The sequence below is a fragment of the Microtus oregoni genome, unplaced genomic scaffold (assembly GCF_018167655.1).
Source record: "Microtus oregoni isolate MIOR12 unplaced genomic scaffold, Mior012 000033F_ref0000390, whole genome shotgun sequence".
NCBI classification, from domain to species: domain Eukaryota; kingdom Metazoa; phylum Chordata; class Mammalia; order Rodentia; family Cricetidae; genus Microtus; species Microtus oregoni.
This window is the reverse complement of record NW_024543092.1, coordinates 27873500-27945588: the sequence shown is the minus strand read 5'-3', so window position 1 is coordinate 27945588 and position 72089 is coordinate 27873500. Positions and strand designations below refer to the sequence as shown.

At 35.6% G+C, this 72089-nt stretch overlaps 4 protein-coding genes and 1 pseudogene across 4 annotated transcripts; 4 read left to right on the top strand and 1 right to left on the bottom strand.

Moving 5' to 3' along the window:
• The first annotated feature begins 17259 nt into the window (after positions 1 to 17259).
• On the top strand, positions 17260 to 18171 carry LOC121466414 (olfactory receptor 4C6-like). Its single transcript, XM_041680109.1, has one exon. It carries the CDS (start codon positions 17260 to 17262, stop codon positions 18169 to 18171), a length of 912 nt encoding a protein of 303 aa, XP_041536043.1.
• Positions 18172 to 29841: 11670 nt separating this feature from the next.
• On the top strand, positions 29842 to 32940 carry LOC121466412 (olfactory receptor 4C6-like). Its single transcript, XM_041680108.1, has 2 exons — positions 29842 to 30759; positions 32878 to 32940. Exons 1-2 carry the CDS (start codon positions 29860 to 29862, stop codon positions 32938 to 32940), a joined length of 963 nt encoding a protein of 320 aa, XP_041536042.1. The 5' UTR covers positions 29842 to 29859.
• Positions 32941 to 34106: 1166 nt separating this feature from the next.
• Positions 34107 to 35027, bottom strand: LOC121466411 (olfactory receptor 4C11-like). The gene has a single exon (XM_041680107.1). The coding sequence runs from the start codon at positions 35025 to 35027 to the stop codon at positions 34107 to 34109; it is 921 nt and encodes a 306-aa protein (XP_041536041.1).
• Positions 35028 to 55864: 20837 nt separating this feature from the next.
• Positions 55865 to 56797, top strand: LOC121466602 (annotated as a pseudogene).
• Positions 56798 to 68249: 11452 nt separating this feature from the next.
• Positions 68250 to 69179, top strand: LOC121466410 (olfactory receptor 4P4-like). Its single transcript, XM_041680106.1, has one exon. The coding sequence runs from the start codon at positions 68250 to 68252 to the stop codon at positions 69177 to 69179; it is 930 nt and encodes a 309-aa protein (XP_041536040.1).
• Positions 69180 to 72089: the final 2910 nt, after the last annotated feature.

Here is a 72089-nt window from a genome sequence, read left to right as displayed (position 1 = left end):
CTTCTCTCCATTTACAATCTGATGGAGGTGGGTCTTGTATCTTATCTGTTGCTTTCATTGGTTAACTAATAAAGAAAACTGCTTGACCTGATAGGACAGAAAATTAGGTAGGTGGAGTAGACAGAACAGAATGCTGGGAGAAAGAAGCTGAATCAGGCAGTCACCATGATTCTCCCACTCCAGACAGACATAGGTTAAGATCTTCCCTGGTAAGCCACCTCATGGGCTACACAGATTTTTAGAAATGGTTTAGAACAATATGTAAGAGCTAGCCAATAAGAGGCTGAAACTAATGGGCCAGGCAATGTTTAAAAGAATACAGTTTCCATGTAATTATTTCAGATAAAGCTAGCCGTGTGGACGGCCAGGCCCCAGGAATGTAGCCCACCACACTTATTACAACAACAATCTAAAATGTAAAACAGGTAAATGATGCTGCCTACATGGTTGGGTTCTCCCACCTAAATTATCTCAGTCAAGACAATACCCCACAGATGTATACCTTAATCCACTTAATCTTGATAAGTATCTTTCAATACTCTCTTGAAGGTTGTAGTGGCGTAAATGAATGGCAGACAGAAATTATAATATTCAGCTTTAATAAGGGAAAGACTTACAGAACCGAAGCTATCGTGGAGAACAGGAAAGCAGAAGAGAAGGGAAGGGTGGGAGCACACCAGCAATATTTACTAGTAAAAAATGTCCTCAGGGGACCCCTCCCTACAAGCAAGGTGATTGGCTGAGGCTACCCCTACAGCAGGTGATTTTAGGGTGTGGAATTTTGTGTTCTTTTTGTCAGTATTGTGTGACTTAGCATTCTGCAGGCAGCATTTTTCTGTCTCAGCAGCTGCTCCTAAATACCCATTCAGACGTTTATTATTAATTATAAATGTTTGACCAATAGCTCAGGCAGGTTACTAGCTAACTCTTACCTTTAAGATGACCCACATTAATTTTCTACCCTCTGCTATGTGGCTGTATTTTCTTTTACACAGCATGCTTATCTTGCTTCTCTCCATTTCTCTTGAAGTTCACAAGACTCCAATCTTCTTCCTTGCAGTGTCCTGTGCCTGGCTCTCCCACCTATACCTCTTGACTAGTTACAGGCCAATCAGTTCTCCTAATAAACCAATCAGAAGGCATCTTGGCAAAAGTGCATCTTCACAGTCTATGAAAAGATTTTTCCATAATAACATTCTGCTGATTTTGGTTCACTTTTTTTTCCTTGAAAATAATATGAAATGCTGCATTAAGGATAAACACGGCTCACAGACGAGAATTTGGACTTTGAAATATGTTTGAGACTGATAAAGAATATGGGGCCTTGGGGCTGGAGAGATGGCTCAGAGGTTAAGAGCATTGCCTGCTCTTCCAAAGGTCCTGAGTTCAATTCCCAGCAACCACATGGTGGCTCATAAGCACCTGTAATGGGGTCTGGTGCCCTCTTCTGGACTGCAGGCTTACACACAGACAGAATATTGTATACATAAATAAATAAATACATACATACATATTTTAAAAAAAGAGAAAAGAATATGGGTCCTTTTGATGTTGGATTAAATATATTTTTTTTGTATATATGCCTATAAGCCTTTGGGGGCCAGGGAGCAGAACATGGTGGTTTGAAACAAAATATTCCCCAAAGGAAGTGCACTATTAGGAGGTGTGGCCTTGCTGGAGGAATGGTGTTACTGTGGGTTGGGCTTTGATATCTCTTTTCTCAAGCTTCCCTCAGTGTGACAGTCGGTCTACTTTCTGCTGCCTTCTGTTGAAGAAGTAGGCAGCACCATACCTACCTGTACATCGTCATATGCCCCAGCCCCACATCATGATGGTAATGGGTTGAACCTCTGCCATCTAAATTGAATGTTTTCTTTGTAAGAGTTGCCATGGTCATGGTATCTCCTCATAGTAATATAAATCCTAATTAAGACAATTACTTTTGTTTATATTATGAAGCCCATGCAATTTAACCTGGGCCATCTGTGTATTTGTCCGTTGGATGTGGTTATCCATTAGAACCCCATTTCGTCAATAGAAGATCAACAGCAATATTTTCCCTTTCCCTGAAATGTTCAGTACCTTGTGTTCAGCACTGAATAATGGGGATCCTGGCTTACTCCTCCATCCTTCTCCATACTTACCTGCTCGTTCATGGCTCATACTTGTGCTCTATATTCTCTTGCTAACAGCCATTATCACTTGGTTGAAGAGAAATCTCCAGGAATTTTAAATATGAATTTCACAGATGGAAAAGAGTGTTGACCAATTTTTCCAGTATTTTGGGACCATTTATATCTCTTATTTAAGAACTATTTATTCAATTTACTAGCTCCTTGTATTCTTATATTAATCTTTTGAAATATTTTGGTTTTATTCTATATTAAATATGTGATTATAATTTTAATTTCAGCTAAGACATCCATTGTTTTTTGTTTGTGCATTTTTCCATTATAAACCTTTTTTCCTTACCTTCCTCTTTAATAATTATTTCTTCCTTCTTTTTCTTTAAAATTAATTAATTACTGTATTAATTATTTTGATATAAGAGTCTGATATATCCAAGGCTAATGTAAGACTATTTATGATCTTGCCCTAATTCTATTGCCTCAAACTCTTGTTTTCTATGTTTATAAGTGTGGTCGACCATGTCTAGATTTTTTGAACTCTGTAGGGGACAGTCTTTCTTTCTAATATATATTAAAATTATTTCTCCTATAAATTTAAAAAATACTGTCAACATTTATTTTTATTTTTTTATTAATAAGTGTTTTTGTTTAACATTTTTATCCCTGGGAACATTTGTAGTAATTATTATTTTTGATTGGCTGCTGGAGAGGTGGCTCAGAGGTTAAGAGCACTGACTGCTCTTCCAGAGGTCCAGAGTTCAATTCCCAGCAACCAAATGGTGGCTCACAATCATCTATAATGAGACCTGGTGCTCTCTTCTGGCCTGAAAACAGAATATTTTTCGTTGGCTGTCATCTCCTACTATTTTAAATCAAACCTATGACATTGTCCACCTTCTTTCTGCATTTTCTTCTTCTGGATTTATCTTTGATTGCCATTTCTAGCTTCCCTTGCCTTCTTCTTCTATTTCTTATATTTACTATTCCTTCATCTACTCTTAATCAAGTTTTCCTTTTATTGAAAATTGATAATTTTATCACATAATATATACTTGTTATAGATTTCCTTCCCCCTACTCCTTCCATCATCTCCCTTTCTCCCCTCACATCTGAACCCACCCCACTTTTCTCTCTCATTAGAAAACAAAAGGCTTCTAAGGGATAACAATAAAATAAACTATAATATGATAAGGTAAAACAAAACAACACAAAAGAATAGGACAAAACAAATAGAAGGGATAGAGGTCTAGAAAAGACGTGGAGCTAGCGACCTCTGCGAAAGCATACCCAAACCAGTGACCTCTGTGGTACCAGGCCCAGTCCAGTGACCTCCACAGGAGCAGGCCCAAGCTAGTAGCCTCTACCAGGGCAGGCTTGAGTCAACTTCTGCAGGACCAGGCCAGAAACAGTGACCTCCGGGGGAGTAGGCTCAAGTAAGCATCCTCAGAGGGAGCAGGCCTAAATGATTTCAGTGTTTGCAGAGCAATCCCTGGGAGAACCACGTGACCACTGGGAATGTCGAGTGACTTCTAGGGTGACTAGAATCCTGGTCATGCCTCCACACCTCCACCACCTTACTTCTATACATTTTTATAACGTAAGAGTAAGACTGGAATAAATAGTTACTAGAAAAATTGACAATATACACATGTAGGGATAAGTCCCGCCCCTTGGGGGGCATGTTTGCCTTGGGCTAATGTTTGCCTATAAATTTGGTGAGCGTGCTCCCAGCTGTCCCTTCTGCTTTCCTGGTCTACACGGGAACGGTGGTTCTGTAATTCCATTTCGCCATTAAAGCTGTATATATATTTTTACAATCTGTCTGCATTCATGTATGCCGTTACATTTTGGCGTCCAACACGGGCTATTTTGCCCCCGACTCAAGCAGGTAGCCCACTAACTAACACAGCACCCTCCCGGGTGCTGTTTTTTTAGTTCATGACTCAGGCCCCAGTAACGAGTCCGAGACAAACTCGGCCACACAGGCCCATTCTGCCTGCCTTGGCTGAGTTTGGAGCAGAACCCCACTACCTGAATTAGCAGAAGCTCAAGTACCTGTGGTTTTGCAACAAAAGCCACCACAGTGGCAGATTTGGTCTGATACAAAGTGACTTGGCCGGGCGGAGGTGGCGCATGCCTTTGATACCAGCACTTGGGAGGCAAAGGCAGGCGGATCTCTGTGAGTTCAAGGCCAGCCTGGTCTACAAGAGCTAGTTCTAGGACAGGCTCCAAAAACACAGACCACCACTGGCAGGAACCAATCATTGCAGGTAAAAAATTTTTCTTTTATAAATAAAATGTCTGAATACATTAGTATTCAAGAATTTAACGGTTTTCTTAATTGTACCATGTGGGAGATTTTACAAGAGGTGTCTATCACCCCACATCTATGGATCCTTCTGGGATTCATAGTTTTCATTGCCAATAAATGGTATGATAATAGAAATATGATAAAGTCTTTACGAGATGAATCCAGGATTCTTAAGGCAGAGATTGAACGCTTAAAAACAATTGAGAATCTGTTTGAAGTTCTCCAGGCTGATGTTAAGGAGAAATTCATTACTATGGAAGAGGGAACAGCTGATCTGGATTGTAAGCTTCAGTCCCTTTCTGTAAGAACTAAAACATTAGTGGCTGATATTAAGGAGAAATTCATTACTATGGAAGAGGGGACAGCTGATTTGGAGCATAAGCTTCAGTCCCTTTCTGTAGGAAATGAAACATTAACTGAGAGAATCAAAACTGCTGAATGTGACAATCGGATTTTGTCTAAAGCTTATGACAGATTGACGGAAAGATTGTCAATACAAGAAGGCATGGTTTATGCCATAAAAATTATGTCCAAAGATGAGATGTTATCTCTAACGGACAAACTTCATACTTTAGAATCCTCAATGAAGGCTTTGGAACATAATTCTGGACAGGAAATTCAGACATTGCAGAAGGCAATGGTGAATAGAATTGAAAAGATTGAGGAATTTCCAAAATCTGATGAAGAAAAGCAAAGGGTAGAAAGGCAAATTTTAACTTCATATGTGGGTAAATCTCTCTGGGACAATTTCCACAAAGCTCTACCTACAGCTCTATCTGTCTTTCCAGTAATAACAACAGAGAATGTGATTGGTTCCAAAAACCCTAGGGTCATCAAGGAGTTTACATGGGAGCCTGTCCGTATGAATGATCTCAAGGAAATAAAACAGGCTGTCATGACTTTTGGGATGCAAGCCTCTTTTGTTAAAGAGATGCTAAGAACTTGGGCCACTACAAGCATAGCAACCCCCTCAGACTGGCTCCAGCTGAGCTCTGCTGTCCTTTAGAGTGTACCGCAATTGAAATGGAAATGCTTATTCAGTCAAGAGGCTAGACTCTTAGAACAGCAGGAAAAAGACAAGGGAATTGACATTTCCCTAGATCAAATGCTAGGTGAAGGGCTCTTTTCCGACCCTCAGGAACAAGCTAATTTGGATGAAAACACACTCTCCATGTCTACTACAGCAGCCTTAAGGGCTTGGGACAGGGTACAAGTCCCAGGACAGAGAATGGAATCATTTGTCAGAGTTAAACAGGGTCAGAGAGAACTCTTTAGTGACTTTTTACAAAGATTAACTAAGGCTGTACAAATAGGAATATCTGACACAGAAGCAAGATGTATAATGATTGAGTCTTTGGCTTATGAAAATGCAAATGTGGAATGCAAAAGGATTTTGGGGCCTTTAAAGCGCAGATCAGCGCCCTTGGAACAATGGGTCTTGCATACACTCAATGTTGATACATTTGATTATGGCACTGAAGCATGGGTAGAAGAAGCAATTTCCAATGCTAAAAGGAGACACCAGAATACCAAATGTTTTAATTGTGGCAAAATGGGTCATATGAAAAGAAATTGTAGACAACAGATTTTCAGAAATAGTAAAATAATAATAATAATGCATCTTTCAGAAATAATAATAGTAATAATAATGCATCTTCTAGAAATAACAGAAATAGGACTCAGCCTTCAGAGTCATGTGGAAAAGGCAGACATTGGACAAATGAATGCAGGTCTACAAGAGATAGACAAGGCAACCTGATACAGTTGGGAAACATGAGAGGGAGGGCCTCACAGGCCCCCATGGAAACATGGGTCAGTCATTTCCAGTTTCTGCAGAGAACATGCCTCGTCAGGACAATTAGAAAGCCACATGCCTACTGTTACAAGCAATAATGATCAGAAAGGTAAGTTACGTGTGTTTTGGCAAACTTCTATAAATGATCAAAGACCTAAACTGAGAGTGTGTGTAAATGGCATTTTTATTACTGTCCTGCTGGACACAGGTGCTGATGTAAGTATCATTACCCCAGAATCTTGGCATCCGTGTTGGCCTCTTCAGAATGTAAATGTTCAGCTCCTGGGAATTGGAACCCTATCTCGAGTAAGGCAGAGCACAAGATGGGTTGAATGTATAGGGCTAGAGGGACAAATAGGAAAATGAAAGCCATATGTAGCCAATATCGCAATGAATTTATGGGGTCATGATCTATTACAACAATGGAATACCAAAATTAACGTTTCTGCTACTTCTAGAGCCTCTAATTCTGAGAATAATATTAAAAGATATTACAAATGGAGAAAACCAGCCATTCCGGATGAACAAGAACAAGCAATTGATGTCCCTTCAGAGATACCAACAGCCTTGCCTCTAAAATGGTTGACTGAGAAACCAATATGGACAAAGCAATGGCCTTCAGCTGAGGAAAAGATACAGGCTTTAGAACAGCTGGTACAAGAACAATTAGATGCTGGACATATAGAAGAATCTACCAGCCCTTGGAATTCTCCTGTATTTGTGGTTAAGAAAAAATCAGGTAAATGGAGAATGGTGACAGATCTCAGGGCCATCAACAAGGTTATTTAACCTATGGGCCCTCTGCAATCTGGAATTCCTTTTCCCTCTTTATTACCAAAAGGATGGCCTCTCATAGTTATTGATTTAAAGGATTGTTTTTTCACTATACCTTTGCAAAAAGAAGATAGAGAAAAATTTGCCTTCACAGTGCCTACTTATAACAATTCTCAACCTTCGAGGATGTACCACTGGACCGTCCTCCCCCAGAGTATGTTAAATAGCCCCCCCCGTGCCAATATTTTGTGAATCAACCATTGCAAATAATACGTAAGAAATTTTCCAAATCTATAGTATACCATTACATGGATGACATTTTGTTATCTGATTCAAACATGGATACCTTGAATAGACTGTTTGAAGAAATAAAGATACTTTTACCTAAATGGGGATTGCAAATCGCTCCTGAAAAGATTCAGAAGGGAGATTCTGTTAATTATTTAGGTTATAAAATAGGTTTGCAAAACATTGAGACACAAAAAGCACAAATTAGGAGAGATTGCCTACGGACTCTTAATGACTTTCAAAGACTGTTAGGAGACATTTCCAGTCTATGACCAGCTATTGGGATAACACCTGATCTAATTATTCATTTGAACAAAACCTTGGATAGTGATAAAGATTTAAACAGTCCCAGCGAATTAACAGCTGAAGCAGAAAAGGAACTGGCAACGATTGAGGAAAAATTAGAACAGGCACATGTGGACAGGGTGAATCCAGAGCTCGTCTGTATTCTCGTCATACTACCATCAAAAATTTCTCCTACAGTAATTTTAATGAAGAGAGATGAAATTATTTTGGAATGGATCTTTTGACCACATAAACCAAGTAAGAAACTGAAAACTTAAGTGGAAAAAGTCTCTGAGTTAATTATAAAAGGCAAGCTGAGACTTTGTCAAATAGCAGGCATAGACTCAGCAGAAATTATAGTGCCTTTCACTGCTGATGAACTAAAGAAATTATGGGAAGATAATGAAGCATGGCAAAGAGCTTGTGCTAATTTTTTGGGAGACATTAATAACAACTATCCAAAAAGCAAGAGGCTTAACTTCATAAAGAGAACTTCTTGAATTCTTCCTCGAATCGTCCATGATGCTCCAACAACTGGAGCCCGTACATTCTATAGTGATGCCAATAAATCAGGGAAGGCAGGTTACAAATCAGAAGACTTGGGTAAGGTGGAACAAAGTCCGTATAATTCTGTCCAGAAGGCGGAATTATATGTCATTCTTATGGTGCTAAGGGATTTTAAAGAACCTATTAATATAGTTACAGATTCACAATATGCAGAAAGAGTTATTTTACATATTGAAACTGCTGAAATTATACCTGATGATACAGAACTAACCTCATTGTTTCTCCAGGTTCAAGATTTGATCAGGAACAGGCTTTGCCCTATGTACATAACACACATCCGATCCCATACGGGTCTGCCAGGTCCTCTAGCACAAGGTAATGCAGAAATTGATCAATTATTGATTGGTAGTGTGCTACAAGCCTCTGAATTTCATAAAAAACATCATGTTAATAGCAAAGGTTTGAAGAAAGAGTTTTCAATTACATGGCAACAAGCTAAGGAGATTGTAAAGAAATGCCCTACTTGCTCTTTCTATAACCAAACGCAACTGCCTGCAGGGGCTAATCCAAAGGGTACCCAAAGGAATGAAATCTGGCAAATGGATGTGTTCCACTTTGCAGAATTTGGCAAATTAAAATATGTTCATCACACCATTGACACTTATTCAGGCTTTCAGTGAGCAACTGCTTTAAGTTCAGAAAAAGCTGATTCAGTAATCACTCATTTATTAGAAGTCATGGCTATCATGGGTATAACTACACAAATAAGGACAGATAATGGTCCTGCTTATGTTTCTAGGAAAATGAAACGGTTTTTTGATTATTACAATATCAAGCATGTTACAGGTATACCATACAATCCTACAGGTCAAGCAGTCATAAAAAGATCAAATCGAACTATAAAGGATATGTTGAACAACAGAAAGGGGTGGAAAACACCCCCAGAAATAGGTTACATAATGCTTTGTTAACCATGAATTTTCTCAACGCTAATGAGAAGGGAACAACGGCTGCAGAAAGACATTGGATAATGAAAAAGTCTACTGAACTAAATCAACCAGTTTATTTCAAGTATGTGCTGACCTCACAATGAAAGCCAGGAGATGTGCTACGTTGGGGAAGGGGTTTTACTCTTATCTCCACAGGTGAGGAAAAATTGTGGATACTGTCAAAATTAATAAAGGTTCGGTTTGAAGAAGAGAAGCCACTTGAAAAGATAAATAACAATTCTTTCATAAGGATGGCGAGCATACTGACGGTAAGAAATACAGATAGGTTGGAGGCAGGATTCTTTTCTTATCTCCACAGGAAAATACTCCTCTTCAAAGAGATTAAGGGACCCTGAATATTTAATTACTGATGGATGGACACATTTTTGTAAGTATTAAATATATATATATATATATATGTCTTATTAAACATTTCTTTATTAATACGTAGAGCTGGTTTTGAAGTTGGACTCTGGCTCAGTCCCTCTCCAATTCCAAGCCTGTTAATAACAGAAAAACCCAGAGTTTCTGGAGTTTCTGTCTCATGTCAACAGCCATGATATCAGACAGAAAGCAATATGAGTTTAGAAAACATCTTTGCTTTTCTCCATATCTATCATACTTTTCATTGAATATATCTATCATGCCTTTCATTGAATATACATATGTATGTCTATATGATTAATATTTAAGTTTTTCACAATGAACAATGAGTTTTTCCTGAAGTGACATTTGAAGTTTCCAGGAAGAAGATGGGGCCCCACAACAACAACTCTACCTGGCTGATATGACGTCATGATACTGATAGCGCTACCTCAAGACCTGTTTTGGATACCAGCTGCACAAGACGATCCCAACTTAGTTAGCTGAAATGGTGCACATCTTGTACAACATTCTGGCCAGACCTCCGCAAAATACTCAGAGACTATTTGCAATTTTAAAAGACATTGATCTTGAAATTTAACCATCATTTTAATTTCACAGGATCCCCCAGAAAGAACGTCGCCCCCATGACAGCTGGAAGTAATTCTAGAGGACTAAGTTCCCTCTCCCATTAACGTTTACCCCTGGGTTTAGGGATATCATTTAGGGGTTGGGAGGTTGGGGGAGGAATTTTATTAGCTCAGGAATCATTTTCAAAAAGAAAAAAAAAAGAGGGAATGATGGGATAATAGATTTATAATTGTGAGTTACTGCTTTTAGACAAAAATATTGGTATCGATTCTTGTATATTGATACAAAGTTAAATTATATTGACTATTGTATGCATGCATGTTTCTATCTCTGTTTAAAACATTTTTTATGTATTGACATATATTGTATTGATAAATATATATTGTATATATTTACCATATTGCAGTGTACATTTCTACCTCTGATTAAGATACTTATATAATGTTTGTGTATTGATATATATTTACCATATTGCAATGTATATTTGTACAGTGTTTATATTTGGAGGTCATTATCCTCATTTGTTACACAGTTGTTTATTGTCTTAGTCTTTAAGTTAGATAGATATTGAGAATTATATAGATAAATAGTCATCTAAGTTTGTCATTTATAATTAGACTAATCAGGTTCTCTAGATATGTAGAGATTATACTCAGTATAGATAGATAATCTTCGATCTCTTCATAGAGCTGTAGAAAATTGCCTTTAATCTAACTCAGAGTTTTGTGATAGTGAGACACAATTGCTCCTGGCAACCCCGCTCTATTTCCGAGAGAATGTTGAGCACCAAAGACACTCCACCTGGGGCCTTTCTATTTTGCAGAACTGGCCTTTGGGCAAAGAAATGCCCATACCTCAACCACTGACACAGATACAGAGCGTGCATCAATGGATAAAACAGGACTGTCATATCCTGCCAAGACAGGGTAAGTTAGTTTTGGAAAGTTCCTTGCCTTTAATAATGGTATGTCAGTTATGTTAGGCCTTAGCCAAAATTGGTTGACTCAACATTGCAAACGAGACTTTGGGTGATTGCCCAGGTAGTCAGTTGTCTCTGTCAATTGTTGCACATTTTGGATATATCTCGTTTGTTGAGTAGTGTTTATTCCCTTCTCAGATCTTTGACGGAGTTGAAGATTATATAATTGTAATTACTCTCTACATTATTTGGACTCCTTGAGATAGAATGTTTAGCAAAGCTTTTGTTCTCAATATTGTTTTTTATATTTATTATTTGTTGTTATTTTATATAGTTGTATTTGGTTTGGTTCTGTCTTATTTAGACAAAAAAAGGGAGATGTCCAGCCCCTTGGGGGGCATGTTCGCCTCAGGCTAATGTTTTAGCTTGCTCCCAGCCATCCCTTCTGCTTTCCTGGTCTCCGTGGGAATGGTGGTTCTGTAAGTCTATTTCACCATAAAGCTGTATTTATATTTTTACAATCTGTCTGCATTCGTTTACGCCATTACATACTCACTCTTTGCAGTATGGAGATCTTTATTTTTATTCCATTATTTATTTTCCCCTTCTCATTTTAGGTTATTTTATGAAAATTGTGGGGAATAATTTTAATTGCATCAAATGGGAGGCAGAGGCAGGTAGATCTTTGTAAGTTTGAAGCCAGACTGATCTACAAAGTGAGTTCCAGGACAGACAAAGAAAAAAAAAAAAAAAAAAAAAAAAAAAAAAAAAAAAAAAAAACAGCCAAAAGCAGGAAGTCAAAACAAAATAAAACAAACAAACAAAAAATAAAAACAAAGCAAAACAATAAAACAGCCAAAGAACAACAACAGAAGAAAATGGCCATATCTATAGTCCTTCTATGACCAGCAATTTAAGCTATTTGTTCATGCCTAGTTTTAGTGTACAATTTTGAAGACAGTGTCTCATGTAATTTAGAGTAATCTTAAACTATGTAGCAGAAGGTAATGTTTAATTTTTTAGTCTTCTGATCTTCACCACTCAAGTGCTAAGACTACAAGCATGCTCTATCATTCCTTGGCGGTAGCAGTGAACTTTTAATTGGCTCTTCATTTTTCTGACACTTTGTTTCTTAAGTTTGAAGCTGACAACCAGCTTCCCTCTAATAGAAAATGTGTGTGTGCCAGTAGATGTCCTTGCAGAACTTGTTAGTTATATACTCACTTTATTACTGCCAATAAACCATTCTGAGGTTCCTTCCCAGAAAGTGTATTAAGTTGTGTGGTATAGAATTGTGTGTGTATGTGTGTGCATTTGTGTGTAACAGACACAATTAAAAAATAAAAAAAAATAATGTATCAGAGGAAATATTTCTCACATAGTAATTATGGTGTCTGTGGGAGACTGTAGAGATATGAGTAAACATTAGGACTGGATAGCAAACAATATAGAAGGGAAGTCTCGAAGCCTTTTGCTAAAGATACAGGGATTTATCCCTCAATGTTTCCCACTTGCATGCAGTTTAGCTATTTCAAAACTAAGTCCTCATGAATAAAGAAGAAACTTATTTACAAACTTTGGAATCGTCATTGTGGAATAATAAGAGAAAAGCTAGGGGTGTTGAAAATGAGCCATGCTACTACACAGGACATGACTTGGATGATTTTAAACATGGTAAATCATTACTTTCATATGCATGTGACAGAAATTGGGAATAATTTCATTTTAATTTTAACATAAGTGAATTTTTTCTTATCATAGGAGGAAGTTTCTAGTCTCAAACATGGCTCTTGCTTGAGGAATTCAATTGATAGATTAGCTTAGAATCATTTTGCTAGAAATTTATATATTATAATTCCTGTAAGTTTGATAATATCAGGTATTTGATGTTCAAACCATAAATAAAGCAAAAATACAGTAAAAAGTTGTTATGAAGATTTAGTCATCTACTGGAAAGAAGCATATTGTCTTGGTCCCAGGGAAGTATTTAAAACACCCTCCTTTTCCTCCAATCAATGGCCACCCCCAGAGAACACACTATTATTAGAGCTGCTGAACAGAAAAAGTTTGCATTCTGAATTAACATCTCCATCAGAGTGAGGTAAGGCTCAAGGGATCCACCTGGATGCAGCAAGTCTGCATCTCACGTGAGTAATCCATGCTCTTACTGTCCTGGTCAGACACAGGAAGAAATATAAAGTCATACAAATCCTCCAAATAAAGAAATCCATTCTACCAATACAAACAAGAGGACATAGAAAAGGAACATGAAATAAATTGGTAAGTCTCCACTTGGATACTTCTTTAGCAATTGTTCTTAATTAGAGAAAATGTAGATACCCTAGTGACTTAGGTGGGTTATTTCTCTCTCTAATAGACCCAGAGAATCACAAAAACTTTTAAGTATTTTGTTAAAATAATTAGGTCTATGAACTTGACCAGGATTTGTTAACTGGGTTAAAGTTTTCCCAGACACTTAAAACAGTAATCTGCAAACATTTCGCTGATATCTGATTACTGTGAACAAGCTTGTCTCATGTGAATGAAGTTTTGAATTACAAAATATAGTTACAAAAAGAAAAAAGAAAGGTTAAAGAAATAATCACACATTAATTGCAGATGATCTGATAACCTTATATATTTGTTTCCAAAAACACTTGCATAAAAAAGTGATTTATAATCATTTTATTGTTTGGTTGAGCATTTCATGAGAGAAAACATACAATTATTTTGTTTCTGAGATTGGGTGATCTCAGTTATTAAAACACATTTACAGTTCACACATTTTCTTACAAATTTTGTAATTTCAGTTATCTATAGAGCTAAATTGTATTCCATTTTATGTTTATTCCCTATTTTAATTATTCATTCACATGTTCATGAGCAGGTAGACTGGACAGTACCTGTGCGTGATTCCATAATGTGGTGTTGCCTTACTGGGAGATCTGAATTTTAAATATGCTTTTCAATGTTTGAATATTCCTGCATAATGTAATTCTCTGCAAAACTATTAGATTGTTGTACTTTATTTTTAACAAATGAATATTTGCTACCCAAATAATAAGGTTTAAAGTCTGTTAGAAATATACTTAACACATTCATAATTTTGAAGCTTCTACACATTACAAGGAATGTTAATGAATTGTTCCCAAATTTCAAAGAATAGCATTCCAGGAATTTGAAAATACAGATAAATTGCTCCCAACCCCAAACTCTATGCTACAATTCTAAAATGTGCCTTATTATTAAGTCAACATAGTCTAAATAAAAATGTAGTTTAGGTTAACAAAAATCCTATTATTTGTAAAAGAAACATACAGATGTATCTGTTCATCCAAAAGTGTGCCAACACTTTGATTTCTACACCTATCTATTTATCTGTAAGTGATATTTTTCCTAAATATAGAAAATGAGATGTTTACTTACAGAATTCTGTTCATTCTTTCATTCTAGCCTGGATTTAATCAAGTTTTCTGAGTTGATTTATTTGTGCCATTTAGAGTATTTTTAAAAAAGATCCAGATTCTGGAAAGTAAATGCTCAAAAGACTGGTCATAAGAAATGTGCCTGCACTGGTGATTTGTGCTTTTACTTTTTCTAATTTCAATTTAATAATCTTTTTTCCTTCCTTGGTCTTTGCCTTCCAATAGTTCCTCCTCTGATTAGTATTCCCTTCTTTTTGCTTTGTTCATGTTAGTATTTTTTCTTGTTTTTTATCTCTATCTCATTTTACATCTTTTCATTTTTAATTTATGTGAATTTTTTCTGAATCAGTCTTATTACAAAGCCCAGATTAACATTAGAAGATCTGTTCTTGAGTTCTCAGTAGTCCTCATTGTCCGCTATGTTCAACGAGTCCGGTTGATTGGGGGAGGGGGAGGGAAAGGGAGGCAGTGGCAGGGAGGAGGCAGAAATCTTTAATAAACAAACAAACAAACAAACAAATAAAACATTAGAAGATCTGCCTTATTCATCCTAGTGATGATATTATATACATGTGCCAGTTTCCTCCTAATTTTAGGCCTCCTGGGTTACCTTTTCTTTTCTCATTATTTCCTTTTAATAACAGAAAAATAGAATATGTAATTATCTCTGACATTTATAATACTCAATACTATATAAGATTAAGATTGACTATTTTCATTTAGGGATTATTTTGTTTATGAAATTTGTATGTTATAAGAAGCATAGCTACAAAATATAATTGTTTATATTTGCCAGAATTATTCCAGTGCCTGTGATGGAGAAGGTTGCCCTAGTAGAGTGGGTAATGCCTGAGCTTCATTCATTTAAGACAGCAATTATGTTGTAGTTGCTTCAGATGACAAGGATTAGTTGCCTTTACATTGGTTTTATACATTTAAATTTCATGACTCATTTTACCCTAATAAATTTATCTCATTCTAATGAAAAATCTAGAGTTTCATGAAAAGAAAAATGAATTGATGGAATATTTATTAAAGGGATAATTTATCAAACTAATTAAAGGGACATATAATGTATACCTGAATTATCACAGGGTTTCAAAGAATTGTAGATTCTAAAATTTCATTTTGAGAAAAAGTAATTACATACACAAACACACACACACACACACCCACACACACACACATACACACACACTTAGAACTGAGAGAAAAATAGCATCTACAGTTAAGTGTCAATTCGAAAGCTAGGGCACAGGACATCACTGACACTGTTACCCTATATCACAACTGTTAATGAATTTATGGAAAATGTAACAGATGAAACCTCTTCTTTACTACATGAAATGTCTGAAAAAATAATTTGGAGTGTTTTACAACATATAAGGATAATGAAGGATGAATTGGTATAGCTTTTGACGTAAATGGCTATAAAGAACAAAAGGAAGCACAGAAACAGCGCAGCCCTTTATGATGCTAGTGATAACAACGTTATTTTAGAAGTAAATGAGCTTGAAATTAACTCACAAATAAATAATCATGGAATTTATCTTAAAATTTTATTTTAAATTTTTCTTTTATGAACATTGTATTCAAGTTCATTAATCTCTATGATTATACACCTACACACATGAAAACTAATTAACAAAGACATTGCAATTTTGTTGATATAACAGAAAATTAAAATCACAAATTCTCATATAGTTATAGTGAATGCTATTTGAACAACTACTAAGTTATTTTGAATCCATGTCATTAATTAGCAATTCAATATTTCTAGATAAATGCACAGCTAAAAAATAAAACAGTGTTAATTAATTATGCATCTAAATGCATCTAAGGACTATTGAAGAAATCAACATTATATTCTATTACTAATGACTCAAAAATGTTTGCTTTCTAATCTGTGCTTCAAACTGTCTCTTCATCCCACCTGGGGCGCTTTTCTCATACTATTCCCTCTCATGGAAATAATTCCTCATTTCTCTTCATCACAATCTTCTATGGAGCTTTAAGTCATTTTTTGTTTGCATTTTTGTTTCAGTTATTTATTAATGTTGAAATTAAGCTTATTATTTTTCTCTTTTCTAAAGAAACAGGTCACAGCTAAAAAGTTTATGAAATACTGATCTTCATAACTAATCAAAGAAACTAAGGACAGAAATATATGGCAAAGAACATTAAAGAGAGGAATTGAAATTATCCTCAACTTCATTAAAATAATCATTCTAAGTGTCACCTTGGAGCTAGAGAGATTGCTTAGCAGTTAAGATCACTACATCAGAGAGAGGACTGATATTAAAAATATATAAAGAATCAAGAAATTAGATGCCAAAATTCCAAATAATTCTATTTAAAAGTGGGATACAGAATTCTCAATAGACAAATTTCAAATGGCCGAAAGACACTTAAGGAAATGTTCAACACCATTAGCCATCAGAGAAATGCAAATCAAAATGACTCTGATATATCATTTACACCAGTCAGAATGGCTAAGATCAAAAACACCAATGATAGCTTATACCTGAGAAGATGTGGACTAAGTGTAACATTCCTTCATTAATGATACAACCACTCAGGAAATAAGTAGTATGATTTCACAGAAAACTGGAAACTAACCTCAACTAACCTCAGGACCCAGCAATACCACTCTTGGGCATACATCCAAAGGATGCTCTATCATACTACAAGAACATTTGTTCAACTATACTGTATAATTCTAACAACAAAAGCTTGGAGGGAGAATACATGATTAAAAGCAAGTGTGTTCCCTTGATAGGTGGAAATACAAAATTAAAAACAACCACTAATTACAAACCATATATATTTATATTTATTTTAGGATTTACAAGATTCATTTGGAGCTCATCTAAAGCAAGATAAATGGGAAATCACAACAATGTGACAGAGTTCATTCTTTTGGGTCTTACAAAGAACTCAGAGCTGTGGAAAAGGCTTTCTGCTGTGTTTCTAATCATGTATGTGGTCATGGTGCTGGGAAATGTGCTTATCATAGTGACTATGATCACAAGTCAGAGTCTGAGATCACCAATGTACTTTTTCCTTACATTTCCGTCCCTAGTGGATGTCACCTTTTCTTCTGTCATTGCTCCAAAGCTGATTGTAGACTCTTTTTTTGAGAAGACGATCATCTCTTTTGAAGGATGCATGACCCAACTTTTTGCAGCACATTTTTTTGGAGGTGTAGGGATTATCATCCTCATTGTGATGGCCTATGACAGATATGTGGCCATCTGTATACCTCTGCACTACATGACTATCATGAGTCCTCGGATGTGTTGCATTCTTTTGGGGGAAGCTTGGGTAGGGGGATTTGCACATGCAACCATTCAGCTTCTATTCATGTATCAAATACCTTTCTGTGGTCCCAATGTCATAGATCACTTTTTATGTGATTTGTTTCAGTTACTAATACTGGCCTGCATGGACACCCATACCCTGGGTCTCATTATCATCTTCAACAGTGGGGTAATGTGTGTGGCCATCTTTCTTATTCTTATTGCCTCTTACATGACTATCCTGTGTTCTCTGAAAACTCACACTTCTGAAGGAAGACGGAAATCCTTATCCACGTGTGGTTCTCACTTCACAGTTTTTGTGTTGTTCTTTGTGCCATGTATTTCCTTATATGTGAGACTTGTGTCAACCTACCCCATTGACAAGGCAATGATTGTGTCTGAGTCAATTGTCACACCCATGTTGAATCCCTTGATCTACACACTGAGGAATTCAGAGGTCAAAGGTGCCATGGAGAAGCTGTGGATGAGACAGTAGTTTCTGTTTGCTATCATGTCAAATGTGCATGTGCTTTCCACGAACATTTTTTTCAAGAACTTATAAATCTGCTACTGTTCATTTTCTGCTGTCAACAACTGGGATATTTATTTAGAAAACTGCTTTTGATTACAGAATATCTATAATTTATTCATGTTCCTTCTTGCCACCATTTCATGGAATCACTTTGCCTTTTTAAAAGATTTTTCTAATTAATATTGCAGTTAGAACTAGCATTGAAACATGCAGTCCACAACTTTCCTTCCTTATACACCAGAGCAGTCAGAGCTTCTATATTGTCCTAAAGATGTGCAAGCCCTTTCTCTCCTCAGTGTCTTTTTTTTTCTCCCTCAAAACCATCATCCTTGTCAGTTAATTTCTTACTTAATCTTAGATAAACACTGTATATTATTACCCTAATAAATCTTTACCCCATGGCTCTATCCAAAGCATATTCCATTTCTTCTTTCAGATTATTCAATCTTTTCATTTTCTTCACAGTATTATTTTAAAAGTGATTTTATCTTTCTATACCTTCTAACCTTCATTACTCTCTCTCTCTGGAGTTGATATCTGTGTAAGGAGTCCATTTTTGTTGTTTATGCCTGGCATATACTAAGCTTTAACTGACATGATATCTCCAAAGTTATATAAATAATAGAATGTATAGGTAAAGGGAACAATATTACCAACAAACAATAAAAACATACAATTATTGAGATCATTAGCAAAGGTTTTTGAAAATGGAAGTCTGCTGTGTTTCTTAGAGAATTCTTCATATTTGTAGTGGTTGAAAAATAATTAATTTTTGATCCTAGAACTTTTTGAGCTGAGTTATTCCATGTTTCTGTGAGCCCTTCTGGTTAATTGTGTAGTACACTTATCTAAATGAGACATTGGCTATGCCAAAATTCTCAACTCCATATAAATAGAGCAAGTTTATAAATATACCCATAGTACCAATCTAGTTTGTAGTACTCTATGTCAGGAAAACATTTACTAAATTACTTTGTATGTGTGAGTGTATTGGGTCTATACAAACATGTGTTTGAGTACATGCATGTGTATATACTAGAGCGCACAGGAGAATGCTAGGTTTCCTTTTCTATCATTTTCTGCCATATTCCTCTGAGACAGGGTTTCTGCCTTAGACTGGAGTTATGCCAGCAGCCAGCCAGCTTCAAGATACTCTGGGGTCTTCCTCCCAACAGTCCTAGGTTATGAGAATACCCCTGGTAAATTTAGTGCAAATGTTTGTGATATTTTTCTCTTGTGATATATTTAGAATAAAAAAATAAATATTGAAAAAATCAAGACTGCCTCTGATTATTGCTGTGACATATCTATTGTTGGATACTTCTTGTCAAATTTAGAGTAAGAATCAGACAAAAAAAATTAGTAAAAGAGAATTTGAAAAGTAGTCTTACTACAAATATAATGAGTTAGAATTTGTGTAAAAGATGGTGTGGCTGTTTAAAAAATGCATGCTTTTCACTGAGACAAAAAGAAAAGTAACCCTGAGATATTTAGGTGTTTGGTTTTACTACAACCATCACTTCTCCAAGATCTAAAACTGTAAACTTATTTGAAAGAACCACCATTGAGAGGAGAGATACTCAAAGAATCCTGCTGATAGAGATCTATATAAAGAATAGAATCTAGCCATCAAAAAGGCAGTTAGAAGACATGGGTCCACAAAATTTACAGCTACTTCATCAACTTCAGAGAAACCTCAGTATTTCCTTTATGATAATTTTTTTCCTTCATGCAGAATGCAAGGACTAAAATGTTATGGAAAAATTACCTATATTTATTTAAATAAGAAGCTTGGAAGTTTAGACAATGTTAAGAGAGTCAGTTTCTCTGAGAATTAACTGTGTGAGGTTGTAAATGTGAAGTCTAAGCAACAATTAATTCCAGTGAAATTGAAATTCAAGACATGTAAAGCACCTGGCAAGAATATCTTCAGGACATGAATGGAATCAACCAAGGAGAGGGATCATGTGGTCTATAAATATCAAGAACCGAAATAACACCAAGGAAATTCATATCGTGATACCACATGCTCTGACCCTAGACACAGGACTCAGGATTTAGTATTTGTCATTCTAGTTTTGATACTGAAGTGACAATTTTGGGGAGTTCCTGTTCCTTGCTTTGGGAACAGCAATGTTTATTGGTGTCTTTATATATTGGAAACATTAAGTTTCTTTAGAATTTGTGGTAGATCATAGCTAAGAGTTTACATTGAGTATTAGAAGACATTTCTGAATAGTTTTGTAATTTAAAGACTCTGGGTGGGGGCTCATGAAGATGAACTTAATGCATAAGAAATGAATGGAAGCTAAAATAGTTCAGAGTAGAACGTTATATCTTAAAAGAATGTAATTGAATGCAAAGTTGCTAAGGATTGGTAGCAGCTGTGAAGATTAGTCTTCATGGGAGTAACAGTTCGGTAATTGAAAGCATACATTGAGTCCAGTACAATGGTCTAAGGAAACTAATTAAAATATTTTTGCCTGTATGTTAAGGATAACATAATTTACTTTCAGCGCTAGAAATTGAACCAAGGCCTTCCAAAAGCTAGGCAACCCTTTACTTCTAAATCTTCATCACACTGCAAGAAGATACCATCTATGCTGATAGAATTTTGCTGGTCACTAGTTCTGTTGGTGCGATAGCTTTGGACTTCCTCTCTCAAGTAACTGAGAACAAAAGTTTTGTTTGTAATTATTCAATGTAAGTTTGTAGCAACAGAAAAAGACCAAAATCAGGCTGAATAGATGGCTCAGTGATTAAGAGAAAGATCAAACTTGATTGTTCTATCTAATACCTCATATCAAATTTGACATAAATTTTCCTGGTTTGAGCATCATACATAAGAGAATATCATCATGATGGACCAGCTTGTACTGGCAATTGATATCATGCTAAAATGCTTTCCTGATGAGGGTGAACTGTATGTTCTCAAACATTCAGAAAACAATAAATGTTGGTACCATTTGTGGTCCTGGCCTCCAGCTGCTCTTCCCCACTGGAGATCCTTACTTTCCTTCTGATATGAGTTACTAAAGGCGGTGTCAAATTTGTTTACCAGCTCTGTTTCACAAGCACCTGTTGCCTTGCCTTGAGGATCACAGGATAAGGTTTTCACCTGTTGGTCCACCTGACTGTTGGGCATATAAGCCTCTGTAGTGCTATTGAATAAAGGGCTTCTTACCAGTGACTAGAGGTCCATGTCTCTGTCTCTCTGTCTGTGGGTATCTCTGTGTGTTTCAACCTCCAGCCCCTTGCTCGAAACTCACAAACTGTATGGTAACACACAGAGTACAGACAGGTGTTGTGCGTTGCAAATAAACACATTTTTCATCAATTGGCATTTTTGTGACTTTTTTTGTCTCAACACTGAGAAAATGTACACATCTCTCTGAACACTGATTAAATCCTAATATTGCAACTATATCCATATTCCCACTGGCAGAAATTTGTTTTATGCTGGCAGAAACTCTCTGATAATGCCTTCTATCAAAAATGAAATTCACTAGGACATTCATCTGTGACCTCTCTTCTTCCCACTTTCTGGATCCTTTCTTCACTTAAAAGCTACAGTTCCACAAATTCAGGAGAAACTATTTAATGTAAATATCCATTTTTCTATCACGTCTACCTCTCCAGATCTTTGTGCAAAACTCTCTAGTAAGTTTACCTTGAGTACCAGTCTAAATTGACAACTAATCCTCAGCCCAAATGATCCTGACCACCACTCTACATTTGCCATTTGTATATAGAACACAGAAAATTTCTAAGAAATCATTTATCAGTTTACTTTTAGATATAGTAGTTGCTTTCAATATTTCTAACAGGAAATTCAGATCACCAGGCAAGAAAAATTATACTCTGTATACTCTGTTATCTTGGTGCTGTGATTGAAAAAATAATAATAATCCCTAGCTACATTCTAAATATTTATACTTATAGATAAGCATAGTCTTTATTCCTCATCAAGGAAATTTCTCTTTGCAACAGATGGAAACCAATGCAGAAAACCACAGCCAATCAAAATGCAGAGCTATGGAAGCCAGTCCCAACAGAAACATCTATAATACGCCTCCCAAACTTAAGGCTCAGGGATTATTGTGAAAGAAGGGACAAAAATATTATAAGAGCCAGAGGATCAGGGAGTTTTCTGTGAGTTTCTGTCTCCTAGGAAATTCAGAAGCTTACCAAAGTAAAGTCATATCAATATGACAGGGAGTGATGTGGGAGTGTCATATATCAATCTGTTGATTTCATTGGTTAAGCAATAAAGAAACTGCTTGGCCCTCATAGGTTAAAACATAGGTGGGTGGAGTAAACAGAACAGAATGCTGGGAGGAAGAGGAAGTGAGCTCAGAGAAGCGATAGCTCTGCTCTCTGAGGCAGACGTGATGAAGCTCTGACCCAGGATGGAGGTAGGCTAGAATCTCCCTGGTAAACCACCTCGTGGGCTACAGCAGAATATTAGAAATGGGCTAGTCCAGGTGCGAGAGTTAGCCTAGAAGAGGCTAGATAGAAATGGGCCAATCAGTGTCTAAATGAATACAGTTTGTGTGTTGTTATTTCGGGGCATAAGCTAGCAGGCAGCCGGGGTGCTGGGGACGCAGCCCCACCGCTCTTATTACTACAAGGGAGAAAGTCTTCCCCAGGGAAGAGCATACAGATTAGTTATTCAATACCAAATGGTCCATTCTCAAAATATATATACAAACAACACTGTACAGAGTGTTGTGTGTGTATACGCATACTTGTACATATACATACCCACATACATATGTTTGTATGTGTATATGTGTATACACATATGTATGAGTGCATATATATATATATATATATATATATATATGTAACAACAATTGATAAAAAAGAGGTCATGAAAGAACAAGGAGGGTTTGGAGGGAGGAAAGGAAAAGGGAATGATATAATTATATTAATCTCAAAAATAAAAGACATATTTTTCTTTAAAAAAACTTAATGAGCCGTATTGTGGTGGTTTAAATGAGGATGTCCTTCATAGAGTGCTATATTTACCTGTTTGGTTTCCAGTTGTATTGTTTTGGGAAGGGTTAGGAACTATGGAGGAGATGTGCCACGAGGGATGGATTTTGAGTTTTTAAAAACCCATGCCAAGCTCAGTATTAAGCTTAAGACTCTAATTTTCAGATGAGATGTAATCTCTCAGCTCCTGCTCCAGTGTCTGCTTTGCTCTCCAACATGATGGGAAGGGACTCACCTTTGATCCTGAAAAAGGACCCCAATTAAATGTTTTATTTCTTAAGTGGCCCCATCATAGTGTCTCTTAACAGCAATAAAAAAGTAGCAAAGACAAATATGTGATCATTAACTCTGTTCATATTATTTTACTCTCAGACCTAAAAGTATGTAGGGAAAAACAATGAAAGCAGTTGTTGTTGCCGCCATGGGGGAACTTCACGCTTTAGGCAACAACTTTTTGCAAAGGACTACAATTGCTGAAGAAATGACAAGATTTTGCAAGTCAGATTATGTAAAATTATTTTCTTTCTGATGAGCAATAAAGATAATGGGAGAAAATTCTAGATAGCTACATTTCGGACACTTTATTGATATCTATACTGTATGGAGAACTAAAAATAAATAAATAAACCAAGAAGTAAATAAATACCAAGAAATCAAATATAGAATCCATATAGGAGGAAATGAATGAGTAGGGAGTTCTCCAAGGATAAAGTACAAATGGCTAAAATCCATGAAAACATTTATTATCACTTCCTATGCTTCATAATTTTCTCATTGTTGTGGCTGAATAAAAAAGATGGTTTAAAGTAAGAGGTGTTGTTCATTAAGGCTTAGTATTTGTCAGGGCCATTCCTTCATGGCTGGGGAAATGAGCAGTAGGCAGGTGAAGAATCAGGAGCAGTACACATGCTGGTAACAAACACCCTTAGTCAGCACAGTGAGTAGGAATCAAGGCTGGGTTTTAACTCCTCAAGTAAGTGTCTTCTCCTTACATCTACTTGTCCCACAAAGCTCCAACACTTACAGTATCACAACCACCTCAAACAGGGACATCTAAATATTCAAAAACATCATCCTAAGGAAAATATTTTATGTTCAAATCACACTGCCCATCAGGAAATGGAAATTTAAGATGGATCAAAATTCTTTCATATCCCAATTGGAATGATAGTCATTAAAAAAAAAACAAATAACAAATACTCCTAAATATGAAAGAAAAAAGGGCAATAATGTACAAAGTGAACTGAAATCCAGTATATAAATTAGTATAGATCATCCTCAAATACTAAATATATGGTAATCCTGTCCTGTTATTCTGAAAGATTCTAAGTCTAAAGAAATACTTCTACAAAGTCAATGTTTATTGCCGCACTCTTCACAATGTAAAGGTATTATATCAAACTAGCTGTCCATCAACAGAACGTGATAGATACATACACTGGAGTTACATCCAACCACAATGAACAGAGCTATATTGTCTATATTAAGAGTATCATACTATGAGGACTACTGAGAACTCAAGAACAATGGCACTGGGTTTCTGATCCTACTGCACGTACTGGCTTTGTGGGAGCCTAGGCAGTTTGGATGCTCAACTTACTAGACCTGGATGGAGGTGGGGGGTTCCTTGGACTTCCCACAGGACAGGGAACCCTGATTGCTTTTCGGGCTGAGGGGGGGGGACTTAATTAGGGGGAGGGGGAGGGAAATGGGAGGCGGTGGCTGGGAAGAGACAGAAATCTTTAATAAATAAATAAATTAAAAAAAAGAGTATCATACTAAATCAAATTAATTAACACATAGACAAATATTGCATACATATATGGATTTTTATAAAGCTACATGAATTGTGGATGTTTATATGGCAGGAAAATTAAATGAAAGTTAATGGTTGGAATTCAATTTCAAATTATTGGAGTAATTGGAGGAGAAGCCAGAAAACAGAGAGTAAACTGGAGGTAATACAAGGAACTTGGTCGAACTGTGTACACTATTATGAGAATGCTATTACATAGCAAGTAATTGCATATATAGTGATATATGCCAATTAAATTGTAGAATCGATGCAAATGAAATAACTTCATAGAACAGAGAGCTCATTTATATTATTTCTTCTTTCTCACATTGTATATATATATTTCATATATGAAAATGGACACATGTTAAGCATTTTTCTACCCAGAAATTCAATATTTCACTTGCTGATACCTTATTTTGATTTGGCTCTAGGGAAGTTTCCACCCTTGAGAACACACTATTATTACAGTTGGTAGATGAAAATACATTAAAACTATTAGTATTTTCATCATTGTAGAATCATCCTCAAGGGATGAATCTGGGATGAAGAAAGTCTGCCTCAAGCAAGCACCCTATGCTCTTAACAGTCCTAGATAATACCCAGAGAACAGAAATACTCATAATATTTCTCAGAAGAAGCTAAATAAAACATTCTACACTCATCCACAAATACAATCATCTGCAAATAGAAAGGGAAGGTGAAATGAATTGGTAAGTCTCCATTTGGCTTCTCTTTAGTAATTGCTCTTTATTTGTAAGACAATATACCACTTAGTGACCTTGTAGGCTCAGAGAGTCTAAAAGTTCCTTCTAATTCTTCCTACGGACACAATAAAAGTTCTGGTCTACACATTTGATAAAAAACTGGATGGTTGAACTCCCTCGTTTATATTAGTAGATTTCCACATGGTTAGAAAAAAATTAACTGGGATAATTCACAGGTTCTATCTTCTCTGAGAAAGTTTGTTTCATGTCAAAGAAATGAGGATGAATTTTAGAAGATCACAGAATACCCTATATGGTATCTGAGAAACTTGACCTGTTCCCCTTTTCCAAAGAGTTGTGAAAACAATCATCTAATCATCATTCTACAATGGTGAAGATATTACTTCAGTTTTAATGCATTTTCATTCACCATCTATAATAATAGTATGTTTTCAAGGGTGAAAAATTCCCTGGGGCCAGATGAGAATAAGACACACCAGGTGAAATACTGATTTCCTGGGTAGAAAAGGACTACTAGTTAGATTAAGGTTTTATGTACAGATCTCATCATTTTATGGAATTAGAGTATAGAAACTACTTCTAGAATATGATGAGTGCCCTTCCATTGAGTTGTTGTTCTGGAATTTGACAGAGATTTCTGTAGAAGACAGGGCTACAGCCTTCATGGGCTCAGAGAAGTTATTAATAACACAAGATCAATTCAGCATTCTAGCATGGAGTGTGAAAGGGGTTCATGAGCCCCTCCCCTTACCTGAGGAACTTACAGCATGCAGTGTAAACGGGTTCATGAACCCTTACCATTAACTGAGGAGTTATTGGCACTTAATGGCTGCCAGAGAAGGGACAGTCTATTTTATTTTAACTTTGCAGCTTTTAGTAGGTCAAACAAGTTCCAAAGGATGGCCCTACAACTAGAACCAGATGGCATTGTAAACTGGAGCCAATGAGTTATATAATTAAGAAAAGGAAGACATGAAGTTGGTATAATTGTGTAGGAATATAAAACCATATCTTTGAGAAGCTATGGGGAGGAGTTGAATATTATCAATATATAAAATTATCAAATAATTAATATCTGATAAAATATGACTTTTATTGAATTAAATTTCTTGAATAAAGAATAAAAGTTTCTACTCAAAGAGACATGCTTACCAATGAGGCTTATTTTTTAAAGTTTAACTTAGTTGGTTTTTGTCTTTCACAGTATCTATCTTTTTCACATATTGATTTAAGTATTTGTTTTTCTAACTGTTTTGCTTATGTTCTATTTCTCATATACAAAAATATTTTGTTTTTATTAGTTTTTTTTATTTTGGGTCAAGTTCTCACCATGTATCCAGGTTGCTCTCAAACTTGCCTTAAGTCAGTATTTTTCTTAAATTCCTTCAGTATATTTATTTCTATTGGCATTATTTTTAGTTTATGAGTTTTGTTCTCACAGACATATACCATATCTAAAAAACTTGTGCAATTAATCCATCCTTGCTTGATAAACACTTGATTTATAAGATATTAGATTTATAAAACTTAGAGAGTTAACTAATTGTGCTTCTATTCAAAGGAGTGGCCTTTAAAAAAAGAAAGTCTATTATTTTTCTATTTATTTTATTTATTGTTTTCTCATACATTACCTACCAACCAAAGCTTTCCAACCCTTTTATCATCCAAGTCCCTATCTCTTTCTTCTTTCTTCTTCAGATCTATTCCTCCTCTCTTTCACTTCAAAAAATGGCAAGCCTCCTACAAGTTTCAACCAAGCATAGAATATCAAGTTGTAAAAGACTGGCACATCTCATACTAAGGCTAGATGAACCTACCCAATAGAAGGAATAGGATCCAGAAGTCAGGCAAAATTGTCAGAGACAGTTTCCACTCCCACTATTAGGTGTCCTATAAGAACACCAATCTATACAACAGTAGCATTGATGCAGAGGGCCTAGTGAGGTCAGACTCCTGAAAGCTTCCTGATTGTTGCTTCTGTCTCTGTGAGTGCCTAGGAGTTCAGGTTAGTTGGTTCTTTGCTTTCTTGACTCCTCTGACTTCTCCAATCTTTCATCTCCTTCTTCCACAGCATGCCCAAGCTCTGAACTATGCCTAATGTTTAGCTGACTGTCTCTGTCTCTGCTCTGCCCTTCAGTTGCTTGATGAACATTTTCTGCTCTCTGATGACCATTAGGCTAGGCTGTGATCTACAAGTATAGTAGAGTATTATTGGGAATCATTTCATGGGATTTTTTTTAAATATTCATTTTTATCCTAGGTCTTTGAGCTATCCAGGTTCATAACCCTGCAGATAATGTCAGGCATGGTTTTCAATTGAACAAGTCAGTGGTAAATAGCTTCCACAAGTTCCAGGCACCTGTGCCAAAGCCCATCTTACAGGAAGGATAAATAGTAGGTGGAAGGTTTTGTGACTGGATTGGTGTCCTATTCCCTCCACTAGAAAATCCAGGCTCTATTCTTCACTACTAGCAGTTTTTGCTAGGGTCAGCCTTGTAGATTCTGGGGAATTTCCATTGCACTAGGTTTTTACCTTGCTGGCTTCAAGCATCTCTTTGAATACTCTCTCTCTATGTCCCCCACCTGCTGGGGTTTTACAGGTGGACTGGAAAAAGAAAGTATTTTTAAAAGTAGGACAATTTACAAAATGCTTTGTTTACTTTCTTCTTTTACATTTTTTGAGAATTTAATAGGTGATAACTGTATTCATATCATTTCCATATGCTTCTATTTCCCCTGTAATTCTTCTTGTACCCATCTCAAATTTATGACCTCTTCTTTCATAGCTTTTGTTATAAGATGCTGAATCTACAAAACAGAAATTATATAATTACAAGCAAGAAAATCAGCTTCCTGTTCTTCCATTTATTCTCAAATTGGGAATTAATCATCATTGATCAAGGTTACTTAGATAATAATACGTAGTAAGTATATAATTTCAGACATAGAAGGGAAAGCAGGAAATGACAGTGGTATAGCTACAGTTTTTTTGGAACTGGCATCATTGGAGGTTCCTTGTCCCGTAATCATGTGTCAGTGCTTTTGCATTTTGATTTTATCTTATTTATCTATCTGTTCTCCCTATAGGTTTTGCGTATATATGATGGCTTCCGGTTTTTGTGTATTTATTAGATTTCTGACTGTGCACAAAAGTATGTCTCTGCAGCTTCATACTTCTCTTGTGTTTTTTATTGTACCTTTTCTTGATTGCTTTTCCTTCTCTTTGCTTGATTTTCCTATTTTGACTTGTCATTTTTTTTATTTTATGTTACATTTCATTTTGTTATTATCCCATAAATGCCCGGTTAATTTCTAAGGAGAAACAGAAAAGAGGTTGATCCTGATGGTAGGAGAGGAGGGGATCCATAGGGAAGAGTAGAGGAAGGGAAAATTATAGTCAGAATAAAATGTATAGAAAATATTATCATTAAAAAACAAAAGAATAACACAATTTGCTAAATTTTCTTACATATATGGTCAACAAATCCTGGACATATGCCGCCATCAAAATATTTATAAACTGATTGTACCTCAGTCTTTTACTTTTCAAATGAAGTCTAACCACCTATGTAGGTCAAAAGTGGCACACTAAGCTAGGGGATGGTGGTGCAGTCCTTTAATCCCAGCACTCAGTGACCAGAGGCAGGCAGATTTCTGTGAGTTTGAGGCCAGGCTGGTCTACAGAGTGAGTTCCAGGACAGCCAAAGATTCACAGAGAAACCCTGTCCTGAAACTCTTTCCTCAAAAATGTTGCCCATTGATAATTAACATAAGCTTAAAAGGAGAGAGAAAAACCTTTTTAACCTGAAAGAACAGTTTTGTTGAGAGATAGTCTCATTTAGACTAATCAGGAGCAAACTACTATGCAGTCAAGGATGACTTTGATCTTGAACTTCTGCTCTCTCTTGCTCTAAGCATCAAGTGATGGCATTATAGTCATTGGTCACCATACTGGCCTTCATGACTAGAGTTCAAAGCATATTTCTTCTACCTTATATGGCAGAATGGTTAGTGGTACAGAAAGTCAATATGAGATTTTATGACTTAGACGCACACAGATGATTAATTTTAAATCACATTTTCTTTTTTTAGGTTCAACAACTATGAACTGGAATGCTAATCACAAAATAAATGGGAAATCCAAACAATGTTACGGAGTTCATACTTTTGGGTCTTACAGAGAACTGGCACTTGCGGAAATTGTTCTCTACTGTGTTTCTATTCATGTATGTGGTCATGGTATTGGGAAATGTGCTCATCATAGTGACCATGATCACAAGTCAGAGTCTGAGATCACCAATGTACTTTTTCCTCACTTTTTTGTCCCTTTTGGATATCACCTATTCATCTGTCATTGCCCCCAAATTGATTGTAGACTCCTTTTCCAAACATATTACCATCTCCTTTGAAGGCTGCATGGCTCAGCTCTTCGCAGAGCATTTCTTTGGAGGTGTGGGGATTATTCTTCTCATTGTGATGGCCTATGATCGCTATGTGGCCATTTGTAAACCTCTTCACTACAGAACCATCATGAGTACTCATATGTGCTGCATGCTTTTGGGAGGTGCTTGGGTAGGGGGTTTTGCACATGCAACCATTCAGCTTCTATTCATGTATCAAATACCTTTCTGTGGTCCCAATGTCATAGATCACTTTTTATGTGATTTGTTTCAGTTGCTGACATTGGCCTGTATGGACACCCATACCCTGGGTCTCATTGTCATATTTAACAGTGGGGTGATGTGTATGGCCATCTTTCTTATTCTAATTGTCTCTTACATAATTATCCTATGTTCTCTAAAGACCCATAACTCTGAAGGGCGACAAAAAGCTCTCTCCACATGTGGCTCTCACTTCACAGTGGTTGTATTGTTTTTTGTGCCATGTATTTTCTTATATGTGAGGCCTGTGTCTACTTACCCCATAGACAAGGCCATGGCTGTGTCAGATTCAATTGTCACACCCATGCTGAATCCCTTTGTCTACACACTGAGGAATGCAGAGATGAAAAATGCTATGAAGAAGCTTTGGAGGAATTAGAAAGTTTTTTTCCAAGTAACTTTTATGCTAAGCATCAGATTTCTCATATGAAGTAGTCTTTCTTTCAGAAATGAATAATGAATAAAACTGCCCTTCCTTCCCTAGAAATCAGAAAGGTATTTTATGTTTGTAGCTATTGAGATAAATGGTATAATTTAAAATATATAAAGTATAGGATTTATAAATTTTTCAGCATTGAACCTTTTCTTGACTTACTAATACCTTAGTGTCTCCTTGCTTCATTTAGGATTATGTCAGTCCATCTTTCTATTGCCTTTTTGTCTAAAATATATCTTGTGTTCTTAAACACCTACCTACAAGACATGAAGCACATTATTTTCTTCTAACTGCTCTTAAAAAATATGTTAACATTTGATCCCCTGAGTGAGTGCCACTATAATGTATTGCCTAGGTTAATACATATTAAAACATGAAAAAAGAAACATATATGTAAGAGAAAAGAAAAGTGGAACTATTCAAAAGAAAGAAAAAGACATGGGTAGGATATTGAGGGATAAACTGGGGTGAATAGAGTTCAGAATATGGTTAAAGTATATGATATAATTGTTGAAGCTATGTTTATGAACTCATCAATATGGTCAATGAATTTGCATGAATAAAACATTGACTGTGAGACTGAGTGTTGTTTTTTCAGTGAAGCCAGCCTGCATCATTATATTCTGTCTTCCTTTTCTGCCATTATTTTTTCTCAACAAAATGGGGAGGGACTGCTTAATCTTTCCAATCACAGATAAGTGTTCTACCACTGAGCTATGACCCCAGTTAATGTCATTATTCTTTTTCTCAATATATTTGTTTCCTCTGAGTAATGATAAAAGTTACAGTTTTAAAATTATCTAAATAATTAAGTAAGCTATTAATTAATAATAACCCATATATAAAAGATTATTAATATCACAGAAGTTGAATTCTATGATCACTTTTAGGAAGGTACTTTATTTGGGGGGATTGTGAAGATTTTTACTCAGGGGTAAAATTACAGATAATATTTTACTTATGATTTCTTCAGGATAAATAATTATTGTGTAAATCAGTATTATAAGTACAAGGACACTAATAATTTATAAAAATATTATAATACAAACAACCACATGATAATCTGTGGACAAAAAAATCTAAAAGGAGAAATAAATGAGTAAATAGCTATGACATTTTCAAGAAACAGACCAACAGGTGGAGAAAATAAAACATACATATAGTGGAAGGAAACTGATAGATGAGAGGCATGCAAATGCCTATATGGTTGTTAGAAGGCAAAGGTCATTATCACCTGTCAAAGTGACCCAAAGATGAAACTTATTTCACAACACTGATAGTGTCCTTTTTTTGTTTTTGTTTTTGTAGTACATTCAAGCAGAAAATGTGAATGAGTATTAAACTACTTTTCATTTTTCCATTCCTTCTCAATTACAGGGCAAATTTCAAAAAAACTTTTAGAAATGTTTTATGATAATATATTTATATATTTTATACTTATTATTTTGTTTAGCAGTAATGAAAAAAATTAGAACTAATGTTATTATTTGAAACTTTTTAAAATAACCTCATAATTAATTATAATGGGTATTAATAACAAAATATAAATATTGAAAAGCATCTTAAAGTGAGAAATATGACCTTATATTTGCCTAATATGTAAGGATTACTAACTAGATAAAGATAGGCCAACAAAGAGTATGTATGTTATAAGCTAATTCTTACTGTTAAAATATTTTTTATATAAATTTGAATCACCTGCCCCTGTGCTTACAATTTAGTAAACAGAATTACAACTACTTTTGAAGTTTGGACATGCTGGCTCATGCCTTTACTCCCAGTTTTGAGGAAGCAGAGGCAGGAGGATGTCTCTGGGTTTGAGGCCATCTTTGCGTTCAAAATAGGTTCCAGGACATACAGATTTACATGGTGAGATCCTGCCACAAAACAAAAATATATGATTATTCTTTTAGTTAATAGTGTAGTTTTTATCGTGTAACTAATGTATAACTCCTTTGTCAATTGAAATTACCATATCATAGTCAACATATTTATACATTAACAATTATGCCATTAATAAATTTGAAAGTTTGATTGGACTCTATATGAAATTGCAAAATATTATCCAGCCACCCTGCATACTTCTATGATGACAGTATGCTAAAAATATATTAATCTCCAAAATAAAGCAGTTAGAGGAAAACTCTTGATCAGTAGTTAATAGTAAGAATCGTAAAGATATGATTTATCTTTGCTTCAAGTTCTGCACATGCACATGCACACACACAGACACACACACATCCATATACACATGTAAAAGCACACATTTACACAATGGAATGGACTACCACTCCGTTAATGCTATTATTTAGCATAAATCCCAACCCATTGATTGATTCAAAGATCTGAGACCATAAAAATTTAGGCAAGATTAGTTTCTTGTTGACTTTGTTGAAGATACAGGTAAGAATTTCTGGTTGACACTATTCAGTATTGACAATGTTCATTACTAACAGTGTTCTCAGGGCTAGAGTGACACAGTCATTTGCCTTTCACTCTTCATGAGACAGAAAGTAGCTTGACTGGAAAGATGGGACACTTTGGACAGATAAGGGAATGTCCTCAGTGATAGCAAAGGATAACTTCCTCTTGTAACAAGTGCTTGTAGTTAGAAATGTCAAGAGAAACTTCTTTTTTTTCGCTTCTAAAGAGGATTTATATTTACATTTCTCTTTAAACATTTTTCCAGTATGGCAACAAACACACACAGACATAGCTAGTAACAGTGTCTTGGTCATTTGTTTTCCATTATATTTCACTCCATTGTCACGATGATTTATTACTTTGTGTTTTATTTGCATACTATTGAAAACAACTTCATTTTAATGACATCATCTCTAAGTTGTCTTCATCTTTAACTTTGCTGCCTTATTATTATTATTATTATTCTTTAAAAGACTTCCAAACATCCACAGGATGAAGCAGAATATATACCCTGCAACTTCATACACATGTACGTGTTTAATTATCTATTTTCTATCCATAAGTGAGAACTGAATCAGATTTTGATTTTTAAAATTTTTGTTGAATATATTTAACTATTTATTTGCTTATTTATGTGTCTGTATCCAGCAGGACACATGTGAGGAGGTCAGAGGACATATTATGACAGTTTACTGATTCCAAAGTATTACACACACACACACACACACACACACACACACACACACGTGTGAAAGATATCTTGATTATATACTCTCAGAAATACTGTATCTTTTCAGTCCCTGTATCAAAGCTAAACTCTTAAGGTGTTATACTTTAGAATCATCATATAGTATTTATCAACTGAAGTCATTACCACACCATATTATTTTCATTGCATTTTTTACTTCTGCATTTCTCAGAGTATAGATAAGAGGGTTGAGCAAAGGTGTCCCAATTGTATAAAACACAGCCACCATCTTGTCAACTGGAAAAGTGGTTAGTGGACGTGTGTATATAAATATACAGGGACCAAAAAATAGGACCACCACAATGAAATGAGAAGTGCAAGTAGAAAGGGCCTTTCGTCTTCCTTCTGCACTGTGATTTCTCAGAGAGTATAAAATGATAATATAAGATATAAGCAATAGTATGAAACTTACCATGCATATGGCACCACTATTAGACACAACTAGCAAATTTATCAAATAGGTATCCATGCAGGCAAGTTTCAACAAGGGCTGCAAATCACAGAAATAGTGATCAATAACATTTGGGCCACAGAATGGTAATCTTAAGGCCAAGAAAAGCTGTGCTGAAGAGTGGATACAAGAACCTACCCATGCAAGAATCACTAATATACCACAGATACGCTGGCTCATTATAGCTGTATATCTTAGAGGCCTACAGATTGCTACATAGCGATCAAAAGCCATGAGGATAAGCACAAAGATCTCCATGCACCCAAAGAAGTGAGCTGCAAAGACCTGAGTCATACATTCATTGTAGGTAATGGTTTTTTTCTGAGAGAGGGAATCCATGATCAATCTAGGGGCTGTAGTTGTAGAGAAGCAAGCATCAGCAAAGGACAAATAGAAGAGAAAAAGGTACATGGGGCTGTCAAGTGTCCGACTTTTCTTAATGGTCACCACAATGAGAAAGTTCCCCATTAGTGTCATGAGGTAAAGAATCAAGAAGACTCCAAATACTGCTTTCTGCTTTTCTGGATTCTGTGTCAAGCCAAACAAAATGAATTCAGTCACACTATTGTTATACATCATATCAGTGGATGGAGTAGATAAGAAGAGTCTGACAAATGTTTAACCTGCCAAGAAAAAAAAATAGCATATTTGGATCATTGAAACTTGAAATTCACTGGATCTATCACAGGCCATTTGTCCCAGCTTTCTTTGTTATGAAATCCCTGAAGATTTCAATTACCCCAATGTCTATCAGCATAGATATTTAGTTCTCAATAAGATTTAACATTGACTCAAAAGTTTATTGTACTGGATCAAAGTTTTGAATTTCAGGACTGAAAAATATGAAAGTTGTTTAACTCTACTTTGATTCCCATTAATGTTCCAAACTGCAGAATTTGTTCTGTCTTTGAAAAAATGACTTATTAATTTGGAAACTTAGGAAAAGCATGTGTTTGTTAATGGGTATGAGCACAAATATTTCCTTTGCTTCCTTCTGAATGTTTTCAAGAAATGAGAACCTTCATGGATACAGGGATATATACATGTGTATGAAGAAATGAGTACATGCATACTTACATAGACCCCATTGCTTAATTCTCTTCCTGTGGTCTATAATTTGAAAGGCACTATTTAATACAATTAACAACTACTTTTTGTGATTCCATTATAACAAAAATTTCAATTCAATTCATTCGTCTTTGTAAACAGAGACTGAACCTTCATTTCAGGGATGCCCAGACCCAAGCAATCAAGCAGAAACTATATTAATTATAGGTCTATTTGGCCAATGACTCAGGCATATTCCTAGCAAGCTCTTGCATCTTAAAGTAACCCTTTTCTATTATTATATGTATTGACACAAGACTGGTTTACTAGAATTGTTGGTACTATGTGGCTACATAACTTCTCTTTGACTCCACCTACTCTATCTCTGTTAGGAATACCCACCTGGCTTTAAATTGCTAAACCATTGGCCAAAATACCTTTATTCATCAAGCAATAAAAGCAAGCAACACATATACACAAGTACATCCCATATCATATCTTCCTTTTAGTCATTTAGTTCCTGGATAAATTATACTTTACAAAAGTTTATTTAGTCATATTTCAAAATTACCTCTTATATTCAAGATACCATATTACTGTGACCATGATAAAATAAGGTTTTGTACAAAAATTTGAGTTTGTTATAATCAAAGAAAACTATATTATGTTTTTAATACATTTAAGTATATTCCATTAAAAATTAAACTTCTCTACCTGTAAGTTTGAGCTTTTATTAAAATTTTTGATATCTACAAAGAAAGGTATTTTTTAAAAATTATATATGTGTATATATACATATAAATTTTTTCAGTAGTATTTTAAAAACTCCATTGCTGCAATGTTAAGCTTTGTGTTTTCTTTTAATTGTTTATTTAAATATTTGTACTTTATGTGATTGAAAAAATGATCAATGCAATTTCATGCCATCACTTTGACCTAGAATTTCTATAAAATTATTATCATGTTTGTGTCTATTCATGTGTTGATCTTTGTATGTGTATATGTGCATGTGCGTGTGTGCGTATGTGTGCGCGCATGTGTGTGTCTGCATGTGCACGCATGTTGTAACATTCATGTGAAGGAGAGAGGATGTAATTTTCTCCTTCCATCATAAGGGTGCAGGGATGGATTTCAGGTAGTCAGGATAGGATGTCTTCACTGGTTGCGTCTCACATGCTTTTATAATTCACAGTCTTAAGTATTATAAAATTTAACAATATCATAATATATACATAGTTTCTGCAGAGATTTATGAGTGTATATGTATCTGTGTGTCTGCATACCCTTATCACACATACAAGTGTGGTAATAATTTATTTTCAGAAAAGCTAAGTGTTTAAAAAAATTATATTAGTTGGCTGCTAAAAACAAAAATATATTTTATTAGCATTATACAAAATTTTATAGAAATAACTTACATTTTCATGTTTTCCTGAAAATGTCATACTTCTCATCTTTGTAAAGTAATTTCTCAATCTTGATATTTCTTTGAATGATCATCAATCTAGCAAAATAATGAGATTTGTTAGTAAATAGTGATATTTAGTTAGATCTGTAATTATTTTTGTTGTGGCATATTCATGTCATATATTACAATTTGCTAATGCTTCTTCTTTAGTTTAGTCCTACAAAGCATTCATTTTTTTATTTTTTATTTATTTATTTTCATTAAAAATTTCCTCCTCCTCCCCACCTCTTTTTACCCTCCCCCTCCCCCCACTCCTCACCCTCTCCCTCTTCAGTCCAAAAAGCAGTCAGGGTTCCCTACCCTGTGGGAAGTCCAAGGTCCTCCCCCTCCATCCAGGTCTAGGAAGTTGAGCATCCAAATAGACTAGGCTCCCACAAAGCCAGTACATGCAGCAGGATCAAAACTCAGTGCCATTGTCCTTGGCTTCTCAGTCAGCCCTCATTGTCTGCCATGTTCAGAGAGTCTGGTTTTATCCCATGCTTTTTCAGTTCTTTAAAATATAACACTCAGTTTTTACTCTTCCAGAATTGTCTTTTGTTTCAAAGGATGAATCAAAATTACTTTTACAAAGCCCACCTTGTAACATTTGAAACTTGGCTAGTTTCTTTTTCTGTTTGTTTGTTTTGTCTTATTGATGTTTATTTGTTTTTATGTTTATATTACTTTATTTTATAACCTTTTTCTTTCTTTTAGTAATAATTTGTTTCTAACAAGAGTGTGTTGTGGGAAGTCCTTCTGTATATGTGTTGCTTTTATTGGCTATTAAATAAAGAAACTGGGGTTTTTATAAAGGTTAGTGAAATTAATATAATCTTATAGAGATATGTTTAAACACCACTGTACCATTGCTATGGTGACTTTCATGACTGGTTCTTCAGTAATGTGAAGAACTTTAATTTCAAGTTGTTTATTTGCTAAATTTTTACGTTCTTTCAAACCCTATTTTTTCTTCCAAATAGCTGAGATAAATCAACCTTAAAAATATTGGTAATGTTTCTATAGTGGCCACATGGTATAAATTGACATTTTTTTTTTGTTTTTCTAACTATAAAAACATAAAGAAAAAACTATATAGCATCTTAATATAGTATTTCCGCAATGAAGGAAAAATTGAAAAAGAACACGTCTAATGGTGTATATTCCAGTGATATGAAAATTAGGGAAAAGTCATCTAGGCAAACTAATCTATAAATCTCACCTAGGTAGTTTGACTTCAACAACAAAAGTTTAGAGATCTAAGTGGTTTCTTGTAAGAGGTTTTTGAAAATAATGTGTTGAATTTTGGGTGTGTTTTCATTAGTTTATCATAAAATTGAGGCATGCAAAACATAAGAACACCCTTTGTTAGGACGTGGTGAGATGCTCAGCAGAAAAGGTGCTTCCACCAATACTGACAATTTAACTTAATCCCTAGAATCTACATGACAGAAAGAAAAAACTACTTACTTCTGAAAAATGCCCTTTGACTTTCACCACACTACACACAAACATACATACACACACAGACACATGGGCACACGGACACAGACACACAGAGAGACAAACACACACATACACACAGACACAGACACATGGGCACACAGACACACACACAGAGACACACACACATACACACAGACACAGACACATGGGCACACACACAGACACACACACAGAGACACACACACACAGAACAAAAAAGAGAGACCGATAGATGATACAGAGACACAGAGAGATAGGCACAGAAATAGGGAAAAAAGAGACAGACAGACCCACCGAAAAATAAAAGTAATTAAAACAAAGGCAAATTTCATTTATCTCCTGAAATAAAATAGTACCGAGTTAGTTATTCCGTGGAATTTTATGATTTATGTGTGGGAGGTACTGAAGAGCTTAGGTGTAATAAAAATCCAGGGTTCTCCTGCTCCATACATCTGTTGATCTCTCATTATATTTGTAAAAAAAAATCAGCTTTGCCCTAAAAAATTAAATGGGTTAGAAAACATGGAACTCAAAGGCTTTGTGTCTGATCCTGAAGTCATCTCTGGATGCTGTGTGTTATACAAGCAGGTTTTGTAATCAGTGTGAAGTGGAAGAACAGAAACTTTCCTTATTAGGTGTAATAAAATTGAATGAATAAACAATGTTCAAACAAAAGTGAGAATGATTATTCATGATTCCACAAATAAACACATAGAAATGTCATAATGGAAGTCTCTTAGGAATATTGATGTCAAAAGCCAGATAAAGCAGAATGGCCATGCAGGGCATCTCATGTTTTACTTCCCCTGTCTTAGAAGAGTGGAAGTTCTCTTCCTCAACTATCTTCTAGAGGAATAGCAAAATTACGTATCTTCTCTCTGTTTTATAAAAGATTATCTTAATATTTATATAGTTTTGGCTATGGTTCCTTTGGCACAACATTTTACAATTATTATATCCTAATATCTCATAAAATGTAATGGCAGAAGTACAATCAATTACATTGGGATATATACTTACAAGCATACATATCCACATATATTTCTATGTATCTATTGTGTTTATATCTATCTATCTTTCTAATCTAGTAATTAATCCAGAAAATAAATTTGAATATCCCAGGAATTAATTAATAAAATCACTGACAGCCTTTAGTGATTTGTCTTTTCTGTGTATCTAATCAGAAAACAAGGACCAGCATTTAGATTTTTTCCTTCAGTTTTCCTATATTCTCTCCCTCTTTGCCTTTTCCCTATCATCACTGTAAATGGACAAGGTAGCTTGTGAAATGGAATGATTCATGTGCTGTAAAATTATTACTGTTTCATATCACAGTGGTTGAGATACTCACTCTCACTTTCAGCATCACCGTTCCAGACATGTCTCGCCACTTGCGCTCCATACAATCACACCAATACAGTCCCTTATTTCTGTAAGTTCTACAAATTAGAGCCTGATGAACTTTCCTTTTCTAAAACCACTTGTCTCTTGTTTTGTCTGGACAGAGAGCACAATGCAAATACCATTTCCTCAGACCACCTACATAGATTTACATGGTGAAATGCGGTATTCTAATGTATTTCTGTTTTAAAGTTTGTATGTGTAAATTTTTTGGATTTGTCATCCCTAGTAGATTCTTGTCTCGTTTTTGTTTTAGCATTATTTATTCAGTCACTTTATTCAGTCAGTTTTAAATACCCAAATAAGACAAATTTGTGCTGTTCCAGTCTGCACACATTACAGCATATTGTAATTACCAAGACCATGTTGGTTATCTATCAACAGCAGCCAGACAAGACACAGGACCAGAAGCCAATCCTTTGTGCTTCAAGTGGTGTAACCTCTATATTTATACTGCAATTGTATCTGTCCTAGTTATGTGAAGAATCATAGTGAAAAGAGAAAGAACATAACTTCCAGTAAGAATCAGAGGAGGAAAATCATGAGATGAATCAGGACAAATTTCATGAAAGTGTAAACAAAGTACTATATACTGTTTTAAGATTTAAGTAGAGCTGCTTTCTGTTTTTTACTTCCTGTATTAGCCATTACATCAAATCCACAGGGTGAATTGTAAATAGAAAGTTTATGCTGAACCCCAACACTGATTTCATCCCCATTACCATACAGTCTCAGCAGCTTCATCACAAAATAGCTCTCTGTCCTGAGGGCCCACACCTCTTCTCTGTTCGGACCCTGCACTTTGCGAATAGGAAGTATGTAGATAACTGGAGACACTGTCCAGTCTCAGAGTCCAGGGTAAGATAAAGAAACACAAACTATTACTAGCCTCGCACCAATGAAGAAAACATGTTATTCAGGTTTTCCAGGACTCAAAATGAAGATGAGCTGATCCTAAATGGGAGAAAAGATAAATAAAATAGGTTAAGTTATATTGGAAAACTTACCCTTTCTTTTTGAGATAAAGACATTGTGTCCAATACATTGCTCATAGTTTACTCCTCTTCAGTTCTGATTTACCTTCCTGATGAATCACATAGAAGAGAACTGGGAACATACAAATTGAGGTTTGAGTCATTCCAGACAAAACTGTATTTTAGCTTCATTCACTGTTGCTTTATGTTGTAGAAAACATGGAGACAGGAGAAAGTACACAGACACTCTTTAAGAATACCAGAGTTAGACTTTCTGAAAGAGACTAAAATATTTTCTGCAGAAAAAAAATATTATCCAGTTTTTACTATATAAAAGTATTTTTTAAGTCAAAGTCGGTCTTACCCTGAAAAATTCAATGAGAATATATGAGAAATGAACATCTTTTCTCTGCACATAATAGTTATAGGTATAAGGTATATGGTAACATGAAAGTATGCCCAGTCTCAAAGGGACCAAACTATATTTCTTTCTACTCACCTCTGAAGGATTTGCTAAATGAGCTATTTAACAGACTTAGTACACAAACATAGCAACTGCACAGCCAATTATTGCCAGGAAATCTTGTTACAGACATATTCTGGTCCCTACCCCTACCTCCTTATTCTAAAGGACACTTGCCAAATTATTTACTGAAGGTTCTTTACAATGATACCTTCAAAATCACATTGAAGTTTAGCCTATATAAGAAATATACTAAGATTTTGAAAAGCTGGGAAACTCTGAGTTTTTAACTTCTTTGAATCTGGAAATTTTGACATATTTTGTAACTAGTTTCTTACCATAATAGTGTTACCATTCAGATGTTAGACCCACAGCCAAAAATTAGCAAGGGCTCAGGCAATCCTGTGGAAGATGAATAGGAAGGATTGTAGGAACCATAGGGATTAAGGACATATCAATAAATCTCACAGAATCAACTAAGCAGAGCTCATAGTGCCTCACACTAAACAACTGTTTTGGGGTTTTTGATGGGGATTGCATTGAATCTACAGATTGTTTTGATAGAGTTACCATTTTTATTATGTTGATCCTACTTATCCAAGAGCACAGGAGATCTATTGCACAAATAATAAAAACAGAGACAGATGTTGGGGTTTAACCTGAAGACCAGAAAAGCAAAACAGTTAGCCACTGGCTCTTACATTGACCTCAGTCTAAATATGGTGACCCTTCCTTCAGGAAACCTCAGAATGAGATTGAGACTGGGGGTTCTCTCTTCCCATTTTATAATTCTCTCTAGTTCTGGGATTGAAGGTCTATACCATCATTATCAAAACTATCAGCTTATTCTTTCAACCTACAGTTCTAGCAGCCCGATTAACAGCCAGTATTGATGGAGGAAGGTCATTGGCTAATAAAGGAACTGCCCTGGCCCATTTTATTGGTTAGAGGATAGGTGGGACGAGTAAACAGAACAGAACGCTGGGAGGAAGAGGAAGTGAGCTCAGACTCGACTGCTGTCCTCTCGGGAACAGATGCCTGAGAGAGACGCCATGCTCCTGGCTCCTGGGCAGATGCACGCTAAGAAGCTCCGACCCAGGATGGACATAGGTTAGAATCTTCCCGGTAAGCGGACCTAGGGGCGCAACACAGATGATTAGAAATGGGCTAAATTAATATGTGAGAATTAGCCTAGAAGAGGTTAGATAGAAATGGGCCAAGCGGTGTTTAAATGTATACAGTTTGTGTGTTGTTATTTCGGGCATAAGCTAGCCATGCAGGCAGCTGGGGTGCTGGGAACGCAGCCCCGCCACCCTTATTACTACACAGTATCACTTCAGGACAGCTATTAATTCATCTCATTGGAGGGGCCACACATGTTCTCACAAGCATCAGCCCACCTACTGCAGTGATTACATTCATCATCCTAGCCCTACTCACCATTCTAGAGTTTGCTGTAGCCTTAATCTAAGCTTGTGCATTTACCCTCATAGTTACCCTCTAATTACATGATAACATATAATGACCCACCAAACACATGCATTTCACATAGTTAATCCATGCCCATGACCTCTTACAGAGGCATTTTCCACCCTCCTGCTAACTTCAGGTCTAGTAATATGATTTCATTACAGCTCATTTACCCTACTATCATTAGGCTTACTAGAGAATACACTTACCATATATCAATGATGATGTAATGTAATCCAAGAAGGCACATACCAAGGCCATCATACACCTGTTGTTCAAAAAGGCCTACGCTATGGAATAATCCTATTCACTATATAATTTCTATGACAAACTAGTGTGGTTACTGGGATTAAAGGTGTGTGTCATTGCTGCCTGATCTGTAGGGCTGGCCAGAGTTCCTGTTTTACTTTTCTGATCCACAGGCAAGCTTTATTTGTTAAAATACAAAGGAAATGACACTGCATAGACATTTCCATTTTCTGATATCTTTTTCAATTTCTTTCTTCCAAGACTTAAAGTTCTTATCGTATAGAACTTGTTTTCTTTGGTGTTACCCCAAGATTCTTTATATTATTTGTGGCTATTGTAAATGGTGATGCTTGTCTGATTTCCTTTTCAGTCTGTTTATAATTTGTATAGAAAAGGGCTACTGATTTTTTTTTAGTTAAAATTGTATCTTGTCACATTATTGAAGGAGTTTATCAACTTAACAAGGGATTAATGGATTTCCTTGGGAAGGGGAAATAGATGAAATGTCTTGAATAAACTGGGGGTAGGAGGGAAGTAGGTGGGAGGGGATGTGCAGTGAGAACATGAGGGAATGAGATGGTCTAGTTGGGGGAGGGAGAAAGTAGGAGAGCAATGAAAGAGATATCTTGAGAGAGGGAGCCTTTGCAGGCTTAGGGATACACTTGATACTAGGGAAATCACAGGAATACACAAGGATGACCCAAGCTAAATGTAACATGAATAATAAAATCCCAGAGACAGATATCGAGATTCAAGCTGAAGATCAAATCAAAACAGGCAAGCCACTAAAGAGATTTTGCCTCTACCAAAAACAAAGGGATGATTCTGCAATGCTCTGCACCAATCTCAGACTCCACACTCCACTGAGTTTCTGTCCTTTTCCCCTTTATATTCCCCTCTCTGCCCAGCCATATCATTCCTGTCTCCACCTCCTTAGTGTTGAAATTAAAGGCATGTGATCCAAAGTGCTGGGATCACCTTTGTGTGAGCCTGTATCTCTTTTACACAGATTGAATCTTGTGTAGCCCAGGATGGCCTTAAACTCACAGAGATCTATTTGTCTCTTTATTCATTTCCTGCTATTAAGGGTGTATATACCACCATTTCCTGGCCTGTATTACTGGCTACTATAGTTACTTTGCCCTCCTATCTTCAAGCAAGCTTTATTTATAAAAACACAAATAATATAATACTATATTTCCCCCTTTTGTCTATAATAATAAAGAAGACTATAACTAATATAAGGAAAACTATATACAATAACTATATAAAATATGTACAGGCAATAAATACATAAACAATATCTAGTCCATTTGCATTTGACAAATTCAGGGAAAATACTCAATTACCTAGAATACCTGGCTGATTCCAAAGTCTTGTATCTAATTTACTTTCTGTCATAATTGGTTTTGGAGCAGGCAGAGCTTGTAGCTGAAAGTTAAAATGACAGCTAGGTCAAGTAGTAAGTACGTACAGATATTTTACCTAGATATTGTTTTGTGTGCTTTTTCTGTTGACTGAACAAAAGTATGGACCTCTACCAAAGTTCTACATTTTCTAGTTCTTAAAATTAGAATCGCTTATGTTAAGATTTAAAACATTTAGAGATAAATATCTGGATTGCTTAATTCTTTTACTAGAACTGGGTTTATAAAATTCTTATTATTTCATTGTCATATCCTTTGTGTACTCTGTATAAACATGTATGATTATTTTAAGTTGTGTGAATGAACTCCTGTGAGTGTACTTTCATTTATGTATGAAGGAATATTAGAGGAAAACCTAATACAACCACATTCATAATGGAATACAGTTTTCATCTGTCTTACAAAGTTACTCATATATGTATAGATGTATGTGTTTAGAATAATGAACTTTAACCAGAATTTTTCATGAAATATGTCTTAACTTTTTACTCTCTCAACTCTACTCTCTCCTTCCATACCCACCCAACTTTATGTTCTCGCTCTCTCTCTTGAAAAAAAAAAATTCACAGCATACAAGCAAATAAGCAACAAGTTAAAAAATGACAAAACAAAACTAGCAGTCAATAAAGAAATTTTTTTAAACAGTGTCAGTAGATTCAAAAGTGAGCCTATAGTGGACAAATACTAATAAAACTGGAACAAAAACACACACACACAGACACAAAAACACAGACACACACACACAAACACACACAAAGTTCTTGACTCCTTTCATCATCATCTACTTTTCCAAAATAAATTTGAATAACCTTAGTTATCAGTGAGAGAGACAGTGTACATTAACTTTAACATCCATTTCTTTTGATCTTTTAACACAAAAAAAACAGTGAAGGAGGAATGAATATTCCATTGCTTTTCTGTACCAAATTATAGGGATAAGTCCCGCCCCTTAAGGGGCGTGTTCGCCTCGGGCTAATGTCTGCCTATAAATTTGGCAAGCAAGCTCCGAGCTCTTGCTTCTGCTTTCCTGGTCTCCGTGGGAACGGTGGTTCTGTAAGTCTATTTCTACATTAAAGCTATATATATATATATATATATATATATATATATATATATATATTTTTACACTCTGTCTGCATTCGTTTACGCCGCTACATTTTGGCGTCCAACGTCGGGCTATTTTGCCCCCGACTCAAGCGGGTAGCCCGCTAGCTAACACAGCACCCTCCCGGGTGCTGTTTTTCAGTTCGTGACTCCAGCCCCAGTGCCGAGTCCAAGACTCACTCAGCGACACAGGCCCATTCTGCCTGCCTTGGCTAAGTTTTGCAGCGGAACCACACTGCCTGAATTAGCAGAAGCTGAAGTACTTGCGGTTTTGCAACAAAAGCTGCCACAGTGTCAGATTTGGTCTGTTACAAAGTGACTTGGCCGGTTGTGGTGGCCCACACTGGTAGGATTTGCTGAAGGAGGCAGAGGCAGGAGGATCACAAGTTTGAGGCCGGCCAGGCAGTGGTAGAGCATGCCTTTAATCCCAGCACTTGGGAAGCAGAGGCAGGCAGATCTCTGTGAGTTTGAGGCCTGCCAGGACTTGGTAGTGCACGCCTTCAATCCCAGCACTTGGGAGGCAGAGACAGGCGGATCTCTGTGAGCTCAAGGCCAGCCTGGTCTACAAGAGCTAGTTCTAGGACAGGCTCCAAAAACACAGAGACCACCACTGGCAGGAACCGATCATTGCAGGTAAAAAAATTTTCTTTTACAAATAAAATGTCTGAACACATTACTGTTCAAGAATTTAATGATTTTTTTAATTGTACCATGTGGGAGATTTTACAAGAGGTGTCTATCACCCCACATCTATGGATCCTTCTGGGATTCGTAGTTTTCATTGGCACCAAATGGTTTGATAATAGAAATATGATAAAGTCTTTACGAGACGAATCCAGGATTCTTAAGGTAGAGATTGAACGCTTAAAAACAATTGAGAATGACAACAATCTTCTCAAGAATCAGTTTGAAGTTCTCCAGGCTGATAACAATCTTCTCAAGAATCAGGTTGAAGTTCTCCAGACTGATAACAATCTTTTCGAGAATCAGTTTGACGTTCTCCAGGCTGATAACAATCTTCTCAAGAATCAGGTTGAAGTTCTTCAGGCTGATGTTAAGGAGAAATTCATTACTATGGAAGAGGGAACAGCTGATCTGGACCATAAGATTCAGTCCCTTTCTGTAGGAAATGAAACATTAACTGAGAGAATCAAAACTGCTGAATGTGACAATCGGATTTTGTCTAAAGCTTATGACAGATTGACGGAAAGATTGTCAATACAAGAAGGCATGGTTTATGCCATAAAAATTATGTCCAAAGATGAGATGTTATCTCTAACGGACAAACTTCATACTTTAGAATCCTCAGTGAAGGCTTTGGAACATAATTCTGGACAGGAGATTCAGACATTGCAGAAGGCAATGGTGAATAGAATTGAAAAGATTGAGGAATTTCTAAATTCTGATGAGGAAGAGCAAAGGGTAGAAAGGCAAATTTTAACTACATCTGTGGGTAAGTCTCTCCGGGACAATTTCCACAAAGCTCTACCTACAGCTCTACCTGCCTTTCCAGTAATAACAACAGAGAAGGTGATTGGTTCCAAAAACCCTAGGGTCATCAAGGAGGATACATGGGAGCCTGTGCATATGAATGATCTCAAGGAAATAAAACAGGCTGTCATGACTTTTGGGATGCAAGCCTCTTTTGTTAAAGAGATGCTAAGATCTTGGGCCACGACAAGCAGAGCAACCCCCTCAGACTGGCTCCAGCTGAGCTCTGCAGTACTCGAGAGTGGACCGCAATTGAAATGGAAATGCTTATTCAGGCAAGAGGCTAGACTCTTAGAACAGCAGGAAAAAGCGAAGGGAATTGACATTTCCCTAGATCAAATTCTAGGTGAAGGGCTCTTTTCCGATCCTCAGGAACAAGCTAATTTGGATGAAAACACACCCTTCCATGTGTACTACAGGAGCCTTAAGGGCTTGGGACAGGGTACAAGACCCCGGACAGAGAATGGAATCATTTGTCAGAGTTAAACAGGGTCAGAGAGAACCCTTTAGTGACTTTTTACAAAGATTAACTAAGGCTGTACAAATAGGGATATCTTACCCAGAAGCAAGACGTATAATGATTGAGTCTTTGGCTTATGAAAATGCAAATGTGGAATGCAAAAGGATTTTGGGGCCTTTAAAGCTCAGATCAGCGCCTTTGGAAGAATGGGTCTTGCATACACTCAATGTTGATACATTTGATTATGGCACTGAAGCATTGGTAGAAGAAGCAATTTCCAATGGTAAAAGGAGACACCAGAATACCAAATGTTTTAATTGTGGAAAAATGGGTCATATGAAAAGGAATTGTAGACAACAGATTTTCAGAAATAATAATAATAATAATAATGCATCTTCCAGAAATAATAATAATAATAATGCATCTTCTAGAAATAACAGAAATAGGAGGACTCAGCATTCAGGTTTATGTAGAAGATATGGAAAGGGCAGACATTGGACGAATGAATGCAGGTCTACAAGAGATAGACAAGGCAACCTGATACAGCCGGGAAACGTGAGAGGGGGGGCCTCACAGGCCCCCATGGCAAACATGGTTCAGTCATATCCAGTTTCTGCAGAGAACATGCCTCATCAGGACAATTAGGAAGCCCTATGCCTACTGTTACAAGCAATAATGATCAGAAAGATAAGTTACGTTTGTTTTGGCAAACTTCTATAAATGATCAAAGACCTAAACTGAGAGTGTGTGTAAATGGCATTTTTATTACTGGCCTGCTGGACAAAGGTGCTGATGTAAGTATCATTACCCCAGAATCTTGGCATCCGTGTTGGCCTCTTCAGAATGTAAATGTTCAGCTCCTGGGAATTGGAACCCTATCTCGAGTAAGGCAGAGCATGAGATGGGTTGAATGTATAGGGCCAGAGGGACAAATAGGAAAATGAAAGCCATATGTAGCCAATATCGCAATGAATTTATGGGGTCGTGACCTATTACAACAATGGAATACTGAAATTAACATTCCTGCTAAATCTAGAGCCTATATTTCTGAGAATAATATTAAGAGATATTACAAACGGAGAAAACCGGCCATTCGGGCTGTACAAGAACAAGCAATTGATGTCCCTTCAGAGATACCAACAGCCTTGCCTCTAAAATGGTTGACTGAGAAACCAATATGGACAAAGCAATGGCCTTTAGCTGAGGAAAAGTTACAGGCTTGAGAACAGCTGGTACAAGAACAATTAGATGCTGGACATATAGAAGAATCTACCAGCCCTTGGAATTCTCCTGTATTTGTGGTTAAGAAAAAATCAGGTAAATGGAGAATGGTGACAGATCTCAGGGACATCAACAAGTTTATTCAACCTATGGGCCCTCTGCAATCTGGAATTCCTTTGCCCTCTTTATTACCAAAAGGATGGCCTCTCATAGTTATTGATTTAAAGGATTGTTTTTTCACTATACCTTTGCAAAAAGAAGATAGAGAAAAATTTGCCTTCACAGTGCCTACTTATAACAATTCTCAACCTTCGAGGAGGTACCACTGGACCGTCCTCACCCAGGGTATGTTAAATAGCCCCTCCCTGTGCCAATATTTTGTGAACCAACCATTGCAAATAATACGCAAGAAATTTCCCAAATCTATAGTATACCATTACATGGACGACATCTTGTTATCCGATTCAAACATGGATACCTTGAACAGACTGTTTGAAGAAATAAAGATACTTTTACCTAAATGGGGATTGCAAATCGCTCCTGAAAAGATTCAGAAGGGAGATTCTGTTAATTATTTAGGTTATAAAATAGGTTTGCAAAAAATTAAGACACAAAAAGCACAAATTAGGAGAGATCGCCTACGGACTCTTAATGACTTTCAAAGACTGTTAGGAGACATTTCCAGTCTACGACCAGCTATTGGAATAACACCTGATTTAATAATTCATTTGAACAAAACCTTGGATGGTGATAAAGATTTAAACAGTCCCAGAGAATTAACAGCTGAAGCAGAAAAGGAACTGACAATGATTGAGGAAAAATTACAACAGGCACATGTGGACAGGGTGAATCCAGAGCTCGATTGTATTCTCGTCATACTACCATCAAAAATTTCTCCTACAGGAATTTTAATGCAGAGAGATGATATTATTTTGGAATGGATCTTTTTACCACATAAACCAAGTAAGAAACTGAAAACTTAAGTGGAAAAAGTCTCTGAGTTAATTATAAAAGGCAAGCTGAGACTTCGTCAACTAGCAGGCATAGACCCAGCAGAAATTATAGTGCCTTTCACTGCTGATGAACTAAAGAAATTATGGGAAGATAATGAACCATGGCAAAGAGCTTGTGCTAATTTTTTGGGAGACATTAATAACAACTATCCAAAAAGCAAGCGGCTTAACTTCATAAAGAGAACTTCTTGGATTCTTCCTCGAATCGTCCGTGATGCTCCAATAACTGGAGCCCGTACATTCTATACTGATGCCAATAAATCAGGGAAGGCAGGTTATAAATCAGAAGACTTGGATAAGGTGGAACAAAGTCCGTATACTTCTGTCCAGAAGGCGGAATTATATGCCATTCTTATGGTGCTAAGGGATTTTAAAGAACCTATTAATATAGTTACAGATTCACAATACGCAGAAAGAGTTATTTTACATATTGAAACTGCTGAATCTATACCTGATGATACTGAACTAACCTCATTGTTCCTCCAGGTTCAAGATTTGATCAGGAACAGGCTTTGCCCTATGTACATAACACACATCCGATCCCATACGGGTCTGCCAGGTCCTCTAGCACAAGATAATGCAGAAATTGATCAATTATTGATTGGTAGTGTGCTACAAGCCTCTGAATTTCATAAAAAACATCATGTTAATAGCAAAGGTTTGAAGAAAGAGTTTTCAATTACATGGCAACAAGCTAAGGAGATTGTAAAGAAATGCCCTACTTGCTCTTTCTATAACCAAACGCCACTGCCTGCAGGGGCTAATCCGAGGGGCACCGAAAGGAATGAAATCTGGCAGATGGATGTGTTCCACTTTGCAGAATTTGGCAAATTAAAATATGTACACCACACCATAGACACATATTCAGGTTTTCAATGGGCTACTGCCCTGAGCTCAGAAAAGGCTGATTCAGTAATCACACATTTATTGGAAGTTATGGCCATCAGGGGTATACCTGCGCAAATAAAGACAGATAATGGTCCAGCATATGTATCTAAGAAAATGAAACGCTTTTTTGATTATTATATTATAAAACACATTACAGGTATACCAAATAATCCTACAGGTCAGGCAGTTATAGAAAGATCAAATCGTACTATAAAGGATATGCTGAACAAACAGAAAGGGACTGAAAATACCCCCAGAAATAGATTACATAATGCTTTACTAACCTTGAATTTTCTTAACGCTAATGAGAAAGGAACGACAGCAGCAGAAAGACATTGGATAATGGAAAAGTCTGCTGAACTAAATCAACCGATTTATTTCAAAGATGTGCTGACCTCTCAGTGGAAGCCAGGAGATGTGCTACGTTGGGGAAGGGGTTTTGCTCTTGTTTCCACAGGAGAAGAAAAATTGTGGATACCATCAAAATTAATAAAGTTTCGATTTGAAGAGGAGAAACCTCTTGGAAAGGAGAAATGACAACTCATCCACAACGATGATATTCATACAGGTGGTAAGAAAAACATAAAATGGGGGCAGGGTTCTGTTCTTATCTCCACAGGAAAACACTCATCTTTGAGAAATTCAAGGGACCCTGGATGTTTGGATACTGACAGATGGAAAAATACCTGCCCAATAGGAAATATCAAGACAACTGAATGGGTTGTGTAAGTAATATTAAACCATATTTCTAAATTTATAAAGCTGGTTTTGAAGTTGGACTCTGGCTCAGTCCCTCTCCAATTCCAAGCCTGTTAGTAAGAGAAAAACCCAGAGTTTCTGGAGTTTCTGTCTCATGTCAAGAGCCATGATATGGGACAGAAAGAAATATGAGTTTAGAAAACATCTTTGCTTTTCTTCATATCTATCATACTTTTCATTGAATATATCTATCATGTCTTTCATTGAATATATATATATATATGTGTGTGTGTCTATATATGTCTATATGATTAATGTTTAAGTTTTTCATAATGAACAATGAGTTTTTCCTGAAGTGACATTTGAAGTTTCCAGGAAGAAGATGGGGCCCCATAACAACAACTTCACCTGGTTGATATGACGTCATGATACTGATAGCGCTACTACAAGACCTGCTTTGGGTACCAGCTGCACAAGACAGTTCCAACTTGGTTAGCTGAAATGGTGCACATCTTATACAACATTTTGGCCAGACCTGCACGAAAATACTCAGAGACTATTTGCAATTTTAAAAGACATTATCTTGAAATTTAACCATCATTTTACTTTCACAGGATCCCCCAGAAAGAACGTCGCCCCTATGACAGCTGGAAGTAATTCTAGAGAACGACGTCCCCTCTCCCAGTAAAGTTTGCCCTTGGGTTTAGGGACATCATTTAGGGGTTGATTATAATTAGTATATGATTGAGGGTTGGGAGAGGAATTTTATAAGCTCAGGGATCATTTTGAAAAAAAAAAAGAGGGATGATGGGATAATAGACAAATATATTGGTATAGATTGACTATTGTACGCATGCATGTTTCTACCTCTGTTTAAAACATTTTTATGTATTGACATATATTGTATTGATATATATATTGTATATATTTACCATATTGCAGTGTACATTTCTACCTCTGATTAAGATACTTATATACTATTTGTGTATTGATATATATTTACCTACTGCAATGTATATTTGTACATTGTTTATATTTGGAGGTCATTGTCCTCATTTGTTTCACAGTCGTTTATTGTCTTAGTCTTTAAGTTAGATAGATATTGAGAATTATATAGACTAATTGTCATCTAAGTTTGTCATTTATAATTAGACTAATCAGGTTCTTTAGATATATAGAGATTATACTCAGTATAGATAGATAATCTTCAATCTCTTCAAAGAGCTGTAGAAAATGGCCTTTAATCTAACTCAGAGTTTCGTGATAGTGAGACACAATTGCTCCTGGCAACACCGCTCTATTCCCGAGAGAATGTTGAGCACCAAAAACACTCCATCTGGAGCCTTTCTATTTGGCAGAACTGGCCTTTGGGCAAAGAAATGCCCATACCTCAACCACTGACACAGATACAGAGCGTGCATCAATGGATAAAACAGGACTGTCATATCCTGCCAAGACAGGGTAAGATAGTTTTGAAAAGTTCCTTGCCTTTAATAATGGTATGTCAGTTATGTTAGGCCTTAGCCAAAATTGGTTGACTCAACGTTGCAAACGAGACTTTGGGTGATTGCCCAGGTAGTCAGTTGTCTCTGTCAATTGTTGCACATTTTGGATATATCTCGTTTGTTGAGTAGTGTTTATTCCCTTCTCAGATCTTTGACTGAGTTGAAGATTATATAATTGTAGTTACTCTTCACATTATTTGGACTTCTTGAGATAGAATGTTTAGCAAAGCTTTTGTTCTCAATATTGTTTGTTGTATTTATTATTTGTTGTTATTGTATGTAGTTGTATTTGGTTTAGTTCTGTCTTATTTAGACAAAAAGGGGAGATATAGGGATAAGTCCCGCCCCTTAAGGGGCGTGTTCGCCTCGGGCTAATGTCTGCCTATAAATTTGGCAAGCAAGCTCCAAGCTCTTGCTTCTGCTTTCCTGGTCTCCGCGGGAATGGTGGTTCTGTAAGTCTATTTCTACATTAAAGCTATATATATATATATATATATATATATATATATATATATATATATATTTACACTCTGTCTGCATTCGTTTACGCCGCTACACCAAATAGTCAAAAATAATTCATATCCAAATCACAGAATTCACAAGGGACTGCCTTCTGTCTTTGTTTTCTTCCCTGAACTACTTCATAGCATTCTGAAGTTTCTATCTCTCTCTGTGTTGCACACACATACACACAGAAAAAGAGACAGACACATACTCTCACACTTTTATTTTTTCTCTACTCTGCAGTATCAGGAACCCCTCTGAAGGAAACTCAATGTTCTTTCAGTGATTCTCAAGTTTTCTTCATGCTCTTCAGAGAATAGTATTCAAACAAGTAAAAAGTCATTGAGGCTCTTTGGATCTCATCATCATACTGGACTCTAGGGACAAGGTACTCAGATAATGGCTACTAAAAAATGAGAAAGTGAATTGTAGCCTCAAAATTCACAAGAGGCCTGAGAGAAGAGTAGAAAGTTGGACAACTGAGTAGTGCTGTGCTATAAACATCACTTAGGGAAAGCTCATGAAAGAAGGGATAGCCCTGCATTCAAATTTAAAGATGGTATGATTTATTTTGTTTGTACTTGACTCTTGTATGTTTATAGAGATAACTGTATATCTGTGAAGATATAGTTTTAAATATTTCCGTGAATGGTATTTTCAAAACATTCTCATTAATTCTCAATAAGACTGGCTATAAAGAATTATCAGCTTTCCAAACATAGGATCATTTTACATTGACTGTAGAAATATAACAGTGTGAACCCATAACTATTTAAATCTTACTCTCTAATCAAGTGGTTGATTTTCCATGTGGAAAAGACAAATGCAATCTTAATATTTTTCGAGAATTTACATTTGTTAGGCTCTTTTATATTTTTCCTTTCCATTCACAGGTGTTATGTCAAGAAAAGTCAGCAAGACGAGCTAGTAAGAAGGGTAGGCTGTGATAAGGAGTAATGTGAAAATAATCAGAAGAGCAGCTGCATTTCATGTGCTGGTCATTTTCAGACTACTGACCCGCCATTGTAAGTACTCAACATTTAGTTTGTTAGTTATTAATTCAGGAGCTATCATCTAGAATTAAACCCACAGACTTGAAGACTGCTTTTATTAGCAAATTATGTAATTGCTAGACATTGTATTTGCTTTTCTTTTGGAAAGCATTATTTCTACAAATGAAGCATAAATTTCAACTATACATTTATCCATTCATTTAAGTCTATAAGACTTTTGTGGAGGTGCTATTGCTTGAATACATTTCGTTTTTAGTTAATTTTATCATTAAATGGGAGATAAGGAGTTGTTGGGAAGATATTCTTGGAACTTGAGAAATTTCAGACTTGCCATTGTTAATGTTGAAAAACACAGTTAAAATTGAAATTTTAGGTCAATGTACTACCTATGATTTTTAAACCTCCTATTTTAAGTCTCAAATAATTACAAAAATTATTATTAATAAATTTATAAAATATGGAAAGTGTGGACGAATACTCTCTGCATGATTTGCAATAGAGTCCGGTATGATTATTAAATTAGCAATCTAGGTTTCATGTATAAATTCCTTCTGTACACTGTTTAACTTTTGCTAGCAGAACCAGAGACGTGTGTGGTTCCTACCCTTTTAATATTTTAACATGAATAATAAATAATAAAGACTATTATATGTGAGTGCAAAAATATATTATGAAATAAATACAAGCTAAGAGTGCTTTTACTACAGAGTTTGCACTTAATTTATATACTTTCTTCTAATTTGTTGTTTATGGTCTAATTCTATCTATTCCAAATTATCTGTGATTCTCAGTTATTTTTCCTAATATGTTTGGATCCTTACTGCTTATGATTCTAGAGTTTACCTAACAATAATATTTGCACTAAAATTTTCATGAGAAACACATGTAAGTTTACTTTCTTTTCAAAATATCAATAAGGAAACTTAAGCATATTTTACTTTTTAAATTATTTTTAGACCACATCCCACATAATGCTTTTTATTATCTTCTACAGTCATTCTCATCTCTCTACCTCCTTACCTTGATATTTCATGGAATTTTTTCCATCAGTCATATAACTAACATTTAAATAATTTTTCAGCATACAAATATGAATCTATTACTACATAAAAATACAGATAGCTATACTACATCAAATTGGAGAAAAAATACTCCTAGCATTCATCACAGTTTCAAAAAATATGCAACTAAAATCAAAATTAAAATGCACTCTCTACATTATATTAAATCATTTTCCTGTTTCAAAAACTTGTGCATAATAATACAACATTTTATTTTTTTGAAAAATAGCAATTTTAATTTATATTTTAACAACTAAGATTTTCTTGCTATTACTTATATGACAGGCATTAGGGAAAATTGATAAATAACTGTTTGAAATATCAAATTTTTTTTCCAAATACTAAGGCAATTATATTTATTTGCAGATTTTCTTCTGTGGTTTTTCACAGTAGTAACTACTTTTTATAACACCGATGTAGTTGTGATAACATTAGAAATAATTTATCTGGATCCTTTTCACATAGATACTCAATTATTCTTGCACAGACTATAGTAAATGGAATGCAAGAAGAATATATCAGAATTCTTTCTCATGGGTCTGTCTTCTAAGCAGAACATACAAGTGTTTTGTATGTTCTTCTCATTCTGTTACCTCACCATCTTGTCTGGGAATCTACTGATCCTTATAATAATTAGATGGAGTTTTCTGTTCAATAAACCAATGTACTATTTCCTGAGTCACCTATCTTCCATCGACATCTGCTATACTTCCTGTGTGACGCCCAAATTGATTGGGGATATGTTAGTGAGAAGAAAAACCATCTCGTACGAAAGCTGCATGCTGCAGGTGTTTGCTATGCACTTCTTCAGAATGATTGAAATCTTAATCCTGACAACCATGGCCTTCGACCGTTGTGTGGCCATCTGTAGACCTCTACACTACATGGTCATCATGAGCAGACCCAGGTGCCATATCCTGATGTGGGTTTCCTGGGTTGGTGGAGCTTTCCACTCTTTTTCCCAGGTTTTTATGTTAATATGTTTGCCCTTCTGTGGCCCCAATGAAATTGACAACTATTACTGTGGCATTTTTCCTTTGCTGAAAGTTGCCTGTACTGATACCTATATCACTGGTGTCCTTGTGGTTGCCAATTAAGGAATTGTTGGCTCAATAATATTTGTTCTCTTGTTTGGTTCATATGTGGTTATACTGTTCACGTTAAGGAACCACTCAGCCGAAGGAAGACGCAAAGCTCTTTCCACTTGTGGATCCCACATCACTGTGGTTATTTTATTCTTTGGGCCCTCCATCTTTGCCTACCTTAGACCTCCTACCACGTTCCCTGAAGACAAAATCTTTGCCCTATTTTACACCATTCTTGCTCCTATGTTCAACCCCCTCATCTATACCCTAAGGAATACAGAGATGAAGAATGCCATGAAGAAGGTTTGGTGTCAGAAGACATTCTCAGGAGAGAAACAAAATTAAGCTGTGTTATTCAAATGATGTTAAAATAAAATGGTGCACAATTGTTAAAGTGACCTTATCAGGGACAGCAATTAGTGTTTGAACTGTTCAAACTTTGATCAATCATAAATAGCAAAGATTTGAATATGAAAAATAAGTACTAACAAATATTTCACTGTGCAAACCTAGTAAGAAAATGTGCATTGAAGTTATTATAGGTTAAAGAATAGAGACTGTATTGTATAAAAAACTTTCCATGTGATGGAGGAAGGTCATTGGTTAAATAAAAAGAAACTGCTTGGCTCTCATTGGTTAGAAGATAGGTGGGAGGAGTAAACAGAACAGAACGCTGGGAGGAAGAAGAAGTGAACTCAGACTCCACAGCTCTCCTCTCGGGAGCAGACACCTGAGAGAGACGCCATGCCCCGCTCCAGGGCAGACACACGCCATGAAGCTCCGACCCAGGATGGACTAGGGTAGAATCTTCCCTGTAAGACCGGTTCTCACAGATTATTAGAGATGGGTTGATCAGGATATCAGAATTAGCCAGTAAGGGCTAGAGCTTAAAGGGCCAAGCAGTGTTTAAATGAATACAGTTTCTGTGTTATTATTTCGGGGCATAAGCTAGCCATGTGGGCAGCCAGGCGGCTGGGGTGCCAGGGATGCAGCCCCGCCGCCCTTATTACTACAGATTGGTGCCCAATGCTCACAGATTATTAGAGATGGGTTGATTATTTAAAATCTTACTAGTTATTTGATGTGATTTGTTTCATGATGATAAATATTTTTGTAGTACAATTTATAAATAGAATGAAATTGCCTTCAGAAAAGATGGCTTAGTGATAAACTTTATATTGTGACAGGATTTGTAAATTATACTTATATGGTGAAGCTCTGAAAAAATCATTTTTTGTATGAAATAGTGGGGGTAAAAAGGAAATTCAAGTGATTATGATACAAAAAGTTCATCATGAATCATCTGAGATTTGCTAGCCTGTGTATCTCCTTATGAATGTCACAGGCAAATAAGACATCTTTATTGATGGCACAGTCATAGACACATACAATGAGTTTACAGATGTTTTCAGCTTTAGGGTTAATGTACGATCTGCTCTTCAACTATTCTGATTCTAGAAACACTGAATGAGAAAATGGAATTTATTGTTTTTCATAATATTTTTGCTGCTCTAAAATTATACTACATGTTTTGGAAGAAAAGCACATGTCAGATTGTGTATGTACCCTTAAATTAGAAAGGTTTCAGGTGAGCTTAATCAAATGATATAGTGCTAAGGAATTTAAATTTTCTCTTTTTAGATTGATCTACCTATTTGTATTTGTATGAAGTATACATGGTTTACATTAATGTATTTTGGTTCCTCGCCTCCTTCAGCCCTGTTGCTGGCCTCCTACACTCTTCTGTTCTGCTTTTTAAATAATACAGTCTATTTCACTTATAATCTTTACTACCTCCAACTCCTCTATTCACCCAATTTCAGTCTCTCTCTTTCTCTCTCTCTTTCTCTCTCTCTCTCTTTCTTCTTCTTCTTCTTCTTCTTCTTCTTCTTCTTCTCTACTTCTTATTCTCTCTCTCCATCCCTCCCTTCCTCCCTACTTCCTTCTCTCTCTTTCTGTCTTTCACTAAAATATGGATATCCAAAGGAAGACAAAGTAAATAAACAAACAAAAATAAGACCAAGATACCAAAACAAAACAAAAAGTCTACAAAGAAACATGAAGTCCATTTTGACTTGACCAACTTCTCTGGGAAATGGATCCTATTCTGGAGTTCGATTGATATACTTAGTGGCAATCCTCTGGGGGAGAAAACTGATTTTTCCCTTCCCCCACAATTACCAACTGGAAATAATTTCTTTGTTAGGGGAGATTTTTTGTGTCTACTTCCTCTTTGTCATTATGGAATTTTCTCTGGAGTGAACGTGTACAGGTCTTAAATCACTGTCATAGTCTATGTGAATTGTGTATCAGTTCTGTTGGATCTGAATGATATTCTTTCTTAGCCACATTTACCACCTCTGGCTCTTAAAACATTTCAGTATCCTCATTAGCAGGATACAGAGCCTCTCTAGAGCCTTGAGAAGACAATTTGTTAAAGACATCATATTTAAGACTGAGTGTTCCAACGTCTCTCATTATCAGCACACTGTCCTATTGTGGATCTTTGTTTTGAAAACCATATTGTATAAGAGGAGGCTTCTCTGATGATACATTTGTTGGATGATGCACAGATTTACATATATAGCATTTGTCTCTGGGAGTTATTTTATAGCTATGTTCCCTTGGAATAATAAGGGTGGTAACTGGTTCTTGACTTTCCAACTGTCTGTCTGCTCCATTTGCCTTCATTTGTTCCAAATTCCTTCTTCCTTTATAGATTATAGTCTCTATATCTGCCTTTCTGCTTTCCTATATTTATGCCTTTTCCCTAAAATCCCTTTTCCTCAGTTTTAGTGGAAATCATCTGCCTTGCCTGGCAACAAGAAACAACACACACATTTCATGGTTGATAGTATTTTTTCATCCATTTTCAGAGTATTCCATAATTTCTATTCCTGGGATCTAAATGAACACAATTCATCATATAACCAAACAGATTCCATTAATTATAATTAGCTGGAATTAGTGGAGCTAACAGAAAAATGTAATATAGTTACTTATATGGAAACTCTTAAGTATATCAATATTGACTAAGTTACCATCCCCTAGGGTCAGCTATCTCCAGCTTATATACATTCATTTTGTTATAAATTTCAATTCATATTCTCACATAGGTAGCAACATATCCCATTTACATTTATTATGAAACAGTCCATGGACTAGTCAGTTCAATGGTCAGGCTCTTTCATGTTGGAGGTGTAACTCATGTTGCTCAGAGCTACCTAACAAAATAATGTGTAGACACTGGAGCATGGGTGGTAACCTTGGAAACTTTCTCTCCCTATATCTCAGTATCTTCCTCCTCCAATCCTTCCTTCCATTTGCTTTAGATATAAAATGCAGGTTTTATCATGAAAGATATAATGGATATGCCACCTTAGCTTTTATATGTATAAAAATCAAACCTAGTACACTAATGATTTTGTGGTTGTCATTACTATAAGTATTATAATTAAGGAATTTCTGGTCTATTTATATATCAATAGGTACATTTACATACCTATTTTAAATAAATTTGTTTTTTACTAATTAAAAGCATAGACAAAGTTCCTTCTTCAGTCCCTAAAATATGATTTTTAAACTTATGCTTATTAGAGATTTTTAAGAGAAAAAATATTTTCTTAATTATCTTGAAATATTCCTATACAATGTGTGAATATATGTTTGAACAGAAAAAGGTAAGGCGAGAGAGACAAAATGAGCATGCTTGGAATAAGAAGAGTAGAGTCAGAGGAGACTCCAGCCAGATGCCAAGGAAGTAGGACAGGTAGACATGAATTAATAAGCCTTGAATCATGTGGCAAAGCATAAATTAAAAATTAGGGGAGATGGGGAGAGAGAAGGGAGAAGGGGAGGATGGGAGAGCTTGGGGGAGTGGGACGGTTGGGATGGAGGAATGGTGGAAAATAAATAAGTGGAGCCTCCTGAAACTAAGAAGCTTCTGTAAAGCAAAGGACACAGTCAATAGACAAAAAGGTAATCAAGCTACTGAATGGGAAAAGATCTTCAACAACCCCACATCAGACAAAGGACTGATCTCCAAAATATATAAAGCACTCAAGAAATTAGACATTAAAATTCTAAATAACCCAAATAAAAATTGGTGTACTGAACTAAACAGAGAATTCTCAAAAGAAAAATTTCAAATGGCCAATAGATACTTAAGGATATGTTCAATTTCCTTACTATTAGGGGAATGAGAATCAAAACAATTTTGAGATACCATCTTACACCTGTCAGAATGGCTAAGATCAAAAACACCAATGGTAGCCTAAGCTGGAGAGGATGTAGAGTAAGGAGAACACTCATCCATTTCTGGTGGGAATGCAAACTTATGCAACCACTTTAGAAATCAGTATGGCGGTTTCTCAGAAAATTGGGAATCAATCTACCTCAGGATCCAGCAATACTACTCTTAGGAATATACCCAAAAGATGCTCAATCATAATACAAAAGCATTTGTTCAACTATGTTCATAGCAGCATTATTTGTAATGGCCAGAACCTGGAAACAACCTAGATGCCCCTCAACTGAAGGATGGATAAAGAAAGTGTGGCACATTTACACATTAGAGTACTACTCAGCAGAAAAAAAAATGACAAATGATATATTGAATTTTGCAAGCAAAGGTATGGAATTAGAAAACACTATCCTGGGCTAGGTAACCCAGACCCAAAAATTTGAATACGGTATGTGCTCACTCATAAGTGGATACTAACAATAAACAAAGGGCATTGATACTGTAGTTCATGATCCTAGAGAAGGTAAGTAATAAGGTGAACCCAAAGAAACACATATATTGGACTCACCTGGGAATCAGAAACAGACAAGATCTCCTGACAAAATTAGAAGCATGCAGTTGTGGGGGAGAAGGAAGGGTAGAAGGGAAAGAGGAGGGGAGAAGGGTCGATTGAGGAGAACTTGAGGGACTGGAATAGTCGAAATGGAATAAGAACAGATATGACAGCAGGAAAGAGATATCTTGATTGAGGGAGCCATTATGAGGTTACCAAGAAACCTGGCTCTAGAAAACTTCCCAGGAATCCACAAGGATGACCCCAGCTAAGAGCCTAAGCAATAGAGGAAAGGGTGCCTGAACTGGCCTTGCCCGGTAGTCAGACTGATGATTATCTTAAATATCACCATAAAACCTTCGTCCAACAACTGATGGAAACAGAGGCAGAGAACCTCATTGGAACACTGGACTGACTTCCCAAGGTCCAGTTGAAGAGTGGAAAGAGCAAGGAGGTCAAGACCATGAGGGGTTCACCCACTGAGACAGTTTACCTGAACTAATGGGAGCTCACATACTCCAGCTGGACTGGGAATGAACGAGTATGGTACCAAACTAGTCCCTCTGAATGTGGTTGACAGTTGGGGCAGACTGAGGGGTCATTGACAGTGGCAGTGAGATTTGTCTCTACTGCATGTACTGGCTTTTTGAGATCCTATTCTTGTTGGATGTATACCTAGATGTATTAGGAAGGACCTTGGACTTGTCACAGGGCAGGGTGCCTTGCCCTCCCTTAGGATTAGAGCAGGATGGGTTGGAGGGTGTGTGAAGGGAGTTGGAGGAGGGTAGGGAGTGGGAATTTGGATTGGTATTTTTTAATAAAAATCTAATACATTTTAAAAAAGAAAAATAATGTATTAACTATACTTGGTGATGAATGAGAAAGACATGAAGAAATGACATATAAAAATGAAAGTATATCTTCAAAAATTCATTAAGTTTTCTAAAACCACTGAAAACAATAGTAAAGGACACTAGATATTTTTTCTACTGAACTTCTACTATCAATGATAAAAATAATCCCATTGATATAGAACTCAGAGATATTACCTTCCCTTTGAAAACTGTAGAGAATATGGAGTTGATCTGTCCTTTAAAAAAATCCAAATTTATATTGGTTTTCACCACAAAACCTGCATAAAGTTTTAAGAGAAACCAATCACTGACATCCAGGGGACTCAAAATGTCTGGGTTCTCTACATCACTAGCAACGTCATTTGTGGCTGGAAGACTATTTATAACCCACATCCAGTGCTAGTTTCAGCTTATCTGATAACTTGACTCTACAGGAAACTAATCTGGTGAGTTTGTGATGTTCTGAGGTAAATCCAAAGTGCTTATCAAAGAAAGAATCGATATATAGAATAAAAGACAAGTATCAATTTTAGATAATTTATTACTTTATAAAGTCTTCAGTAATTTTGCAAGTGTGTATTTCTCTTGAAATAATTTTAGTGATATAAATAGATACTATGATTTGATCTATTTGGATTTTTAACTCATTACATTTATCATAAAATTGTTTATTCTTATATGAACATGTCCCCTATTTCGGGTGAATATTTCATGATGACAGATTTCAATTATCTTAAAAAGAAGCAAGGTATTTTCTTATAAGTAAGTACTAGACTATACAGACTGGGAGATAAATACAGGAAGATTAAAGCATGCTGAAAAGTGTGTGGGGGAGTATTAAAATATAAATGTGGAAAGGTAGAAAATAGTATAAAGGAAGGGAAAATTGGATTCACAAAGATTGAAACATGAGGTCAGTTAGAATAAATAATTTTCTCTTCTTATTCTGTATAAATACATCATCTACTTTCTGCCTCCACTGTATAGAAGCTGATGCAAGTAAAAGTTAAACAGAGGCTTTGATTTGGAAAGGGAACTTACTTTGCGATAAATTCAAATGTTGCCCATAAAGATTATAATGTGACATTTCCCAGAGACAGTTGCACACAAGAGGGAAATTACACCTACTTTGGTAGAAAATTTCACATCAAAACCCACACTGGAACACTGGACTGAGCTCCCAAGGTCCAAATGAGAAGCAGAAGGAGGGAGAACATGTACAAGGAAGTCAGGACAGCGAGGGGTGAGCCCACCCACTGAGACGGTGGGGCTGATCTAATGGGAGCTCACCAAGGCCAGCTGGACTGGGACTGATGGAGCATGTGATTAAACCGGACTCTCTAAACTTGACAGACAATGAGTGCTGACTGAGAAGCCAAGAACAAAGGCACTGGGTTTTGATTCTACTGCATGTACTGATTTTGTGGGAGCCTAATCTGTTTGGATGTTCACCTTCCTAGACCTGGACCTTGGGCTTCCCACAGTGCAGGGAACCCTGACTGCTCTTTGGACTGGAGACGGAGAGGGAGGGGGAGAGGGGGTAAGGGAAGGGAAATGGGAGGAGGGGTGGAAGAGAAAATTTTTAATACAAAAACAAAGAAAATTATCACTAGAATGTATAGTAGTTCTATGGAGTGTTGACGAAGCATAACGTTATTCACAGCCTATCAAGTAATTCTGAAGCACAATTTGAAGCATGAAATAGAATCACTTACTTTCTCCCTTCTCCCAGAGGCAAGGAAAGGGATAAAAACAAATGCAAAACTCAAATTCACATAAAAAGAATTAACTTTAGTCAACTTATAAAAGCACTAATTAGCCAAATGGAAGCAACTCTAAACTTGACTATTTCTTTTTAGTTGCCTTCTTTGATATAGACTGTGTTGATGATCATGAAATTATTGAATGATTGTTTACGCACTAATTTAAATATTCTAAGTGAATTATTTGCATCACTCAACAAATATTTGAGGATTTATACTTAGCCTATACTGCAAGGGCCTTAAGAAAAACAAGAAGACTGGACAGAATTGTTTTAAGTATCCTTACTATACTGAGTTACACTTTCATAAACTTATCTAATAGTTGAAAATTATTTCAGACTAGCTAGCGCTGAAAATGATGATTGTAGCTGTACTACTATCTTCGGAGGAAAATATTTCCATGTCAAAATCACACAAAGTTATGAGAGGTCATTGGGATTCAAAATGGAATATGGGTACTTTTCATAGTTTTGAAGCATGTAAAGTTTGCCTCTTTTTTACAGGAATAAATTCACGAAAATAAAATACAGATCAAGCTTCCTGGTAAAAGGACTTAAGATGAAATGTTTGGGGCATTGCAGCTTTTTTTTTTTAAATGCTATAGTAGAAATTGATTTTTACAGCAAAGGTATCCAGAAGTTTTTATTTGCATTGGCTTATATTTCACTCTACTATTTTTAAATATAATACCATAAGTTAATCATTAGTATGCATTTTGATAAAATAAGTTTCCAAATATTTCTTAGTGCTTTTTCAATTAAAGTATTAGTCCCTTTAGGAAGCTTAGGAACATGGGGAATGGGAAAGATTGAATACCAAGGTAAGAGTTGTACCTACTGATACTTCATGAAAATAGCTTGACAAGGTCAATTTTTTTGTCTTGCTAAGACTATAACAAGCCCTAGTTGTTTCACTTCCTTATGTTTAAATATTGACTTCAAAGATACATTTGGGAATTTGGGGGAGAGTTTAAAATCTTAACTAAAATATTATTCTACATTATTAAATTTTTGTCACCATTGTACGTATTGAGCTAAGAACAAATCATTAAGAGAATTAAAATCTAGATTAGAAAATATGTCACAATTTTTTTGTGTCCAAACTGTAGTTCTTGCAGTTGCCATTATTGCTGTTCTAATGTCAGTGGAGCCTGTGTTTGAAAGATACATGACTTTTTACACAGAAGATGGAGGTCTAATATTTTGTTCATAAGTATATAGAATATGCAGGACAGAGAAACATATCTAGTTTATAGCTTTTATTGTCTGTATTTTTAGTTAGATATATTTTAAACACATTTTAATGCACCTAAGGGTAATAAGAGATTGCCTAAAAACACTGAAAGCTGTAAATATATGCGAAAAGAGAAGACAATTTTGAAAGTGGTTAGAGATTGCTGCTAAATTCTTTCTATGACTTTGATTATTTTCATTTTATGTAAGAAATTTATCTCCATGCCTAGAAAACTCTAATTTCAAAATTTTTATATGATATATAAACCTTTAGTGGGTTTTTGTGTTTTTTTCATGGAAGAGTCAATTAATTTTTACATTTCTATCTATATGTTTTCAAATCTACACCAAAGTAAATTGAACTATGATGAAATTTATATTTAAATTTAACACACAGGGGGGATATTCTTTTGTACACTTTTGAGCTTCACAAATTCTAAACATTAGATGGCAGTTAATAAGTAGTGAAAAGCACATGTCAAAATAAATTGAAGTCTGTCAAGAGCAGAATAAAATTTCAGGCATAGCCTTGAGGGAAAAGATAGCTATATATTCAAATCTATTTTGTAACTGTAATTATAACTTCATGTCAGATTTAGTAAAATATTTCTTCAAACAGGAACATTTTCTCTTCTATCAGTAAGTGAAAAGACAATGATCATTTAGTTTTGACCATGTATTGCTTAACAACACACCTTCACTTTTCAGAGATTCAATTTACATGTGAACTATAATTTTAGTTTTGTTTAATAATTTAAATTTCATTTACATAAAATTTATTTAAAATATATTTTATTGCTATGAACCTGACAAAGTAATGCTGTTGTTTGACTCATATGAAAAAAAAATTGACTGAGTTGCCTAAAGTAGTATTTTGAATAGTACCCAATGGGCAACAAGTGTTTACTTATGTCTCAGTAAAAATACTGTTATAAACGATTGAATCTAGTGGATTGGTTATAAGATAATTATGTCTTGAAATTACACTGTAGAAATAAATTAATTTTTTCTCAACATTAGTTAAAATTACAATGTTTTCATTTTCTGTTTTGGAAGTTAATATGGTCAACTTAATTTAGAGCAAAGAGAATGAAAGAAAATTTATAAAATGACTAGATGAGAAATTATATTTTAAAAATAATTAGAATATGCAAGAGATATTTTCAGTGAAGTTGATAATTTTACTTTGTGAGTCAAATTTATTATAAAGCAAGTGAATTATTGGTTAACTACTCTGTTATTCTTCCAACTCTGTTGCGAAGGATATAAAATTAGAAATGCTAGCAATTCTTAACCCACTATCTCAACTCCAAGATTCAAATCCTGTTGGGTGGTCATTTTATGATTGATGGATGAGTGAAAATTGTTTTACTGATTCTCTCTGTGACCTTCAATGAAAATCATTTTGTTATGAAAAAATAAAAAAAATTAACCAGGGAACTTAAGTTATCTTGTGACATGGCAATATCAATTTCTTCAAAGTCAGATTTACTGAATCTTAGAGTATTGATTCTGTACCATCAGAGTTTAAGTAAGAAGTTTAGATATTAACAATGTCTGGCTAAGAAATCACTAACCATTGATTAACTTATTTGTCAATCCCATTCTTTGAATGTTTATTTCTATATTGATTGCCAAATCTTATAAATAAACTTGCTTACCAAACAAAAAATAGCTACTTTCCAAATGTACATAGGGTAATATTTTAATATGTAATGTAGAGGTCAAATATATGCCAATACACACAATTTTATATAGATTATTTTCTGCTATATGTAATATCAGTGTCTTTGTAAGTTTGACAGGTCTCATAAGCTGAAAAATATACAAATTAGAAATATGGGTATTTCACTTAATGCATATAAGAGGAAATAAAATTATATTTATTTATATATCCTGCTACTCAGTATTCTATAATACGGAAAGATATAGATCATACCTGTATGACTTGCATAATTGTATGTAATTCATTTTATGAATGACCACCTGGTATTAGATAACCAATTAGGGCTTGTGTCCACAAAGAGGATATTTCTTTCACTTTTTGCATTCCTTAGTTGTCTGTAACTCTTTGTGTGGGTTTGAGGGGGAGACCTTCTTCTTCTCTATTATCAGGTCTGCTCTACCTTTCCAGATCACTTTTTAGGAAGACATAGTATTATGGTGTTATGGATGAAGTAAAGGATGGGCTTGACATTGGTTGGAGGGAATTACATAAAAGGGTAGAAATGATGTGTTTTATTTTGATATACAAATTTAAAAGAGCAAACTTGTAAAAATGGATTCGTTTTCCACTATACTTTTTAGGTAAATGACTTCCAGGTGCATTGCAAATTTAAACATTTAATTTGTAATAAAATTTCCACATATATAAATACTCTTTGATTACAAAAATATTAACAACATGGTACTAAATCACTTGCAATGATAGGAAAAAGGAAAGGAAAATTATTAATATTATTTTAAGGTATGATATTTTTAAATTGTGTGTATGTCTGTGTGTCTTTACATGGGCATAATATTTCTGGATCAGGTGAAACACCCCTTACAGATGCTAAGAATTGAACTTAGATCCTCTACAAGAGCCATACTCACTCTAATCACTGAAACACATCTAGAGACCCCTAAACAGTTATCCAAATTAATTTTATGGGCAGTTACTTGGAGTGCTTGATTTTACTTCACACAGGCACATGCGCATAAACACACACACACACACACACATACACACTGACACTTACAAACATCTATACATATAAGTATGCTCAATATTGTTTTATTTTCTATTTATCTAAATTAAAGTATAGCATATTTCATGAGTCAAAGCTTTTCTTTAATTTACAACTTGTTTTGTCTTATACTTTATTTTTAATAATATTTGAGGCTTAAAGAAACTTAAGCTCATAATTTACAGGGACTTAGTTATAGAGTAAAAAATTTTAGCAATTAGTCATCATTCAAAACCACTCTTTTATCATTTGACTAACTGAATTCAACTTTATACATGACAAAACTATCATAAAATCTATGAAATAGCTCCTCAAACATAGGTTCATATCAGTGTTAAATCATCAGTGATCTTTATATTGCTGACATTCATCAATGTGTCTGCCTTTTCAGGGACCTGCCATGTATTTCTACTGCCCTGCACTATGGAAAATGTTACTGTGTTTATTCTCTTGGGGCTTTCTGAAAACAAACATATTGAAGTCCTCTGCTTTGTGTTATTTCTAGTTTGCTACATTGCCATTTGGGTGGGCAATGTGCTCGTTATGATTTCTATCACTTTCACTCAGCTCACGGAGCAGCCTATGTATTTCTTCCTCAACTATTTATCCCTTTCTGATCTTTGCTACACATCCACAGTGACACCCAAACTCCTATCTGATTTGCTGGCAGAGGAGAAGATTATTTCCTATAATAATTGCATGACACAACTCTTTGTTCTTCATTTCCTTGGAGCCATCGAGATCTTCATTCTCACAGCAATGGCCTTTGACCATTATGTAGCCATCTGCAGGCCTCTGCACTACACCATCATCATGAGCAGACAGAGATGCAATGAAATCCTTGCAGTTTGTTGTACTGGAGGATTTCTGCACTCAGCCAGTCAGTCTCTTCTCATTACCTTTTTGTCCTTTTGTGATTATAATGAGATAGATCACTACTTCTGTGATGTGTACCCTTTATTGAAATTGGCTTGCAGTGATACATATAGAATTGATCTCTTTGTCATTGTTGATTCTGACCTAATTGCTTTGGTAACATTTGTAATTTTGATGATCTCATATATTCTGATATTACATACCATTAGAGTTTACCCTGCAGAGAGCCGTTCCAAAGCTCTTTCCACATGTAGTTACCATGTAACAATTATGGTCCTGTTTTTTGTGCCTGTTCTCTTCATCTACATTAGACCAAATATAACGCTCCCAGAAGACAAAGTTTTTGCTCTTTTCTACACTATCATAGCTCCCATGTTCAACCCTCTCATCTACACACTGAGGAACACTGAGATGAAGAATGCCATGAAGAAAATATGGTATCATCGAATACCTTTGCAATGGAAGCACATTCCATGAGAGACATGAAAAAAAATGTGTACATGTGAAAAGAAAGATTCTATACAACTCTCTCATTTTTATTTTTGCTTATGATATTTTAATAACAGTTCATAATTCCTGCTTGTGTTTTTTTCCTCCCTTCTTTTTGCTTTCAGTGTGACTTTCAGAGAATTGAGTTTCATTTCTCTCTAAAGTATATGTTGGTTTTATGAAATTTTGTTCTTTCATGGCTTGTTATTTAACTGGGACTTTATTCTCTCATCAACTATCACATTTTAGACTAGTTAAAGTTTTAATTGGTTCTGTATATTGGTCATCCCTGACACCATTGTGTATCCACAATCACAGTACTGAACATTAATCACTAATGCATAATTTGTTTACTTAGTAGAGGCACAGGATCACAGCATGTACAGGAAACTATTTTAATTCAATAATGCAGAAATTTTATTTCCTTATGAAAGCACAATTTTAAAAATAAAAATACTGAAATAAAGTTATATGTAGGGATCAAAGATTCTAAAATTAGATTTTATGTGATAATGACATAAACAGATTTTCAATTCTGTATCTGCATAGACTAATAAATAATATAATATATTGGTTAATGTGTCAACTATTATATAACTCTAGTTATCCAGAGTATCATTTCTGAATTGGTATATTGAATGTTCAGTAAGCCATTACAGCTTCAAGTTGAAACAAATCAAAGTTATGATTCATGGTAGTTTTCTGAAGTCAAACATGAAAATTATTGTGGAATTGCTAACCTAAATAGAAAAGGCAAGGTGTTTTTCTTTCCTTTTCTTTTCTCTATTATTTCTGAAAATTCAAAATCAAGACACCAATAGGTGTTATTTCCCTAGAACAATTTTTCTTGTCTCACTCTGTTTTGACATGGCCTTTCTTCTGCAAACATTCCCAGGGTTTTGTGTGTTCAAAATTTTCTTTAACATACTATATTCCATCATATTATATTTGGCTTAATCTACACAGTCTCATTTTGAATTAGTTATCTCTGTGTGGGTCCTAGCTTCAAAAAGATATTTTTAGATAGTGGATGATAATGATTCACTGTGTGACTTTTGAATGAACAGTTTAGTCTACAGTGGTATATGTAGTGTGAGAGAGTTATTTGCATATTTGTCCACTTTAATGTGCCCTTCACTATAAGATATAATCAAACTCAATGTTACACTAGATTACATGATAATGTGGTATGGGAGGTCTTTCTGTCTATGTGTTGCTTTTATTGGTTAATGAACAAAGGAACTGGCTTGGCACATAGCAAGGCAGAATGGAGTTAGGTGGGAAAAGCTAGGCTGACTGCTGGGAAAGAGGGCAGCGTGAGAGAGAGAAGCCTTGGAGCTAGCACCAGAGACAGACACACTGAAACCTTGCTGGTAGGCTGCAAGCCTCATGGTAAAATATGACGTAATGGAGATGGGTTAATTCTAGATGTAAGAGCTAGCTAGCAATATGCTTAAGTAATTGGCCAAGCAGTGATTTAATTATTACGGTTTCTGTGTGGTTATTTCGGTTCTGGGCTGCCAACACAAACATGCAGCTTTCTACTACAAATCGGCCCTACAATGTTAGGATCACCTATATCCACGTAAAACCTGAGACAACTTGAAAAGAAACTCTAGACACACACACACACACAAAAAAAAAATCAATGTTTAGCTGCTTTTTTTCAACTGTCGGCTTCTGCAGTTAAATTAAAAAGGGTGGTTTCAAGATGGTAGCACAAACTACACTGGCTTTTTAAGGAGGCCAAGCACTTCAATGGTGTTTGTGGTTCCAGGTGCTTATGTGCCCACTTGGGGTTCGGGAGGAAACTAGCTGAGACCATGCCCACAGCTCAGTGCTCCCCACCTGGGCAGGTAGCGGAATCAGGTCTTCTAGGAATACACAAGCAGGAGAGCATGGTGTATTCCTGTCACCATACACAGAGATATTTCCAGGATGCACAATGTGCTGCAGATTTAGCTATTACTCAGATAAAACAGGTTTATGTGCTGTATGCTCCTTCTCAGAGTTAAAGTGGTGAGTGCAGCTTCTACCTGGCGGACCCAGATCTGGCAATAATGGTACAATCTGCTATTTTGAAAAGTGGAGAGAGGGGGATCCAGCACCCAGGGCCCTTGTGACCAAGATGCTTACCATTTTAAAATCTTGCTAGTACAGAAAAGGATTACAGATAAACAATTGGACATATTCAGACAAAAAAAACCCTCTAAATAAAACACCACAGTATGCTTAAGAATATATACATAAGCTTTGGAGAAAAGAAAAAGAGTAAAGAGACAGAAAAGTAATATAAAAGAGTACAGACAGTGATAGATTAAAGGAGTAAAGATAAATAAATATTAAAAAGTAATAGAAAAAAATAATCCAAGTAAAGGTGGAAAATTCGCAGAGAGTCTGAATTATGTATACTATTGTGTTTTCTTTGACTTTTTTTTTTTTACTGTGAATGAGCTAAGTACAGAGAGACATTTCATTGTACAGACAATTAAACTAAACCAGCATATATACTCTAAAGGTATCTTGACTTAAAAATTTGGGTCTAAGGATAAGATGCTATGGGAAAGAGGTTTTTTGTTTGTTTGTTTGTTTCCACAGAGGATAAGAAACTGTGGATTCCTTCTAGACCAATGTTGTTCGATGGACCAAGACCCCTCCAAAGTCGCCTTGAATACCCCTCAAAAAATTACTTCATCCAACAAAAAGCAGGAAGCAGTTTGGAGAGAAGTATGCCCAAATTCCCAAAATGATTGTTCAAAAATATTTGTTTACATTTAAAGGGGTATAGAGAGATTTACATTGGTATGGATCTTGGTTTATTGATACAAATTTAAGGACAATTCTGTTATATTGTGCATATGTATTTTTGATCTTGATTAAGATACTTTGTGCAGATCA

Excerpts from the sequence above, each read along its gene's own strand:
- LOC121466410 (XM_041680106.1), top strand. The coding sequence starts at position 68,250 with ATGGAAAATGTTACTGTGTTTATTCTCTTGGGGCTTTCTGAAAACAAA.
- LOC121466411 (XM_041680107.1), bottom strand. The coding sequence starts at position 35,027 with ATGATGTATAACAATAGTGTGACTGAATTCATTTTGTTTGGCTTGACA.
- LOC121466412 (XM_041680108.1), top strand. The coding sequence starts at position 29,860 with ATGGGAAATCCAAACAATGTTACGGAGTTCATACTTTTGGGTCTTACA. Across the intron at positions 30,760-32,877 it reads ATGCTATGAAGAAGCTTTGG|TGCAAAATATTATCCAGCCA; the intron begins AGGAATTAGAAA and ends TCTATATGAAAT.
- LOC121466414 (XM_041680109.1), top strand. The coding sequence starts at position 17,260 with ATGGGAAATCACAACAATGTGACAGAGTTCATTCTTTTGGGTCTTACA.